This window comes from Larimichthys crocea, chromosome XIII (assembly GCF_000972845.2).
Source record: "Larimichthys crocea isolate SSNF chromosome XIII, L_crocea_2.0, whole genome shotgun sequence".
In the NCBI taxonomy this organism is placed as follows: Eukaryota; Metazoa; Chordata; class Actinopteri; family Sciaenidae; genus Larimichthys; species Larimichthys crocea.
In genome coordinates this window covers 32245721-32306668 of record NC_040023.1, presented here as the reverse complement: position 1 = coordinate 32306668, position 60948 = coordinate 32245721, and the positions used below count along the sequence as shown (strand labels likewise).

The window sequence follows — 60948 nt, the reverse complement described above, 5'->3', positions numbered from 1 at the left end:
ACTGGAAAGAGTGTGCACCCCATGTGCAAAGGCTGAGTCCTTGCTGCAGCAGCCTGTACTGCATGTCTCACTCTCAGTCTCCATATGTATCTTAAACGAGCTCAACAAGCTGTAAACATCGATAATAACACATAGGGCAGATATGATGACATCCAGCAGACATTAACATTTATTTGGAGTCATGTTCATAGTCGCTTTTCGCTCTCTTTTGGAAATATTTGCCACTCAAGCAGCTAGTTTCTAACTGTGTCTGTCTGCCATTTGGTGCTGGACATGTGGCGCCCCGTGGGTTCTCCTCTTTAGAGTTTTCTTTTTATGGTGAACCAAAACAGTAAAGTCGTGGCTCATTAAAACCAAAAAAATTCGCTGAAAGATGCTAAAACTCTTCACAGAGCTGTGGAGTCTGGTGATAATTCTCTTTGGTTACGTGACATTACACATTATTCACAGTCTTTTCATCCAAACGTTACATGAAAATGTTGATTGGTGCAATGTGTTTTAATATCCCAAACCCGACAATGTGTGTCCGAGTCCTTGTAAGCGCAAACATCCACTTCCTACTCCCTATGATTTAATAAATAGGTCTTACTTCCTGAATAGAAAAGAAACTGAAGTGAATCCAGGCAACAGTTAGATTAACTACAAAGGAAGAGAAAGAAGACAGAGACAGATATTAGCAGAAAGGGCCAAACACAATATCCTGACAAGAAGAATCTGTGCTGGTGAGAGACAGAAAAAAGAAAATAATCCCTCCACAACCCTCCTCTTTTCATTCACAATCAAACCCAAGCATTTTTCATTCCAAGACAAATGGGCTTTATCAAGTTTGCGCAATACCACAAGAGGTTAAGATGCCCCAGGCTCCTCAGTGTTGAACTTAACCTACAGAAGACAAAGTGTTACTACATCAATGGGTACCTCAGACGATTACCTCTGTGCCTCCAAATAGCCACCACATGGCTCACAAGGCCGTCATCAGCTAGAGAGATGCCAGCAAATGGTCCAAGATGGGCCGGGGCAGGAAGCTGGCCACGGTATGGCTTCCTCCCTTTGAAGTGTCATTAATCCTCAAGCTTGCGTGTTTGTTTGTGTGTGCGTCTATTTTTGTCAAGACCAATTTAAGTTTTAGATTATGAGAGTGAGGACATCTTGACTGGTTGCCATTTTACCCAAGGACTGGTGTCATATTCTGTTTTTCTTGCTGTCAAAGATGAAAAGACCAAAACCAACAATGTGTTAGTCCGTCTTTTAGGACTTCCTGCCGTAGATACTCCTACTGAAGACAAATCTTTATAACTGTCTCACAAATATAAAGTCAGCAAGCCTGAAAACCAGCCGGGCAAGTTTTTAGCAACAGTTACTAACACAGTTAGTGAATTTGTTAGGGACTATTTTCAGCGGTGGATGAATACACATTTGGTGATCTAGGAGTATTTACAGTAGCAGGACAGTGTATTTGGCATCAACTCAAAATAAACTACAGTGTCCATGTTCATAATGATGAAGAAAATGGCACAAAAGAATATGTTATATCAGGCTCTGGTGACACTGACAATACAGAACTTATTAGAAGGATCAATTCATTGTTGATTTGAGTCTTGAACTTATTAGAAGGATCAATTCATTGTTGATTTGAGTCTTCTCATTGGATTTGTTAACAAATATATAGAATATCACTGATTTATTCTTTTAAAGGTTGGTTTACCAAAATCTATAATAAATAAATAAAATCTTTTTCTCACATATCTCTGGTGGCATCTAGTCATGCAGATATTTTTCATTAAAGTGTGACTCTGGATAATCTATAGACCTCACCTGCTGCGTAGCATGTAAGCGGATCCAAAGTGAAAATACAGCCGGAGACTGAGTTTAGTTAGAGACTGAGCGTAGTAGAGTTTTGAAAAGGTTTATTTCACAAAGTCAGAGGGGTGAATAGTTCAGGAAAAGGTGGGCGTCAGGTGGTGAGGAGATCCAAATGGTGCAGGGCTGATTTCCAGAGACAGGAGTGATAATGAGACAGGGCTGGACGTGGCAGGGAGGGATCCTGAGGCACAGGGAGATCAGGGTTAGCAGAAAAAAACAAATCACAGAAACTGGGGAAGATGCAAAGAGCACTCGATTTTGCTGCAGGGTTGTTACCACAAGGGAGACTGAGCAATCTGGCAGAGTCTGGGATAGGTTGGTTTATATATTGCACTGGTGATGAACCGCAGGTGGTGAAGGTGATCATGCAAGAGAGAGTGAATCAGAAGCAATGCCCAGCAACGCACACACACAGAGAGACCAGACAAGACAGACAGAAACACAAGGGAAGGGGAAACACTGGAAACAGGGAGGCAGACAGTCCTTTTATGAAGTGTGGACGAGTTTCCAAAAAACATCTCACCCTGGAGAAAAACTCAAATTGGTCCTCAAAAAGATTGTAAAGAGCATATATAACTGTGATCCTGTACATTTTTGTGAGGCTTTTAGGTATAATGGAAAGACAGAAAATACATAAAGCCTCTAACAACCCTACTTCTAATATTTCCCAGATCTTTTGTGGGTATCCAGTTTCCTCGTGTTAAATAACTTGTGTAAACAGGAGAGAGCTGCACGGAGAGGCCTTCATCCCTGTCCCTGCGGAAACTGGTTCAAAGGAGGCTTACAGCGAAATGCTGAGGTATTTGAATAAGAAGATGTACAAAAGTATTTAAAACTGGCATCAATCCTTTAAAGGGTGCCAGAGAGAGATACTTGAGGAGTTCTGTTAATAAATACGATCCTGAAATATAAACTTAAGGTTGATACACGCTGCATCTTTATCTTTTTTAAATTTTTTAATCAAAATATTCAACCTGTTACCAACATAAATAAGCTTTTTTCCAAGATTTTACAGCTGTGTTTTTTTCTTATTCTGGCACCTTCCATTTCTAAAACCTACTGAAGTCCAATACGTAAAGATTGTTTGATGCACTAGGGCCCGAAATGTAAAGTATAACGATAGGAAAAGTAAATCTAAACACTCGGATCTGTGTGATATTTACTTATTAAGGTAGGCAAGAAATTGGACAATGTGGCTGCGTTTCCTGTCATTATGCATGAGAACATTCTTTAGAAAGTTGATTTGTAATGGAAACAGATTGAAAAGATCGAGCTGTAGATCACGCTGGAGTTCTCTCGACAACAGTCTGAACCCCCTCACAGTTGAAACATGCCAGATCCTTTTGGAACCTGGATATAACCCTGTTGTCTCCCTCGTCTCCCCCTGGTACGTGATCTTTCACAGCTTTTACAGGATTATCGCCCCAAGTTAACAGGGTCTTTAAACAGCTGACTGGCACCAGGAATCGTGCTAGGAATTAGCCACCTGCTACATGCTCCGTTCACATGCACACAACAACATGGGGGAGAGACTCTTTGCACAGGAAGCGTCCTCCTGGGGGCAAATATGGCGTCAAACAAGTTCGAGGTCGCTCGCCACCTCGCACACAGCGCTCAGCAGGACGTGTGGCTTCCTTGAGTCGTGACTGTGAGGGCAGAGGTCAGGGAACGGGATCATCAGATCGTGTTACTGCACCCAGATGTGGAAGAGGACTGCCGTGGCTCCAGTCTGGAGGCGCCCCAAATGTAGCGTGACCGGCTGCACGGTTCTGCAGAAACAGGAACTTCTATTTTGAGAAATGCCAGGAGTGTATTGATCTCTTTTTTTTACAACTTCTATTCTTTAAAGGCTTTGCTGAGCTGTGCTTGCTATTTTTAATATTCACATTTATGCACCTTCCTGACTCGAAACATCAGTTTAACACTTTTCCTGTGAGCTATAGAGCTGCTTCGTGTGAAATGTTGCTCAGGGGTACCACAGAAGAATAAAAAGAAAAGTGTGTGTGTGAGAGAGAGCGATGCATGCACTATATATGGATCATGTGAGCCACAGCTCTGTTTTAGAGCGTGTTTATACTCTCGGTAAAAATATTTCCAGTGGCTCTGAGTGTGCTGTGCTTCCTCACTTGCATGTCTGCCATGTCAAGAGTGATGAGCTCGGGAATGAGAAACAGGTGTGTGTGTGAAATGTGCGGATCACTCCTTTATCTCTCTCTCTCTCACTCTCTTCACCCCCGCCCTCCCTTCTCCCGACCTCTCTGGTGTGCTGAGCTGTGTTTTATGACACAGGGGATGAACGGAGGAGGGTGAGCAGAGAAAACACAGAAGGAGAGAGAGAGAGGATCATCCCAGAGAACGAGCAACACAGAGCTGCAAAAAATCATGTTTTCAGGGCAAAAGCATGGTGACATTACAGCGTTACTCAATCAACAATTGCTCACAGATAATCAGGCAGTAAGAAGCAAAAAAATTAAAATAAGTCATGTAATCGATCAGAAACAGGTTTATTGCCAAGTATGTTTTCACATACAAGTATTTGTCTTGATGTTACTTAACAAACAACATAAATAAATAAATAAATATGTAAGGAATGCAAAAGCAAAGTATTAGAAGATATAAATATATGTACAATATGTTTGGAAAATCAAAAAGAGTAACATGCAAATTATTCACCAGGTAGTGTGCAAGTACAGTTCAAAAGTTCTGCTGTTGTTAATCTGACTGCATCACATGTGACTTTAACAACATCAAAGCTGCTCAGATCATGTGTGATACGTGGTAATCGTGGAGCTATTAAAGCGAAAAGTCTGCTAAGATAACGTGTGAAGTGCACTGTTAAGATCCATCAGTCAGCAACAGGGGAACAATAGTGATTAAAGCATCAATCAATCAATCAATCAATGAAACAAATGCTGACATTAGTTAACAGGTAGTACAACCAAATAAAAGTACTTTGAAACTCCTCAGCACGTGTAGCAACTAATTCAGCTTGTAATTATTTCTAAAAGAAAAAAAAATTAACAACTTAAGTGAGGTAATCAAGCAATGAATGAGATTATTATTAGCCGACCAGTACTTTTGGTTTATGGCCAAATAACAGCTGTAATCTGTCTGAACCCAGTAAGTTTCCATGCAAACACACTTAACTGAATATCCAGTGAACACAACATGATACCTTCCAAAGAAAGGTATACTTTATAGGTTTTATGAGTTATTAATAAACACATTTTGCATCCCTTAGACGAGATGTTGTAGGCTAACCCACCATTGGAGATGTCTTCCTGATGAATTAAATGTATTTTCACACCCTGGAAAGTAATTCATATCATATTCATATATATAGCATTGATTACATATTTATGAGCTGTTAATACAGTATTAGTACAGAAAGTATTAGAAATATGAACTTTAATCACACATATCAACAGGCTGTTTTGACACTTGATTTGATTAAACTTGTACCACTAATAAAAAACATTGCTGTAATCATGTTTATGGCGCTATTATGATGTTATATTAGACACTGTAGTCCACCACCCCCCTTTCCTAATCCACAGCCCCGCTCCACTCAGCTCCCTGCAGGCTCCACAGGAGTCAGTTTACACAGCCCTCATACCTGCCCACCCCCACTCCCACCTCCCCCCTCCTCTCTTTCTCCCTCCCTCTCTCTCTCCGCTGTAGGGAGGTCGGGACTCCCTCTTTATCGCGCTGCTGCCATGCAGCGGTCCGTCAGTGTGCCAGCAGTCCGCGCAGAGCGCAGAGCGCAGCGCCACGCTTAACCGAAACAGACCGTCTGTCACACGCACACACATACAGAGAGAGGGAGAGAGGAGCTCCACACCTTTACAGGATTTGAAAAACAACAAGAGTGGATAAACTGAGCGAACAAGGTAAGCAGAGAACGCACTGTCATTTTAATGGCACCGTTATCAGGTGATATGTGAGTCCAAATTTGTTGTTTTGTGTGTGTGTGGAAGTTTTCCGGTACCGATCAGGGTGGATTCGGTTATGAGTTGATTCATCCGATCTGTGATCAGCACTGTTTTTCAATATGTGGCAGCAGTATTTTAAATATGGCACACACTGATCGCGCATATGTGAGTTGTACAGCTGCTTCAACAGCCTGGCACCCAAACTGTTACTGAGATATTGAGTCTATGTAACACTAACTGGTCATTTTTACCATTTAATGGGAGTCTGCTTGGCATAAAACATCTTATATTACTGGGATCAAATAGGAATTAAATCCTAAATTGGATAAATATCAACCCTACAGAATAGTACACGTGTGTGCCAGGTTAAAGTTTACTACAGGATTACTTCAATTTATCTTAAGAGTCATGCCTGAGATCTTTATGGTGTGTTTATGGCTGATGCCCTATAAGGCAACTTCTGCTCCGGAGCACGGCTCTGATGAATGTCAGGCTTTTTTGTGTTTTTAAACAACAGAGCAGGTTTATGAATCAAACCCCAAACTGTTATTATTTTTTGTGAGACGTGGACAAGTGCAGCAATTCATCACGCCATGTAAACATAGACGTGGACTCCCTGGTTTATCTCAGCCTCTACGACGGCACAAGAGAGGGTGAGATGCCTGCCTGACCACTGTGCTCTGATTAAAGCAGATACAGTTGACCCGGGGCGCAGCAGGTTTATCCCATCTTAACTCTGCCGCTCCACACTAAATATTTACATCTGGATGAAATCATCATGGGAACGGCTCAAATGAGGCTCTGGCTTCTAAACATCTAATCAGGGAAGAGAAGTTTTGTGATCCCAAACTAAATTAAGCATTTTTCCTACCAATCAGTTCATTCATGACGAATAGATGTCTCGTTTTGTAGTCGGGCCGTTGTTAAAAAAAAAGTGAACATATACTCGTTATAAAAGTGTTATCTGAGAACTCACAAAGGAACAAAGGTAAGTTGGGGGACCTGAGGGGTCATTATGCAACACGCCCACTCTAAAACTGAAAAGGCTGTCTCCTCCGAGGAGACAATCACGTGCCCTCGGGGTCAACCCCACCTTGACCCACCTCCACCCCTCCCCGTTAACTCTCCACTGATATGTTTAAGGTTCATGCGCCCTGAGCCGGTTTGATCAGCGTGGGGTCAAGAGCATAAACAACTTGTGAGCCAGACTAAACAGACCACACATGCCCTCTAAACACATTCACTCCTAGATTCATAGGTGAGCATGTGTCGGTTTGGCCCGTGTGCAGCAGCAGCAGCAGGAGGTTTAATTCATGCTTTTTGATGCAGATTATAAACTGGCAGTTATGAAGCTTTACTATAACTTTCTAAAGGGAGAGGTGATCTTTCAGTTTCCTGGATTAGACACTAAAAATACATCTAACAATCTCATTACAGTGTGTTTATTAGCTCAAACCTCCATTTTTCTGAGCACTTTTAAGGTGTTTTCTTGAGCCAACACATAGATAAACTATTTCTTTTGTGCATAATCACCCTCAAGACACTTAAAATGAATGCAGGTTAGGCGTTTAATGAATTGTTAGGACGTAGATTCAGGCTTCTCCACACCTTTCCCCGATTCAGCTTTTGTTCTTCGTGAAAGTTTAAGCCCACAAATCGGAGCTGGCTTGCATCCCTGTCTGAAAGCTACGAATGAGTCAACGCTTGTAAACACCTCCAGCCAACATCAGTCCCTCGCATTGCGCACGTTTAAACGCAGGATACAAACATCTCTCGGACTGAATACCTACCTGCAAAATTACAGTGTGGAGGAGTCGTAAACAGTCACCCCCCCCTCCACGAATCATGTGGCAGTGTGCTAATTTTCCAGCTGTAATACCGCTGCAACTGTGTTTGATGCTGATCCCAGCGGAGCAGCCGAGAATACTTCCTCCCGTTACAGAGCAGGGAGCCCAGGGGCACCGGGAGCTGAGCCGTTCGCTGCAGTCTGCGTCTGGGGTGTTGACAGGAGGCCTGACATCATTAACGTGACTAAATGAAAAGTAATTTAGGTCTCTGCCTTCCCGCTTGGCTCATGGCACCAGCAGTGATCTTGATGATGATGGTGTTAGTGGTGCAACACTTCAGAAAGCCTGCAGAATCATGTTGACTTTTTGACTTTCGAGAAACTTACTTGTGAATATTCATGCGCAGAAGAGTTGAATCTGGGACAAATGGTAGATCTGCAAAGATGTTTCACCTCTCATCCAAGAGGCTTCTTTAGTCCAGCTAAGTTGCCCAAGACGTTTTACCTGATGAAATGTCTTCACAGATCCACAACTAATTCCAGTTGCCCCATATTCAAGTCTTCTCAAAGAAAGATGACCTGGACGACTGAGAACCTTCACAGACATCGTACGTGTCACATTCTTTTAGAAAAGTTGAATTGGACTTGGTTGTAGACCTGCAAAGATGTTTCACCTCTCATCCAAGAGGGTTCTTTAGTCCAGCTAAGTTGCCCAAGACCTTCACAGATCTTCACAGATCTACAACAATCTCTAGTTGCCCCAGATGTTTCACCTCTCACCTCTCAGTTCAGAAATTGACAAATCCACTTGGATAGGAGGTGAAACGTCTTCACGGATCTAGTCCATCTGCTGTAGATTCAACCGTTCTCAGAAGAAAGATGACCTGGACAACTGAGAATCTTCTGTTCATCTAAACAGAAGCTCAGTACATTGACCTATGTTTGATCTAGCACGGGTCAAGCAGTTGGATATGGAGTATAATTTATGGGATTTTTCTTCTCCCTCTTTTTTTTACTCGACACTATTTTTTGAGGCCCTACAAGTGGATAATCTGATTGGTCTGAACCACATCAGTGTTGACTGCGGAGAATGAGCGGAAGCCACAGGATATTTCATGGTTTTAGTTCACAATGGGCCACTCATGTGTTTCTTATCACTTAATGTTCAGCCGTACCACAGCAACATTCAAGGCGGCATGGTTTTGCTTTCCTGCAGAGCGCAGGGCTTGAAAACATCACATTTTAAGAAGGATGTCAAACATTTATTTTGTTTAATCCCCGCTTTGTTGCACGGTTGCATGTAAAGACCCCCAAGTTATGGCGGGAAGCTCGAGTTTCTAATTAGAGGGGAAAAATGTACCCTGCTAATGACATCATCTTTCCCCCCCTGGCACTGCGTTAAAGCAGTGTGTTGTTGAACAGCAGCTGGTTTCGAGACATTTGACGCTCACAACAGTGTGAGACTTCAAACACTCACACACAAACCGTCTTTCAGCTTATAATTTAGCTTTACTGCTCCTCGTCACCTTGTTTGGGCCATTGTGCGGACGGTCCCTGGGAACTTCCTCATCGACGGTTTTCAGGAAGAACTGTTTGAAAAAGAGGAAGAACTTGTCCAAAAAGTTCTTACTTACATCCAACACCAAAACATATTGAAAACAGACACCCTGTGATAAAGTAATACCATAAATACAAGGGATTATTGGGTGAAACCTACCATCTATGTACTAAACTAGTACTTCTTCTGTTTTGTAAACACCAGAGCGTGGAATCATATTTACTGAAGTTATAATTCGATGAGCAAAGACACTTTTTTTTTTTATTGCTTGAGCTCACGTACGTTTCTTTTTTGGAGCGAAAACTTTATCTTTTAGATTTACGATGCTGAACTCTCAAGAAATGTCTTTGAATACGTTTCAGCTGGCTAGCACAAATCAAAATTTGCACCAAATGTTCGGAGCTAACTTTGGAAGCGCAGCTGATTCGATCGTTACCATAATCAGGATTGCCATTCTCTGAAGGCCTGAAAGTCAGATTTGGGTGCTTACATCACTTTAATCTGAACAGGCTCATAACTCAATCCATAATTTATTGTGAGCAACGAAATCATGAAACATGATCTGACAGATCTCCATCCCCTGAAAGTCCCCTGTGTGTGGATGACAGCTGTGAGAGCAGCACTTCTCTCCATTGCTCTCACATCCCTGTAATTGTTCACAGTCCGACCGGGCGCTTCTGTAGCTCTGCCACATCCCATCACACTCAACCGTGCCGCGCCGCGCCCGCTCAACCGTGAGGAAGATGACACAGGCCTGGACATTTCCCCCCCTCCGACACATCGACCGTCGATGCAACTCCACCGAACTCTCCGAGGCTCCTCCAGATGTTTTCTGATTCTGACAGGAGAGGAAGGGAGGACGAACGCAGGGGTCTCTTTTACCGTGACACTCGGGGGGCTGTTTGCGGGGAAGCAAGTCGGTCGGTCGGTAATGAGAGAGGACAGCTGGCAGGTTCAGTGGAGGTTAACAGCTAAGCTTAGATGGCAGCGAGGAAAAACAGAAGAGCTCAGTCTGTGTGACAGATTTGAAGTGATTCCTTTCTTTTAATCATAAGGTTTTGGGAGAAGTTTGTTTTGAGGAAGCTGCAAAAGATTAATGTTGGATTTAAGACCCTGTAAACATAGTTTCTGAATCAGCGTTTCACTATGAGAGATGGGATGACTCTCTGTTATCATCCTTGCTGTTTTTGGCTGGTTTGAAGTAGAAAGAGCTCACATGAATCCTTCATTTGCTCATCCAATAAGCAATAATGCACAATGTGACCCTGGTCAAACAGTGTTCAGCTGTGCAGATAGCAAATCAATGCTGGCACCTTTAAAGGGGTAGAGAGTACGTAGTAACGCAGTGGGGGGATGGGTCACAGATGACCCAGTGTTTGGGGACACAGCACAGCTGTAGCGGCTTTAAGCCCCCCCTCCCTAAACAGCCCTGTCGCAACTCCTCGCAGGTCGGTGTTAACTTTTTTTTTTACTGCTCACATCAGCAACATGTGTTTGGAATAATTCTGCAAATGTTGTGTGAATGTCCTTTTGGCAACCTGGTGTGTCTCTGTGAAAAGAAGGAGGGGTCACACAGATGTTACTGAGCCTCACAAACAACCTCTCAGGTGCTTTTCATTTCATTTAACATCCTCGAATCAACCCACTCCGTCTCCTCTCCGTCGCTGCTTTTTATTGCGACGTTTTTTGTTTTTTTTAGAAAGTTTCAGTCATCTCGTATGCAGGTACACAGGTGTATGATTAAACACCGCTAACCTTGTTTTGACACTTTAGTTGCTCTTTTGCAAGGCTAACAGCCACCATCCACTGAAGCGTTTTTTATCACTTTGTTGAAGCAGACATATGCCTGGCAGAGTGAAAAATGTGCCGACTTGGTGAAATAAAACATCTGGCAGCTTGCCAGGCGGTGCTGTCTTTCAGAGCATTCTCACCAGCTGAGAGCTTAATGAGGGTTCACAGTGTGGGAACGGGCCTTCATAATTTAAGACTCTGGGAGATTGAGGGATGTGCCCAGATTTCTGCATATGCACTGTATTGTATAAACAGCCCGAGGACAGGCTTTTTTCGGGGGAGATCTGTGTTACCCTGAGCTGCAAAGTGCATTCCCAGTCCAGGGCAGTGCTGCACACACACACACACACACAGTAGGTCACCGCGGTTTGTACTGCTGGTCACATAAGCCAGCCAGGCTGGCATGTGGACGGACTCATAATTTACAGAGCTCAGACGTCTACCCAGATCCGGGCACATGGCATACTCTCTCCTGCACACACCCTCTGCTACTCTCTGACTGTCTTCACCGATCAATTCATTTATTTTTAATAGATTTAACTGAAAAATTAACTAATTCTTTTACTATTGTTGTCCTCCATTAAGCAAAAACAACAGCACTATTGCTTGATTTTGGCCTGGTGGTAACTCTTGGAACTGTAGGTCATGGGATTCAAAAAGGATTTTGGCATCAGTCTGAAAAGAAACAGCTGTAAAAGGACTTTAAATATTGCTCTTTTAAATTATCGGAATATGAAACATCAGGGCTGTACCACATAGGGCTACAATGATTAATCAGATGATTACTTTCTTTTCATTTAATCCATAAAATGTCAGAAACCAGAGAATAATTAGCTCAAGTTGAGGTCAAGTGTCCAGCCAACAGTAACCAACAGAGAATTGTGGATTGTTTGGCACTTAACCTTATAAAATTTCTTTAACGATTCTTAAAAATTTATGTTGGTTGAATCTATTTGTGGGTAGTCAGGCAGAAAAGAGTCACTAATGTGCATTTAGTATGGGCACCTGAGGGGTAGAAAACTTTTTGGCATATTTGCTGAGTAAGCAGCTTTCTGAGCTACCCATTATAGATCTCCTGAAGTTTAGACCTTATAAAGGCATGTTGCTCAATATTAATTTGATAGTATGTTTAATGACCAAACTAATAATGATAAAATATAATCCATCAGCAAAATAACCTGACTTGACAACCACACAAATATATACATACATCATCCTTCAGTGTCTTTCTGGATCCTCGGCTGCATTTTTTTGGGGTATCTGACTTCAGATATCCAGGATCCAGATTTACATCATCTCCTTGTTAATGCATTAAATTCACTCGTCAATAGTTCACTCATCGACAGCGTGGTACCGTAGCCGGGCTTAACATTCCTGGACTGGGATGCAGGTTCAGGTGTCTCTGTGCTACTGGTTTGATGGAACAATGCGTATGAGGGACTATGAGCTTTTCTCATAATAATGATAGAGTCTTATTATAGTCACGATCTAAATCTGAATTTAAGAAACATTTTCAAGTCAAACGATGGGCAGAGAGGTTTGAGTCCAGACTGCAAAGCTTGAGTACAGTCGAAGCTGGAAAAGTAAACAGTGACTCATAAAACTTTAGAGCAGAGCTGTTTAATTATCAACCGTACCTGCACTTTTCCTGTCCGGTCCTTCTGCTGGGAAGAAGGAACCTGCCCAGACTGTTGATAAAAAAGCAAGAATAAATGTGAACGTGTTATCTCAGCAGACGTTATCTGTGTTAGCAGTGCATGGGTGTTACAGAGCTGATAAAGGCCTGACTTACAGCATAATGTGCCGTTGGCACGTTGACTATAGCACGTGCTGGAGTATTTACCGGAAATCTGACGGCGATTGTTTTAATTATTACGCCAACTTAGTGGAATATAGCCAACTAACAATTAGTTTTAATTAAGATGGTGGTTTTTGATTAGGTGATGCTGCTGGGACCTTTTTATTTAGTTTCAATAAAAAACATAATTATTTTAATGGTATGAGGCTGAATTTTAATGCATTTTACAAATGAGCTCAAATTGAAATGAGGTAAAAAGCTAATTAGCTTATTAACTAATTTACTTTTTAAATGTGTGTTATTTCTTTTGATTATTGATTTTTTTATTATTATTGTGAGTAGGAAGTGTTTTTTTTTGTTTTCACTTTTTTTTTTAAACTAAGCTTCAGCAGCTTGGCTAAGAGTTTCATCAGCTTATCAGCTAATTAGCCGATTAGCTGATTACTAACCAGCTTAGCCAACTGCCCTGTGTTACTTTGTTTACTGGCTTATACAGGCTGTTGTATGTTTTGGTTGTTGTATGTTGAATATGCTTGCTGTCTTTTGCAGATTTCTGTATTTTTATGTGTTCCTTCTTATCACCGGCACTGGTTTTATTTTCTGCCCGGGCCTGGCGTCTTTGGTTTGTGGCTCCGTGGCTCAGCTGTGTCTGCGATGATTTGCTTTGAATGACAAAAGAGCTGCAGCGGTGAGTTAAGGGCCCATCTTGTCCATTTTTTACGGTTTGGGAGGAGGTCTATTCCCAGGTGGCCTTCTGCTGCTCCGCATGAATGTGGAGAAAGCTCCTAGGTAGCCTCTAACCGTAGATCAAGCAGCTAATGGCGCTCAAGGCCTCACAATGGTGATAGGATTTACAATTGGCTACCAGGCTTTGTCTTTGAGGGGACAGTAGCCTATTTGTCCCGTGGCTCCATCTCTTATATTTTATTGTCCCCATGTTGTTATTTGTCCCTTTCCCTCCCTGACTAATGAGGCAGAGCAACCAGGTCAAGATCTGCAGACCTGGAGGAGGACTATTGTTGTGGTCCATTAATAATGCAAAGAAAGGCCGGTATGTCTCTTTGTTTGGCTAATGGAAGACGACACCTCCTTTTCTTCGCCCTGACGCATAAGAGACTTCTTGAGGTCCGTGTCTGTAGCGCTGGTTAATGACCAAACTGGACAAAGTCATGAATCGTGGCTCATTAGTGGCCACGCAGACGCTTTATATTCACACTGTAGAGGATTGATGCGCGCAGATGCTGCGTCACGACATAAAGGCATGTTTGAATGAGCTTTAGTTAACGTTTGAACATTTCAGTCCATTAGTGGTGATTGTTCCGTCCGTGCAGCGGCAGGTGTTGCTATAAAGAAAGTGAGCGGACAGAGGCAGAGAGGAGAGACGTTAGAGATGGCCAGTTGGTTCCTTGTCAGCAGCAGATGTCTCTCATCTGTCCTGAGATAACGCTGGCAGGTAAGCGTGCTGGATTCATGTCTCAGGAAATTCAAAGGTGGTCCCTGTGAATTTATTAACCTCTTATCTTGTGTTTACTTCACCGAATGCATAATTCAAAGTGGAACTTCCTTTAACCTTCTGATCCCAGGCCAACTGCTTTTTCTCTGGAGACGCCCAGATGAAGTTATTCTTCTGTGGGCTCTCGTGAAGCAAACAAACACTTCCTAGGATTTTCTGATGTTTAGCTTTCTCCTGGGCCGGCGCTTTCACATCACCAAAAATAAGCAGAAGTGCTTTTTTTTTTTTTTCGCTTTCAAAGACGTGTATGTGACAGCACAATCAATAACGAAGCTTTAACGTGACCTGCTTTGTGTCCTCGATGGGTCAAAGTAGCCTAAACAACACTGTTGATTAAAAAGGAAAAATCAAAGTACACGTTCCCTTCCCGTGACAGGTCTCTGTCCGAGCGTCTTCATGTAGCATGACACAAAACATCTGGTTCCTCTTTAGCTGCATGGGGGCGCCCGGTTAAGCCTCTCCTGCAGGCCGGGCCATCCGCTTCACAGAGAGGACACGGGGGAGGGAGGAAAGGAAGGGAGAGGGCAGACAGACAGACAGACAGACAGAGGAGTTTTATTAAAGAACAGAGAGATGGAAGGCGTAAGAGAGAGGTCACAGCCTTAACATGCTGGATGTTTTTGCAATGCATGTCCCAGAAATCACTTTAGAATAAGACGTTTGACATGTCTGCGAGTGACTATATATCTATACCAACCATACGTTATTTAATAGAGCTGTGTAATACATATATAAGTCAAAAATGAACCAATATGCTTGGAATAAAGAGCATGTTGAATCGTTGACGCTGTCTGAAACCTTTCCACTTCACACTGAGATGAGGAAGTATCTGTTTGACATTTCTATCAAGCTCTTTTTTTTCCTTTTTTTTTTGTCTAGAGCCCAACCAGTACTGGACTTTTGGAGCCGATGCCAATACCAATATAACAAAATAATAAATTCTGATATTGATATCTCGGCTGACGTTCTTTAAATATGTAAATAAACACATTTTTGCAATGTTCCCTCAAACGTGGTTAATGAAACTGTGGATGCAGGATATTTTACAAGAGATCTAACTTACCCCAAGCAACTGTCTCTACAAAATTTTCATATCGCACTACATATACGCTGATACCATTATACTACCGGCTACTGATATATTGGACAGGCTTCATCCCTGTGTACAAAATGAATGTCGTTGAGGACAGATAGTAAAGCACCATTATCCTGTTGACCTATGACACTGTTGCATGTGTGTATGTGCTGAATTCAAAGCTACAGATGGAAAACAGAAGACAACATAGTGCACAGATCATGATTGAGGTGTGACTAGCTCATTTCTGACTACTGGTTTCCAAACTTTTTGGTTTGTGACCCTTTATAGTCAAGCAATGCCTCATCCGAACCCCTTGTCACGAGTTGCTTAAGTCTCTGAACTGTGACCAGATTAACCAAACCTCAGATTGATTCCAAAGTCCAGAAGTAGTAAAACTGTCAAGAAGTAAGCAAAGATTTCAGAAAAGTCCTATTTTGTTACTTGTATTGTTTTTGAGGGGATCCTGACCAACTGTTTCATATGTAAATTCAAGTTCCAACCTAAAAACAGTGTCGATATATGAGCTGAGTCGGCACTCAGATACAGGGAGCATAAAGTAAGTAGAGCAGGAGAAAGACAGAGATTCAGAGAGACAGAGCGAGGGTAGATACACTGGGTGTATACAGGAAGAGAGAGTAGGGAGGGAAATGAGAGGGTAGCGAGGCCCTGTGGCATATACAGGAGATGTAGAGAGATGGAGAGTGGGATGGAGGGCAGGAGAGTGCACGGGAATGAAAGGCATAAGGTTAGGTAGCATTAAGAAGCAGAGGGTGGTGGTGGTGGGGGGGTTACTGTTGAGATGAGAAAGAAGGGAAGGGTTTAGAGGTTAATGACAACCTACAGTGAGAGACCAAGCAGGTCGTGTAACAGAAGAGAGATTCGTCCCACGAACACGTGAACCTTAAGATCACAGGAGGAGGTGAAGGGTACTAATTTGGCTCATTATGGTCAGTGGACCTAATGGTGGCTATTGTTCTCCAGCAAATCCCAGTTGAGTCACTGGTTTACTGTGTGTGTGTGTGTTCTCAAACCTTTTCATTATGCAAATGCATTCTCCCTCTATTTAATTTATGTTTGAAAGAACTCTTGACACACTTTCATCAGTCGTTGTCTATATTTAAGACCATTTCCCGAACAATGTCGGTTAGCATCGTGACTCAGATTTAGTCATGTGATGTCCGAGATAGCACTTGGAGCAGGAGATAACCTCTCAAAGTGGCTGGTTTCCTTCAAGGTCGGGATGTCAGATTCAATGAATGGAGGCTCGAAGCAAGGCGAACATAAGAAATACGGACGGATATTGCACATATTGTTGTGGGTCTGGGGTCGGTTGGGATTAACGGTCTATAAGTACAATATAATTTTGCATACTTTACCCCCACACCCCTCATTGGAAAGCCAACATCAGGATTAATGACTTTGTTTAGTTTCCTGTGGCGATAATCCCCTTTAATGCCTCAGTAGCATTACCATTTTGAACTCAGATGGAGAACAGATTGTTCCGGAAGAAAGGTGTCTAATAAAAACCTCAGCCACACACACACCGTAACCCTTGTTCCCACTTCCTCCTTATTTTCTACCCATTTCTTCTTGTTTCATGCTGAGTCCAGATCCTTTCTTCCCCTTCCACACCTGTTGTAAGGCATTTTTTCCCGGATCTCTAACTAAACAATGGCTGACTTTCCCGAAGTCTGACAGGCCCGACATCTGGAAAAAACAACTAGCTGGCTGTTGACCCCCGTCCTCAGTGAATTTATAGTGACATGCAATTAGACAGGCTGGAGGAGTGTGGAGAATGAATGAGGGAGAGAGTTACGTGAACGTTATACGTCAGCTAGTAGATTAGAGAGTCATACTAATAGTCATTTTAAGCCCAGCAGAACAAAATGGTAATAAAATAAATGCTGTTAAAAAAAAAACTTTTAACCCTAATTTTGATAAACAAATTTCATGAATTAAGATCTATAAACCTGCTGCTAGTAATTTGCTAATCTACAAAAATGTTTGAGTTTGGTTACTTAAGTTTTTTAAGCTTAGTGGCACACAGCAGTGCAAAAAACTTGTTGATTTGTTGAGTCCTAAACTTATTTTCTTAAAATAAGGAAAAGAAATCTGTCTTATTTGTACACATATCTGTAGAAAACTCCATAAAGATGAGAAACTGCACTGTGGTTAACTGAAATGATGGCATAATATTCAAAGTTTTAAGTAAAATAAGTCTTAAATGTGACTCAGTGATTTGTTTTTTTGCTTATTTGACTAGACGTGTCCGTGTCAGTGGGGTAACGTGCGCACAGTCATGTTGTTGTAGGTCTGAATGTGGCTCATGACCTTTGCTGCGTGTCACTCTGTCATTTACTATCTTACAAAAGAAAAATGTTTTGAAAATATACGACGGAAAACCTTGGGTTAAGTGTTTGCCTGTGCCACTATCAGTTGGTGTCGAATGGTTTGTCTTGAGACCCGGATCCTTTTTCCTGCAAATGGAGGTTGTTCATTGTTTTACCTTGTGTGAAGGAAAAGTTAAAATAACACTTGAGACACACGTGTGGGAACGATAAACACAACAATAACACGAGCTCCTGCTGTCTAGCACAGCGCAGGGAGCGTTTATGTCTCCAGATGGACTCTTCATACATTTTGAAGGGAGGTAAATGAAAAACAGGCTCCACCTGTGCTTCAAGATGTGTTCCTTTTGTCTTACCACTTTGCACATGTGAACTCACTGCTTTCTTTTTTCTGGACATGAAAAAGGTGCAGAATAAGCCCAACTATGCCCACGGTCAGGGAAACCTCTTATTGCTTTGTGCTGACACACGCACATGCACATAAGCTCAGGCGCTCAAAACTAGAGCAGATACACAAATATACCTATTACCGCCTGCACATACGCATATACATGGACACAAACATAGACACATGATAACAGTGCTGGCATGTTTTCATGCTATAAATAGCCCTTGGGTAGAGCCTATCCCATTATAGACACGTGCAGCCTCCCCCCGACACGTCCCCTTCCCAAATCCTCGTATAGAATAGCAACACTTAAAGTATATGAAACATGTCCCATTTTAAAGAGTTGTGAGTTTATGTTTTAAAGTGTCATTTAACTTTTTAGTGGCCTGTTAATTTGAAGAACAAGCTGTTCAACTGTGACTATAAAGAGTTAAGTAGTATTGGCTTAAATAAGCAGCACTTTAGGGTGTTTAAACTGCAATGAGTTTTCAGTAGAAGGGTTTGAAACTTTAAAGCAATCAGCCACACTTGTCTGTCAGTTCTCTTTATTTTTCTGCCCTGATACGTCAATGCAATGGCTGTGACAAACAGAAGAACTGGTGCCACGGCGAGTTTTCCAAAAGCAGTGAGACGGAAAAGAAGAAAAACAAGTTGAATGTACAGCTTTAATTTTTCTGTGCAGAAAAACAGACACGCCATCACGCACCTGGTCGACAGACATTGCTGCATCCGTTCACATTTCATCCAACACATAGAGGATACGCCAAGTGTCTGGACAACAGACATCTATTATTTAAAAATGACCATAAATAACTCACAAAGGATAAAGAAATAAATAAGAAACATTACACATGTGATTGTTTATTCATATATGTGATATCTGTGTTCACATTTATGAAACTGTTTGCTCAGTGACTGAGGACAAACACATTTTGTCGAAGTGGTTTGTCCTCCTTCCTACTGGTTCAGCAGCAGCGTGTTAGTATAGCCTCTAGTTGAACCCTTACTGTTGGCTTGGATTTAGACAGGTACTTGTCTAAAAGTAGTATGCTTATTGTATTTTAAATTCAAAATGGGTGTCAGCTCTGCACCGCTGCCTGCTCCAGACGTCTAACTCCCTGCAGTTTTAAATAAGCACAATCTGAGCTGAGCCTTATGGACCGCAGTCTTTCCTGCCATCTGGTCTCTGTTGCTTGCCCTGGAGAATAACACTTCAATCTCTTTATGTGTCTCACAGGGGTCCACGCAGGTGAGGTGAGGACAAGGACACGATCTGCATCTGCATCTACATCTGCCCCCATCTGTCCGTCAACGAACCAAGTGCCTTGGTGCCGGCCACCCTCAGGTCATCTGAACCGCGACGGGCGCCAAACAATAAAAGTCTTGACCCAGCGTCCCTCAAACGGCCTGCACAAAGCAAATATTTGAGGCCCAATCATATCTATTTTCTCCAGGCAGCCGTCACTGAAAAGATCAACAGCGAAGGGTGTTGTTGGGAGACATAAAGAGAGAGAAGAAAAAGCGGGGGAGGAAAAAGTAACCCTTTCAAAGTGCACCCTGCCTGCTATTTCTGCTGCACTGTGGGCAGGGAGCGTCTCATTTGGGAGTGCTTTTGGCTGACAAAAAAAGGACTTCCCTGTGCCCTGCCTGACTATCCAAATGCCTGTATAAATACTGGATAGAGATATCAATTTGTATGGCTTTAACATTGCCCAACAAAGACACTGTAAGCTATCTATAGACAACGTTACAACAAACTTGGACTCTGTGGTCTCCTGAATTGCTACCTATCTATTGCCCCTCAACGAAGATTCAAGAGCTGTGAGAACAGGAATGAGAGCTGGCACAGTTTTCTACACTTAGAAACTTTTACGCACACTCTCTAAAAGTTTGAAACATTCACAGGGCCAACAACTGCTCTCTGGGGGACGCCAGAATCTGTCAGTCATTGGAGGACTGCAGTTTTGATGTCTTTCCCAGCTCTGTGAATCAACATGAAGCCCCTAACACCAGCTGGATCCCCCTCTCCTCTGAGGCTCCTCAATAAGGGTCCAGACTACCTGCGCAGGCAGATTGATGGTGGAGGTCATGGCCGCTCAATCAGCGCAGTGGAGAGGCTTGAGGCAGACAAAGCCAAGTATGTTAAGAGCCAGCAGGTGATCAACACCAAACAAGAGCCTGTACTGGTGCCATGTGCTACCCCACCACCACAGCCCCGGCGAGCTATTTCCATCCCCGGTAACCTCACGCCTTATCTTCCCCCACGACGTTCATCCAACACTCCTTTCTCTACACTCTCTGGCTCCTTCACCTCAAGAGACGAAAATGAAAATGATGACTCCAGGAAGGAGAACAGACGGACTTCTGTTGACGTTGAGGCGCATAACAGGAGCAATGTGAACAATGTGATGCCTCCCAACCCCAGGACGCCTGGAAATAACACCTTGGTAGCTCCACACAGTGCCCCTGTGCTCAGAAGAAGTACAGGCAAACGCATGATGAGGCCGGACTCCCTCGTCATTTACAGGCAGAAGAAAGAGTGCAAGAGCCCCAGTGGTGCAGCAGTGGGAGAGAACAATAACATGGAGGTGAAGGGCTACAGTTTTGTCCGTCGCCTCTTCCAGGGCTCCATGAGGGAGAAGAGTAGCGGAGGGGACAGCAGAATACAGAAGATGGTGATCGGTGAAGAGAAAGCACCATCACGGGATGGAGACTCTCGCATGTCTTGGACCAATGATAAAGACACGACGGATGGTGGACCAGGGAGCAGGAGGTCCAGTAAAACCGACCAAGAACGCAGCCCAGGGTCTCTACCTAGCCCTGGGATTACTTCTACGCTTGAACGGACTAAGAATGGATTTACAAATGGTACCAGTGATGGAGTTATCACCAATGGCAACCACTCAAGTAACCATGATGATGAGAATGACCCATGGAAGCGGGCGTCACCCCAACCTGCACCCAGAAAGCGCTTTGGGGAGTTGTGGCGCTCCAAGTCAGACCTGCGCCTACGCTGCTCAGTAGCGTTATCAGAGCAGGAGCATTTCTTTGACTTCTGCGGGCTGGACATAGACATGATAGAGCGTCTTGGTCGAGAGAATTTCCTCTCTGGTGCCAGCTCCATAGACACACTGTCATTGGCCCTGCGCAGTGTAGGTGGAGACGGTTGCGACGGCTCTGAGCCCAGTGAGTTCTCCCGGCACTCTGGAGATGGGCTGTTTCAGGAGGAGCTGTCTGAGCAGCTTCCCACCGGCGTGTCAATCATTGAGAGAAATGCTCGTGTCATCAAGTGGCTTTACGGGTGTAAGAACGCTGCTCGAGAGGGACCCAAAGAGTCTACTGTTTAATACAGGGACGAGAAACTGTGTGCCGTGGAGTGCGGAGAGTTTGAAGGTGTCTTCTCTGCTAAATCGAAGGGATCGGTACATCTTTGCCCAGAGAGAAGGAACTAAAGAGCGAACTCACCTGGTGTAGCATTTACCTTTACCCCTTGTGCAGAAATGTGCTGCTGAAATGCACCAAGCATTGAATCATATGGGCTGTAATTAATTAGCAGCATTGCTGCAATGCATCAGAGAAGGAAAATTAGGACTTGGTTCTATTTTTGAGATGCAAGCAGCAACAGGTTTCTAACCAGGGTTTGTTTCAGCTGCAAATGTCTGCACATAGGGTTATCTTTCCATGGCACATGAATACCTTTAGTCCCTCGCTCTCCCCAACTCCAAAGAGACTGTTTCTTCAAATGAGAGGACAACAACTGCTACTAGTTATCTCTTGTCAAATTGATATATTGTATTTATAGATCCTATGGAAGTATTGTGTGGGTGTACGCAGATCTCACTGGCAAACTGAACTATTTCTCCCAGCAAAATGTTTTGTGTGTGTGTGTGAGTGTGTGTGGCTGTGTTTAGAGCGGACATTGCTTGTCCTCTCCATTTGTAGCTTCTTCTCAGTTACTGAGCAAACCGGATTCAGAACTGAACTGAAATCAGCTCCTGTGACCCATCACGAGGCACATAAGTGTATGTTAGTCATGTCACGGTGGACGCGGTTTAGTGTCCTAGACACCAACACTCTCCTTTAATGACTAAATTAAAATGGAAAACCACTAAGCTATATATTTTTTTTTCTTAACTGGAAAACTGTTGTGTGAGTGTGAAGTGAACCATGAGTACCTCATTCGGATCTGTCCCAGTTTAGTTTGTGTGTTGCTTTTTTCTTCTTCTTCTTCTTTTTTTTTTTTTTTTTTTTTTTTTTTTTTTTTTTTTTTTTTTTTTTTTTTTTTTTTTTTTACTCTTTAAACGCAGGCGTTGGAACAAACATGCGAGGCACCCCTGTGGGGTTGTTAATGCACTGAACTGGACAGAGAGAGAGGAAACGAAAGAGACAGATATAGCTTTTTACTCTTTACAGAGATTCATCTCATATTATGTTAAAACACTGAGATAGATTCAAAGGAGCACCTGCACCGTGCGTGGAAGACAAGGAGCCATGCTTGGCCAGTAATTTCCATCATTTATATCTCATTTTCCAAACCCTGAAGAGGGTCGATTCTCACGCAGTATACACTGACCGATAATCACGTGTGACACAGTTATTGATTACCACTGCTAATGCTCACAGCTGTGTAAGCTGCAGAACTGATAAACAGGGGCAAATATATAACACAAATGAAGAAAACTTCATTAAAAATAACATATTCACCTCCAAATGAAAGGAGCTCCAGTTGTCAAACAAAAAACTGTTTTGGATGTCACTTTTACCATCTGGCAGTTTAACAGATGTTTAACCTTCCCAGCTGGTTCAGTCAGCCTGTTTTCCATCAAAATAAGCAGGGGGAGGCTGAAGCTGCCCTCCTTCTTCTGATAACCAGAGATCCTACCTCACTTCATCCATCCTTCAGTGATTCTCACTTTATCTCCATGAAAGGTCATATCCATCGCTTGGCCTGGAGGATGCCACTGAAATATGAACTGGGGGTCTGCTGAGGTATGTAGAGGTTAGACTGAGAGGCGTTCTGGACTGATTATTATTGAACCCATGATATATTTGTACATGTGATGAAGTAACACAATTACTTGCAGCTTTGACATATATTTTTTTTTCCTGTATTTATTATCAGCATGGCACACTCCTGAAACTCCTTCAACTGGACTTTTTTTGGTTTGGTTTTGTTTATATATCTCCCTGTTAAAAATCCATTTGGTTGCATGTTTACAAAGTGGCTCCAATAAAATTCTGAATCTCTTTTATTTGATATATAGGAGAGATTTTATTCCAAAGACGTTTGTGTATGATGTACACAGCAAATAAACACAAAAGAAAGAAAGAAATACTTGTGTGGAAGTCATTTATTTGTTGTCTTTGTCGTATTTTTGGGTTGTTTGCAGCACACACAGGCAGTTTTTATGCATAAATGAATTTTCTGACATTCAATGAAAATCAATACATATTTAATTAATACTACACTAGTCAGTATAAATAAACACAAGCTGTGATTTAGTCATCCTCTAATCTTCTTAGAAGGTAACGGTCCACTGACTCAGTGTTGTGATGCTGTCTCGTCCTTGACTCTTTGTTGCCTCCCTCCACCACATCACGTCTCATTTTTCACATTATCTCAAGTGGCTATGCGCTAATCCTTTTAGCATTCCCTGCATACTATGCTCTTGAGTGAGTTGCAGCAGGTTGTGTTTATAGACAAGGAGGCCTCTGTGTGGCCTGATGCTATGTCTACATCCGAGACCAGACCCTCCACCCTGTCTGCAGACTCCTCCTGACACTCTTTGTCCTTTCTCTGTTTTTTTAGACCTGAGTCAGCTTTCGTTTCCACATGCACCAACTCACACAAAGGGTTTAAATCTTGAGGGGAAAAAACGTCAAACGGTTTTTCTAATTTAAGTCTCTGGCAAGCTGGAGGTCAGAGCTTGAATCTTGGAGTTAAAATATCAAGTGACAACTTTTTTGGAAATGCCAGTAAATTGGTGATTTTTTTATAAAATGTTTACATATTTAAAGGTTTGATGACAAAATCAATACCACTGTCATGTGACCAGCTAGAAATGAGCTTAGCTTAGCATAAAGACTTGAAGCAGGGGAAACAGCTAGTCTACCAGCCCAGCCACTGTTTGCCAAGAAATAGTTGTTGCATGTAACTCCACGTAAAAACCAAGGAGCAACCTCCGTGGGTGTGAAATGATGCCAACACACAAACTACCACTTGAGGCTGGCTACAAAACAAACTCAGACATAGTGAGGCATAATAAAAGAAGAGTGGTCGCTTTTATTGACAGGTGGGTGCCATTACAGGTGGTTTGATTGAACAACAAGGCTTCATTCGACCAGTTTCAGCTTTACCTACGCTCCACGTCTTTGCCCATTTTTTGGTTATCCAACAGATGGTGGTTCCCCAGATGTGGGCGACCAGAGCCACCACACTTTAAGCGTCACAACAAGGTGAAACATGCAAGATATTATTTGTTAATAGGTCCTTTAGAGGTGATTTTTGTACCAGTAGCTACCAAGGGTAGCTGTTTCCATGCTTTCTAGCTGAGAGTCAGAATATAAGAGCTCAACCAATTTTGTGCCTGAGCACGAAGCTGATAAATCAACTTGTTGGATCTGGTTTAATTTGTATAAAAACGTGCACGTGTTGCCAGGAAACCAGTGGAAACTAGAAGATATTAATGGTTCTGGCCAAGAAAGATCTCTTCATAAAACAGCTAATTGTCATTTTTAGTAAAACTTACCATGGAGTGTTGGTAGTTGGGTTTTGTCGCCCTCTTTCCTGTCTTTAAACTAAAATTAATTGCTAAACCTGTGCAGACATGAATGTGGTATCGGTTCTCATCTGTCAGAAAGAGAGTTTATTTCTAACATGTCAAACTTTGTCTTTAAGATATGCAAATGAGCTTTATTTATCCCTCGCAGGGCTTGCAGATGTGAAGCACAAAATGTCTTCACATCCCAAATGAAATCACGTCTGCTGTCCGACTACAAGTTGCCCCATTATTTACTGTCTGTGGAGTAGCTTCAGGGTTTGTCTGAAGATGACTTAATCTGCTGTTCTGCTTGAGTAGCAAAGAAAGAAATATGTGATTTCTATTTTAATAATAATGATGAAGGACGTTCTCTTTAAGGAAGCCCAAAATGTTTTAAGGACATTTAAGGCTACAAATGTCTGACACATTTCCTGTGCCGTTACGCAGACAATGAACTCAATTTTGCGAGCGAGGTTGTTTCTTCAGATAGCTCTGTCTCTCACGGAGACACATATATTGTAACTGCACACGTCCAATCTCTCTGTCCTTTACCACACTTCCCTTTCCCTCACTCTGTCTTTCCCGAAGCTGAACAAAACAATAGCCCTCCTGTCTATGTCAGTTACTCTGAGCGGATGACCTGCTGTGACATCCTGTTTTGGGTTCATAGGACAAGGTTTAAACATATGGTCATGTTTTGGGTTCGGCCTTTCTTCCTCAGTCTGCCTGCAAATAAGCGGACAACAGCTGGCACGATTCAGATTATTAAAGGAATGACGGGGGTTTAAGATGGTGTTCAGCTTATTTTGCGGGGAAGTGGAGGTGAAATACCTGTTTAAGACTTTAGTGCGCTTGCAAAAAAGAAACGTCTGCTTGAAAAGTGGATGATAAACCAGCAGGGATCCATCTCTCCAAGCTTTGATGCTGCTGTTGTGGTTTTTCACTCACATTAAAAAACACCACAGGGGGCCAGAAGACCTCCTGCTTTACACTTTTGCCCACCAGCAAATCCTGTCCAGCAAAGTTCTGACCCAATTATGACTTGACAAACTGGTTTGGAGTACAAACTGAACAAAGCATCTCTTGAAACTTCACAAGCAAGTTGAGAAAGCCACAGATCTATGAAATCAGACAGTTCATAATTCACACAAGCAGCTATTGGTTTACGCGGTTCATCTTGGGGGCCTCAAAGCCCAACAGACTTATTTCTGTGGCAGCAAATAACAATGTGATTTCCTCCTTGCCTGGAGTTTTAATTCACTGTGGTCTCGGACACTTCCGGCAAAAGCCACAACAAAATTTCACATCACACAGACAAGTTTCTTTTTGGGATAAAATCCTCCACTCCAGCTGTTGACAGCAACTTGGGTCAAACATTAACATTTTATATACAAGTAGCCTCAAACGGTGATGCTTTTGCAGCTGGGTTTGTCTCTCTCTGTCTCTCTCTCTCTGCTCTGAGAAACAATAATGTGTGTCAGGGTTAGCATGGGTTGTGAAGTGTGTCAAATCTGGCCTAGTTCTTCTGCGCCAGCAGCTTCAGCAGACTGTGGATGTCTCCGCTTGAGAGAAGCTCAGTCCATGACTCAGGGACACAGAGAGAGGCTGAACACACACACAGAACTAGCACAAAGGTCTGTACGATCTGCCAGGACAGGAATAATACACGATAGCCAATTAGCAGCTGTTACCAAGGCACAGTTTCATCAGTGATGTGCTAGATATATCAAAAAGTTACAAGCATGGGGGACTTTGTGGAAGCAAGGGTGGCAGACACTGGTGAAGAGAAGTGTCCCAGTTCCATACTTCTGTACACACTGACTAGATTTTTGCGATGAAGGATCAAAACACTGGAAAAGCAGCAAAATGAAGTAGACTCAAAGATGTCAGTATGCATACTGTATACTGTTGATGGACGCTATTGCTCCACATTGCAATCCAACACAGAAACTTCAGCTCCAGGGACATAGAAAATAAATAAAAGTGTAACTAACCCCCCACATTCAGTCAGCTTCCTCTCAGCAAATAAAAAAAAAGGGGGGGAATACAGCTGGAGAGGGAAGAGTTTGTTGGTGACCAAAGCTGCCATCATACATCACCTGCCTCCAAAATCAGCCAGTAGCAAGATTCAAAAGCAATCGCCAAGTTTCAACCAGTAGAGAGAGGTTGCTATGTAAATTTATAACACGATATGTGTAATTCAAATACTCCTATGTAAATGTACGTGCTCAGAATATGAAGGCCTCGGCCGCTGCCATCGTGGTTATCCTGCCTCTGCCTCCTCCCGGCAGACCTGAGGCGGGCTGAAAGACTCTGGAATGGATGAGTTCAGAAAATTCAACGGGGAAATTAGCTATAGAGACCAAAAATGTTTTTTGTACCAGGTTGTAAAGATATTTCTGCTGTGAAGTTGGACATTTTAACATGGAGGCTTATGGAGACTGACAAGTTCTGTAGCCAGCCTCAAGTGGCCATTTGAGGAACTGCAGGTTTGGGCACAGAGGCTGTGGGTTGCTAAAGAGTTTGAGGGTTTAGTTACACTTTAAGTATGCAATAATATGTAGTGGGCTTTGGTTGCATGGAGGAAAGTAGTCCACATGGAAAGTGAAGGAGGCGGAACGAATTGGCTAAGAATAAAATCCAACGGCTATCGTCTAATAACAGTTTAGCTTTTGATTCACTATTTAACTGTTTCTGCCTTCATGTGCAAATATTTGTTCATAGAGAAGCTGAAATGTGCCTTTCTTCTCTTGTTCTTATACAGAAGTTGGCTGAAATGTGTGATCTGTTTTCAGGGTATCCACTAGTCCTGAAGCCCCACAACATTGGTCGTTCCGTCCAGAGGCTGAATCACCGACAGACGCTAACTCATGGGTTTTGAGATTGTGTGAGAAGTAATGTCTGGAGGCATTTTGGATTCGACACCATAAATGAAATACATGTTGATAAAGATAAAGCCAAAATTCAAACTTGATTTCCTTTTAAATGACACCCCTCAGCTAAGGCTTTGAACCAGACCGTGACCCCACAGTTTGATTGGATACAGTCACAGATTGACTCACGATTGAGAGACTAAAAATAAGAAAATAAAATCCTCATAACTGCTTCCAAGGAATGACTGGAATGATCCAAAACAACGGCGGTGGAATCAGTTATGTAATGTTGTTCCAAAATCCAACAGCTGGCTTACATCTGGGAATGCAAACTACCGGAGAATCAGTCAAAAAGAAACCTCCTTGCTCATTGTCCTAACACTACAATGAAATTTAAATTTCAAAATGCTGTTTGACCATTTTAGCTACTGCACCTTTGACTCTGCCAAGCTTCTCCTCCTAAATGGCTGAAACTTTAAACCAACGTTGGCAGGAGGCACTGGGGGATCTGCATTGGTGTACCGCCACCTCTGTAACAAGAACCATTCCTGATCTGGAGGTATCCTATAGCTACGTCGGGTCATAAATCAGAGCAGTAGCCCTTTTCATTCCCCCTCTCTCATGCGTGACCTCTGCTTCCCAGGGGGTCAGAGAGTTGGGCTGAGTCTCGGGACTATGGGAAACCTGACCAGGAGCCACTGAGCCTCTTCAAATAACTATCTGACGTCAGGAGAGACTACGGCAGAACAACGGTAGCACTGCCAGAGGGAATCTGGTTCAACCCCAATTGAAACTTACAGGAAGAGGAGACAAGAGTTTTATGTGTTTTCTTTTTAGCGTTCAGTGAGGTCAGTTGACCTTCATTGTTGAACAAGGGCAAGGATTACTGCAGCTGGGTTGAACCGAAACTGAATATTTAAGACTCTGTTTTCACTCAGGGAGTGTTCGAGCAATTGACACTTTCCTGGTTGGAGCGATATATCAGTTGAACAGTTTACTTTAGCCGTTGCTGCCTTGTGGAAGAGTCCACGCTGGTAAGCATACACCACTAAAGAGATAATGCTTTATCCCCGTAGTTTACTACACAGTGAAAGTTTATCCAAGGGGAAAGCTGCCAACTAACTCCTCTCTTGGTGAATCAGCACTGGTAATATATTTCCAGTTGCTCATAGCCAAGCAATCTTTGTAATCTTCTTGACAGTCTGACAGACTGCATCACATGAGAAGAAGAAGATATTAATAATAATCAGCTCTTTCTGAGGCAGCTGAACATCATGAAATCACGTGATCACATTGAGACTCTAGGCGCTTGTGTCCAAACCACACCAGAAGAACCACAGTGGTTCAGACCAATCAGTGACTATTTGCTTGAAAACAACACTGGCTTCTGCTTTTAGCGTCAGTTATTTTTTCTTCACTAAAAGAACTTTTCTCGATGTAAGAATGTGTGTTTTTGCTTTTCTTCTGACAGTAGTCAGTAGAGTTTGACAACGCTCTTTAGTTTGTTGATCTGAGTGAGTTGAATTTCGCTCGTGATGGACAGGTGGTTCGTCCAAATGACGACTTCATGGTTCACGTAACAAACCATCTGGGACAGTCGGGTTAACTTTTATTTTCTCACCTCCTCAGGTAGCAGCATCCCTAAACTGTTCTAAACATCTTAAGTTATCATCAAATCTAGATTCCCTGAGTGTATTTCCACCCTTTGCAACTAGATTCTGGCTAATTCCCCATGACTGTTGTGTTGTTTCCATGATCACTGACAGAGCAGAAGAAATGCAAATAGGGTTTAGTGTTGGTACAGATCAGCCACTAGCACGCTAACACGATTACCCAAAGACTTTTATTTATTGTGACAGTAGAGAGAGGGAGAGAGAAATTAATATTCCTTGTTGTGACAAGTCCGGTGTTTTGGATAGCTTGGATTGAGGCTGTGTGGTCGAGAGTTCAGCAGAGCTGAGCCAAATATGAGCTGCAAATAATCCTCAGTGTTTGTTTTCACCTGCTAGGACGGCAGATTAGCCGGATTTACTGCAAGAGGAAAATCCTCACTGTAAAGCATATTAAATCAAACAGCTTGTACGCTCCCCGCTCGGTGAACAACAATGATAAGACTTAAATAAATTAGCCAATATCCTGTGGTGAATGATTTAGTTTCGAGTAATGTTTTTTTTTTTTTTCAACCATTCAGCTTTCCATTTTCTGCAGCCTTTGTACAAAAGACTGGAGGAATAAATGTACATTAGAAAACAAAAGCTGAAGCCTGAAGATGAGTTATTTTGGCGGTATAGCACAGATTTATAGCAGATTTGTAGTTGTGGATTTATAGACGGTATAAAACATAAACGTGGTATCCGTGATGTCACCCACAGGCTAATCTAAAAATAGGCAAAGACCACCTTGGGTGAAACTGAGGTGGGTTGAATGACGCCTGGATGCTCAAACAAGCCACCTGTAACGGCACCCACCTGTCAATCAAAGTCGCCATGGCGTTAATTATGCATAACTTTAAGCCTTAATACAATGTGAACAGGTGAGTTCTATATAAATTCACCCTCAGTACAGTTGTCATGAACGGGGAAATTAACTATAGAGACCAAAACAGTTTATTTTAACATGGGGACTTATGGAGATTGACATAACCCTAGCCAGCCTCAAGTGGCCGTTTGAGGAACTGCAGCTAAACTTGCTGCCGTGTTGCTGACATGCACACCAGCTCCAGACAACAATACTCACAACTCTCCTGCTACTATATCTAACATCACAACAACATATCTTTACAAACTAGAAAGTAAGCTGGACGTCTGTGGGCAAGTGATTTAACATTACCTGACACACAAATTATGTCTGGAATAACAAGTTAGCATTGTGTGGCTCAACCACCAGACTTTTTTTGTTTTTTTGCAGCACCATAATTTGCTAAATTTGAAAAAAAAAAAATTAAATTAGAATTGGATTAGCAAGAGTCACTTTCATACATTTAAAAGTCATCCAGGCCTGTTGGGGAAGTTTGTAAGTGACTTTGAAACAGACACTCTTGAGAGAAGATGTTCCTAATAGAAGTAAACAGGTTTATAATAAAACTCTGGAGGTAAATCAGAAATCCACAGACGGCCACATGACATGTTGATGAACGGACCCGGCAAGCAGTGATCAAAGTCAACTTTCTTTTTGGTTGCAAACCAGTATTTTAGCTGAAATACGCCAAATTTAATTGGATCTGGGGACCTCTCCAGTCATTACTGTGATTAATTGTAAGAATTTGTCTGTCTGAACGTTTCGAAAATCTTGATCTTGATTCCACATCAAACAAACAAAATGTTACTTTTGTCCACTGTCATTATATATTCCGTGCAAAGAATTAATTGACTTAAATACATACGGTGCATTTAGCTGCGAACACTGTTGATGGGCAAATAACTATACTAGGATTCAAGCTTGAGAACTTGCTGTTTCAGAGCAGACAGACTATGATTACCACCCCGACATGCCATCCTACAAGTCCAAAAACATGGGTGTGTGCATATTTTTCAAAAAATTAGTGTTTTCTTCTCTTGTCAAAGTTGTTGTCATTTCTACACGTCTCATATCCAAATCTAGTTACGGTAACATTCTGCAGAGCATTCTTCGCTGCGAGAGCGTTTAGGTCACTGGGTAGTGAGAAAGCAACCTAATCACATAGTCAGATCTATTCACAGTCATGTGGGAACAAGAAAACATCAGGTCGACAGCTGGCTCTCGCTCCCTGTATCTGTATCCATGAAGACGTTCATGCACACTTCTCCAGCTCTGATATCTGACTCCAACGAGGGCACAGAGTTCATAACCTAAACTATACGATACAGTCTCTCTTTATTGGTCGCTTTATTGCACCCCTATGGTTTTCTCTTTCACTTTCAGTTCTTGATGTTTTCACCAAACAGGGTTAAAAAAGCGTCTCCTGGGACCATATGTTCACAATATGGGGCCCCCCCGAGTACAACCAATGACAGGCCCTTTCCTTTTTAGATGGCTGGCTTTGATGTGTTCCACAGCCAGTTAAATTTGTTTGGGAAAATGTAGGTTTAAAAAATCATCCACAACTTCAAATAGTCTCCCACAGCACCTCCTCCTCCTCCAGCACCACCACCACCTCCTCACTCAAACCTCCAGTGACGGGATGCAGTTATCTTCAGGTCATAGAGGTTTGCAGAGAGGAAGCAGCAATACTTAGATCACAAGCCCAAAACTACAAATGCTTTAATCTTTGGGAATGGTTTTAGGACAATGCAGGGATCGAGTTTCAGCAGAAACGGGTCCTGCTCCTGTCTGTGGTCTGCAGAATTCAGACGATTTTGCCACCAAATATTAAATATGATCTCTTTACTTTTAAATTTCTTTAAAATTGACCGACTATATATTAAAAAAAATGAATTTTAAGCTGGAGATCTGCACTTTAACATCATGCTTGTATTTAATGTCCAGTTTGATGGTGTATAAAGCTCATGCTGACAACTTATTATGCGGAAGCAAGTGGAAGCATTTTTGTAATGGGTAAATAAACACAATGTACTTTCAAAGGCGACAACAGCATCTGTGAGAGACATGTCCCGGAGGTGTAACAGAAATATTTTACAGATGGATGTTGACTGCAGATGTTGCTGTGTGTTAAACAAATGAACTTCCTTTTGTGTTCTTTTATTTTTAGACGAAACATTTCTGCCTCAAGGTGAAAACTTTTTTGCAGCAGCAGCAGCAGCAGCAGCACATATTAAATGTTCAGCGACGGTGTAGACAGACTGAGTCCAGGCTTAGACTGTAACCTTTAGGCTGTAGAGAGAGAGAAGAGGAAGCAATGCAGCCTCAGCAGTGGCAAAGACCAAAAAGAGGCAGGACTGGAGAGTAAATCACTGTCTGCTCCACGTCTCTGTCAAAGTTAAACCCCAACTCGCGTTAGTTACAGTTATCCCGCCTGTCAAACTTTCCATTCTCGCACAGCACACACATGCAGTTTGCAACTAGAACGGCAGCAAGTGTAGCACTCCGAAGGACATCTCATCAGCTGTAACTAAGCTAATTAATGTGTAATGTAACGTGATGAGTTGGCTGGAAACTGCGCCTTCAGCTGATTTTTCGCACCTGAATTTTCAACAAATTTGCACTTTATGGCTACATGCATGGTTACAATGCTAAAGAATTGAGAATAAAGCTGCACGTACCAGTCAATAATGTGCTCTAACTAATGTAGAAGACATGTTAAATAAGTTATTTTATAGGAGTGACAGCCTCACATGATAATGTAGTTAACTATTTGGTGCTTGGCTTTGGAGGTAATGCTATGTTACTACTGTAGGTTAGAGTTTTGGTTTTAAAAATGTAGCATTGTCCCTGAGCTGGGGTCAAACAGCTAAAAATAATTTTAAAAAACGTTTTGCACATGATGCATGAGATATTTACGTGCCCCTCTCAGGTATACATGCACACAAATGAGCTTGATCTCCACATGCACGCACACAACAAAAGCAGCATCAGCAATTAGCGGCACTTGATCCGTCCTCTCGGGGGGCTGAAGATGAAGAAGCGTCTGTCTGCTGCTCTCTCTCCGTACTCCACCATCATCAAAGCAGACCAGAGCGTTTGACCTCGCCCTCGTCTCCACCACAGTTCTGGGGTTAGCCTTTCCTAATTTAATCCCACTTTGGTTGCCAGGGCGAGGGAAGGCCCATCACCATGGCGCCACGCTGGGCAGGGCCTCCCCTTGAGGATTCGGCCAATGACAACCCTCAAAAACCACAGAGGATCCCCCACCTGACATATCATCCTATGTGGGATCTAATTGTATCGTACAGGAGGACACCTGTATTTGGATTTATCACATTAATTTTTTATTCTTTTCGCAGGTTTTCTCCAACCCTAACACAAATATTTCAGCCTCTGTCCCATTTGTTGCATCGGTTATCCGCACTAGAATATCCCAAAACTTTATTTTACACTAGCAATAACTGTATTTCTTGGAAATAGTATGAAATCTGTAAAGACCAAAAGTAAGGGTGGCATCTTGTGTATCCTCTTGTAGCCTTAATAGAAAAGCAAAGCGATAGATTGCAATACATTTTTAAAGCTGCTGAAGTAATTACCTCTGAAGCTAACAATCCACAGTACTGATCACAGCCGACAGACAAGGAACTAAAATGATCTGTCAACAAATTACATGTGAACTAGCCACTGACCCAGTGAAGTCTAATAGGATCTAATACAGTCTGTTTCCTCTAATTACATTCTTCAGTCCATCAGCATGAGCGCTCATGACTTATCGCCAAGAATTACCGTGCATACTCCGGCTGAGGAATGTGGCCCTGTGACGTACATGCCGCAGAATATTTGAGTTATTTCAGGTGTTAGTTAGTGTTAGCTTTTGTGATTTATTGTTCACTACAGGAAGAAGTGAAAACAACCTCTGCAGCCATGTACAGTAGAGATATTTCTGGATAAGCTCCCACAATGATTCATCAATAGTAGAGTGAATCATGGAAATAATTGAAGAAAGCGTTTCGCCTCAGGCTGAGTGGAACGACACACGGAGCTCTGTAACCTCATCAAACCGCACGAGTGACGGCGACAGCTGATTCTGAATTGAATTGTCTAAAACATGATATGCTGTTTGTGTCTGACACCCGGTTTTGGGATCGGGATATGCCCTGCAGCAGCGGTGTCTCCTCGGGGGGAGGTGGCGCGAGTGATTCAGGTGTCTAATTGTCCAATTAGCGTGTCAGTCACACTGATGTAAAAGTCCACGAAAGGAACAATTAGTCACTCTTCTGATTTCCTGAGGAGCTGAATGAAAGGATTAGGCCTGCTGTGATCCTATAAAAGGTTTCTCCACCTGTGCAGACACCAGACGGGATGCTAGACAAAGAGGTCAGATCTGAGATGAGTTACGTGTAGATTTTCTAAAAATGGGAGGTAAACACTCGTCTTCTTTTAGTATGAAGTCATACAGAAAATGTTGTGAAGCAAAGAGACAGTACGTTCAGTCCATGGGGACCTGGCTTAGGAGGATCCAGAGGGTGGCTAGTTCAAGTCTGGGACTTTTAGCTGGAGAGGTGTCAGTTCAAGGCACTGAATCACTCCACATTTACATGACTATATAAGCTCTGTGTGTGGTTGTATTTCATTCTTATAGGTGTAAAAATTAAGTTCTAGTCACACCAATGTCATTTATAGACATCATCATATTTATGTTTCTAAATAAATCTTTAGATTTCATTTTCCTGAATATAGAATGAAATAATAATCTGAATAATAGAAATAACAGTCGAGTATTATCATTGGAATAATTTGCTAAACCAGTCTAACCAATAACCGCAATCATATAGAAACTGAAGACATTAATATGTGTCGAGATTAGACGTGAAACTTTTTCCACATTAGACATTTTCTGTGTTTCATATTTATTCATAGATAATTACTAATTCATTCATTCCATCCATAATTCTCGATCTGAATCCAAGATCCTGGCACTTTGTTGTTTAATTGATTACGGGACGGGGCTATGCATAAATAAATCCAAGTTATGAGTTTTAAATATCAAGAAATACTTTATGATTTCATTTTATTGGTTCACGTGTAGTTATTTATTTCTTCATGTCTTATTAGTGTTGCTTTTTTATTTATCCAGTTATCCATTTAAATTCTTCCGTCTTAAAATTTCTCCCAAGAAAATACTTTTACTGTAAAATAAGTACAAACGCTGAAATGTGTATGGACGGTGCACGTGTGTGTTTTTGTTTCCACCTGCTGTCACACTCTGTTTTTGTTTTGTTGAGTTGATTTTGTTTTTCCCCAAAAATCTCTTGTGCCTTGTGTTCAGTGACTATTTAGAAAAGAGTTCAGTCAAATAAAGAAATATTCACATTTAATACATTAAGCGTTCACGTTCACATGCTCTTTTATGGTCAGTTTTATTGTTTTTTTTAATGACGTATTTGATTTTTATGTTCGCACAAACAAGTCCTCATAAATGCCGACTCCCCACAACAGCCTTGTCCCACAATAGCTCTACCTCCTGACAGCCTCCGTCAGCTCCTCATCGAGTGACACCGTCTACTCCGCCACATCTCCACACCCGCCACCTCTACAGCTAGACAGACTGTGACACCCCAGATTCCCATGTCAGAAATAGAGATGGACAGAAGGAGGACGACTCCAAAGAGAAGCAGCATGCGAAGGAACGCAGGAATTTCTATTGAGGGGGGGAAAAAAAGCGAAGGAATGACCAGCCGAGGTAGAGACGGAGGGGCTTTAATGACATCCTGATGACAGGCTGGATGGGAGTATGCACAGCTCCTGCGGGAGCGGAGGAAGAGAAGGATGTAAGACGAGCCATATGGGCTTGTGTAGCTGTGAATAGATGTGTGCTCTGTTACGCTCCGACTCTGCATGTCTCCATACCTGCACTGATCATACATGATGAGAAACAGGAGCACTGAAGTCTCCAGCTGTGCGTCAATGTGCAGTTTCCGACTTGGCTAGTTACGTTACGGGCCACTGGTTCCTCCAGGCTCCATTTGCTGGGCATGGATGCGTGATCAGTCTGTGGTATATGAAGCCTGTTACTGAGGTGGAAAATCCCTGCAAATATCATTTTTTTCTTTATATATCTCGAATTCAAACAGACTGTGAAAGGGTTCACTGTGCTTGAAATTAACTACGGCATGTTGTCACTCATGTTTCAAAAGCCCGCTGTCGTAGTCGTCTCCTGGCTGCATCCTTTGACCTCCTTGACCTGAGCTTCTCACGTCTTAAATTAGTTGTATCAATCGGAATAAAGACGTATTCTTTCAGACAGGTGTCTCGTTGAGCTTAGCTTAGTCTGTCTGAAGGTAACAAAACCTGCCTACCAGCGCCTCTAAAGCTCACTGAATACAACTTAAAGAACGGCTCATCCTTCATTAGGGTCACGGGTTCTTGGAGCCGATCCCAACTGGAATTGGGCGAGACGGTATGCACCCTGGAAAAGTCGTCAGTTCATCACAGGGCTGACAAACCAATCACCAATTAACCTACATGTCGTTGGACTGTGGGAGGAAGCCAATCGAACCAGAAACCTTCTGCACCACCGGTGCCGCCCTACACATTATATCTCGTTTTTTAAAATTCTGCACAAAAGAACAACCTGTGGTTTGAACGGGGGTTATGTACCAGACTATGATGGCCGGGAGCAGTGTCTCCCTGGAGTGTCTGGGCTTCTAGAAAACCTGAGAGTGAAATCGATCTCATCATTTAACTCTGTGCAAGAAAATAAATAGGCTGCATGTATTTCCCACGCTATTCCCGTTAACACCTCCACACGTCTAATCAATCGCCGTGTAAATTGGCTTCATCATTGGAACATTTGATTCTGAAAACTTTAGACGACGTACGAAGGCGTACAAAGGTTTTAGGTTGAAAGAAAAATCATGTTCAAGAACAAACTCAGTTACCTTTGACCTATCACAGAGAATCTTCATCTTCGAAAATTACAGTATATGAAAGTGTTTGACTCAATAATCCTCCAAAACATTTCACATACATTTTTTAAATGCCTTCTCAGTGTCTTGCCGGAGTCGGCCGATTCTCACGGTGAGCTGTGTGTGTGTTTCTATGTGTGTGTGTGTGTGTGTGTGTGTGTGTGTGTGTGTGTGTGTTTAGGCTTAAAGGTTGTAGCTGCAGGTCGGGCCGCAAAAGCAAAGAACAACAACCCTAAACAGCTGTGGCAACAGTAACTCGAGCCTGACAGGGACTCCGTGTGGAAGGCTAAGAAATCGATTAGCATTCCAGCAACCACAATACCCAAATATACAAGCTAAAGATATCACACACGCACACAAGCACTTTTATTGTCTGAGCGACCACAACGACCGGGCGTCCAGAACAACAATCCGACAATGCGGGCTTTGAAACGTGGGATGATTGATGAAGAACTGTAACCCTCTGGCATATCGCTCCCTTAAAAATAACTCTACAAACTATAATTTTGGAGTCAGAAACATCTCAGCTGCTCAGTTATATTTTCTATGTCATGTATGGAAATGCCAAAGCTCATGTTCTACAAGCTCAGCGGTCCTCTCGGTAGGTGGCCCTCTGTTGTGTGTGTGTGTGTGGGGATGATCAATGAATCCAACAAATACAAACAGGAATCGATAAAAAAAAACACACATGTTGGATGAAAAGTTATTGACTTGCAGTCATGGGTCCTTTTAAAGCCTGAGCTCTTGTTAGAGAGTGTGAATAGCTGCAGAAGAATTGATCTATTTACAGCAGGCGGACCTACATTTGGAGATGGGTGGATCATATTTCAACAGAGATGGAGATGGGTGGGTGGCAGAGTGTGTGTATTTGTGTTTTTGGTGGCCAGGGGGGTTGTTTAACAGGGAGATTACCCCTCTGCTGGGAAAAAGAGTGGGTTTTTATTTTCTAAAGGGGGGTCCCAAATCTGTTCCTAAAGAGCCGTGAGATTACACAACTGAGATTGAGCCTGTAGATTAGAAGGATGAAAAGTCCCGTGAGAACCTCTAATGTGAGGTGAGGGACTGCAGGATGTGGGAGAATAATTCACCTCCAAAACACTACCTATCAGAGAGGCTCTAAAGTGACATGCTGAACATGAATCACCATTATTTGATTTGAAAAAGACCAATTTTATACATATTTGTTGTGTTTTTTTGTGTTTTTCTGAGATGTTTTGAGAGTAAATCCAAATTATTTTCACTTTCAAAATGAGACATCCACCATAAAACACCTCATATGTTATGTCTTATCATTTAAAGCTCCATAACCCAAGAATAGTATCACTTTTTAAGAATTAATCTTCCCGTTTCTTACTACTTAAGTGTGCTTTTAAAAAAAATCAAACTCTCGCAGGGATCCACACATTATCACCTGAGGATTAACAAGGCTACAAGCTGCAGAGGTCACAATAACCCGTTTAGAGAGTTTGACTTCAAAAAAATCAAGTTGCCTCCTTCTTATCTCTGCAGACTTACTGCAAACACTGGAGATTAACTCAGCCGACTTGCTTTGGCTACGTGTTTGTTTGGGGGGGCTATCCTGCTTTCAGCTGATAAAACTATCAGAGTGTGGTCTGGTGCAAAGTTACGGCTAATCTCTGCCGGTCTTCTGCTTGGAAAGTGACCTCCATGTCATAACTGTAGTTCTGAAACAAGTCAGTTAAATACGACCGCATTACTTTTCGGGACATTAGTGTAATTACTGTAAACAAGGAGAACCATTACAGAAGAGATTAGCAGCCTCTAGAGATGTTTCATATTGAGCACCCATCGGTCGAATTTCATGGTCGATCTACTAAAAAATAATGCGTTACAGCACAAATGGACATTTATCAGTAACACTGTTATTTAATGACGTTTAGTTAACGTCATTTAGTTAATGACGTTAGTCTTTGAATGAAAATCAAACAAGAGATAAGAGAGACTATCATGAGATTAAAGGAGCCCTGTGCGAATGCTTATGTTCGCTGTTACAGTAGTTACCATATTGTGTGTTTCCTTTTCTTTATATGCTTCTGTTTGTTTTAGTTTTTGTGTGAACACAGAGGAGTTGAGGTCTGGTGTATTACATAATAAATTAAGATAAGCAAAGAAAGGAGGTTGCGGGTTGTGGACCACAAGAGGTCTAGTGTTTTTTTTAATTATAAGCATCAGTAACTATCTGAGTTATTCTTAAAGCCTTAACAGAATCAGGGCTCTTTATTTTCTTTTAAAAGTAGCATCTCTGTAGATAATAGTAAAACTCTTCTGTCCTCAAAATCATTCAGGTTCCCATGTGTTGTTATTTAGCAGAAAGCAGTGATACCTCGCTTGGTCCATTGTCTGTGGAATTTCAAATCTAAATTGTCTTTTTCAATATGGTCTGTGTTTGTGGATTGCTGCATTTCTTTACTAACAAAACAGGATCCCAACTCTTAGAAACATTTCTCCATAGCTCTACTAGAGGTCAAAAACATTGAATCTGAAATGCTGACTCTCAACTTTCAGATGAAATTTGAGCTTTTGTTCAACATAAACTACCAATTTTAGAGGAAAATGTATCTGTATGAATGTAATATCATGAATATCATATCAGCATGGCAATATCATTAAATGTTTGGTGTCAAACTTCAGTGTCAGTGCTCGGTTAACCTTGTACTGCTGTCATCTCAACAGGTACAGCTGCCTCTAAAATCATTAAGAGGTCTTTCCGCCTTAAATCAAATGGAGGGGTGCATGCACATGTTTTCCTCAGACTCTAGTTGCCACATTCTTGCCTCAAGCAGGTGTGGCAGTGGTAGGCAAGCATCTGAAAAGGCTCAGACAGTGTGTTTTTGTGTACATCTTTGCACCCGCAGGTTGGTTTCCAGATGGAACCGCGCGCTGGAGCATGTGAGTCACCGTGTCTGTTGAGACGCTCGCCACAGCGTCGTCATACCTGAGTGCTACCAGACATGTCTGTCTGGCTTTCATGTAAGAAATATGTGTGTGTGAGGTTTGAAGTCGTCAAATATCACCTTTCCTGTTTGCTTTTACAGCCCCTGTTCCATAATTTCACCTGTAAATCGTCTAAATCTCAGATTTTTTACAGACAAAACAAGCCGGCGCTCTGAGGACGACGAGACGACACCTCAGGGCTGAATTTTATGCAGGTTTCTCACTGACTGATGTTATTTTGTAAGCTTAACAACTTCGTGACCCTGAGCTGTAATCTTGAAGACAAACCTTTCTCCAAAGCTGGCACAGTCCAGGCACTTTGGCTGCATAATTTATGTCCCGTGTTGGCCAAGAAGGGACGGACGCTGGATATGCAACATCAACTTACAACATAATCACACGGTAGTGTGACCCAAAATTCATTAAAGCTGTATTATGTTTCTAAAATGGACCCACTGACCTCATGTGATGTTTTTTCTTCTTCTGTTCTCAGCATACCAATCGACAAAGAAAGTTTTGCGGGTAACCAAATTTCCCTCAGAGGATTAAGAAAGCATCGATGTATAATAGAAATCTAATTTTAATTTTCTTGCATTTTTCAGCTTGTCCAAACTTATCTTCAAACTCGCACTTAACATCCCTGCAGAATTAACCCGTTGTCGTAATTACCATTCATTATTGTCACACATCGTCATAATTACAGCGATAATCCCACCACAAGAAGACGATCACGGATATAAAGAGATTTAACATGTTATCTTCTCTAACCATCTCCTGTCCAGATGAGCCCAGCGAGGAGAAAGAAAAGCATTGTGGTGCTTTGTGCGACAATTAAAGCGAGCTCACACACACACACACACACATTTTGTGGGCTGCTTTTGTTTGAAGTAATTACAGTGTGTGCAACAGAGCCAAGGGCAAGGTGCGAAGCAGTTTAGTCATCGTCGTTCATCAGCAGAAAAAAGAAAGTTGAGAAAGTTTTTTTTTTTTTTTCCGTGTAGGAGGCAGGTGGGGAAATGTTTGGGAGCCAAAAGTGAGACAAATGGGGCGAGGTGAGGTACACACCTGTTTGAGAAAGACTACAAATGATAAAGGAGTTAGAAGCTTTAGGGGGGTGGTGTGTGAAAGAAAGAAGAAAGGTGCTAGTGTTGGTGGTTCACCCTCCGACTCCTCCTGACACATCAAAACACCCTCGAGACTGAATCCTAAAACGTCTCCCGATGTGTGTGTGTGTGTGTGTGTGTGTGTGTCGGGGGGGAAAGTGTAAGTCACTTTTGTGTCTCCTTAATGAATTTTTTAGGAGACACCAAACCAAGTGGCGACTATGCCTACACAGAAGTGCCATAAACTGCAGTTCCTTGAATGTCCACTTGAGGCTGGCTACAGAATGAGTCAATCTCCATAAGTCCCCATGTTCAAATGTCACAACTTCACAGCAGAAATAAACATGTTTACAGCCTGGTACAAAAAACAGTTTTGGTCTCTGTAGCTAATTTCCCCGTTCATGACAACTGCACTGAGTCTGAATATTTATATAACTCACCTGTTCACATTATATTAAGGCTTAAAGTTATGCATTATTTACAGCATAACCGCTTTGACTGACAGGTGGGTGCTGCTACAGATCTTGTCTTGTTTGAGCACCAAGGCATCCACTCGGGTCCGACCAAAGTGACAGATACAACATCCACGTTTTATGCAGCCTATGAGTAAAACACGATTGCATCTGGTTGTGAGTTGACGAGTCTGAGTTCAGTCTAATTAAACAAGAAAATATTGTTTGTTTATGTTCTTGTTAGCTGCATGGTGTTTGCTGCTGCAGAGACGAAATGTTGTTAAGTAGTGAATATAAAAGGAGGTTAATGACTGTAAAATGTTTCATGAAACACTGTAGAATTTGACTCCAAAGCCACATTTTCCTTTCCCACACAACACATGGACACTTGGCTTGGGTCTCTGGTTTATAAGGTAGATAATAATCAAGCAGAGCTCACACTGAGCTCCTGAGACCACGTCTTGATCAGGCAGAGTAAGTGAAAACACCTGTGGGGCTGCACTGAAGTCATTTAGGCCTTTTTTTTAGTCAATTAAGCATCCCGACAATAACCATAAAATCTCCCACCCAGCGAGCGATTTCATTTATCGATTATCTTTGTAATCATGCTACAGCAGCATGCCGCTCTTTAAAGCTGCACTGACGGATAATTTTGAAAACGAAACGTGTTGCTCATAGTGATGAGAGGTTCCCCTCAGCTCTATGGAGCGTTTCAGCATATTTTAAAGGAGGACTCAGACTCCTGAAACATTGCTGGATATAAGAATATAATCGATGCAGCAGAATCACAACTCCACAGGTGTGTTTTGCTCGTGGTAGCCTCGAGCTGCTAGCCTTAAATCAGAGATAAGAGGCGGGCCACAATGCTCTGGTAAGCTCACTTCTTTGTAACTCCACACTCTCAGATTTGTTTCATTTCCAAACTTCTAGTCTTCAATAGGGATGGGAATCTTGTTCTTGTTGACAACCGGTTCTCGATGTGTTTCAATTCCATGGAATCGTTTGGCAGTTTATCTAACGATTCTCTTATCAATTCCAGAAACGTCACATAACTTCCCCAAGAAGTTACACACGCTCGATTCAAGCAAGCACGACTAATTACGCCACGAAACGTACGCAAGTTTCGTAAGTGTAGTGCAATCAGTAGTAAACAATGTCACCCAAGTTTGGCTGCATTTCACCAAAAAAGATGGCAACTTGCAATCTTTGCTAAGTGGAGATAACAGCGCACACAACATGCAATATTTTTAATGATTGTCGTGTTTTGGACACGCTTTGGACTGGAGATGAATCTCAACCTCGCAGCGGCGGCAGCAGCCAGGCTATGAGCACCTCTGCTGTTACTACGGAAGGTAACTCTGGTAAGTAACACACTGCCTACCATGTCAGTGCGATGTGTTTGTAAAACATGCTTGACCTTGCTGTTGATTTTGTAAGGTCGTGATACTTCTAACTAAACAAAGTTGATGCTGATCGAACTGTTTGTTCTCCTTTTTTTCCAAAATGAGAATTGATAAGAGAATCGATAAAGAATCAAATCGTTAAGCAGAATCGATAATGGAATCGGAATCGGAAATATCATATCAATTCCCATCCCTAGTCTTCAACCAGGGGAGTAAACATTAAGGATGCAGGCAGAGTGGCTGTGCTGGGGCATGTGTGGGCAGAGAAAACGTCCAGCGCGTTGTGTGGACAAGAAAAGGAAGATTAACATGACTGATATCTCAGTTATGAATGGGGAAATTCTTTTTTCACTCAAGCTTTACATATATAGACTCAAAATACAACCATTTACACAAAGGGCTTATGAACATGCACATGTGTAGAGATGGGCAGCTCCCTTGGAGCATTTAAGGGTTTGGTACCTCGCTACCAAGGGGACCTCTTTTACTTTGGCCCCTCTCCAGCTACCAGTCCACACCCTGTATTGTTGTCCGTACTGGACTTGAGCTGGCCACCCTCCGGTTTGCCAAGCCAAGTCTCTTCAGACCAAACTACTGCTGCCCTGACAATCGGTCAGATTGTCGCCTCTGATATGTGTCTGTGTTCAAAGAGCTCAGTGTTCACACATGCAGTAACCTGTAAACGTGTGGTCGGTTCACACTCTCTGCTCTCATTAACCTGATTTCCAGCATCAGGAAGCTACAACACTACCTGCTCAGCACCGAGCAGAGGACAGACAAATTTATCGATTTAGCAGCTGAAGAGCCACATTTATACTCCTCATATCCTCAGGAGGATTTCAGAACAGAAACAAAGACAAGATGGAGTTGAGCGTGGCAGGTGGAAGCCGGGGCGGATATCCGAGAACACAGGGAGAGAAGTGAAGTGTATGTTACCGTGATGGTTATTGAACGACTTGGCAGCGTCTGGGAGGTAGAGCCGGTCTTTTGTACTGCAGAGGTTGATAAGACGATGAGGAACAGGTGGTGAGGTGATCAGGCAGGCGAGAGGGAAACCGGAGAACACGCCCAGCAACACAGACACACACACAAACAAACAAGACAGACGGATGCACAAGGAAGGGGAAAACACAGAGAACATCATAACATATAGAGACCAAAAAACAGACAATGTATGATTATGTTGCTTTGTCTGTTGTGTGTATAAAGAAGCAACTTGGTGGTAACACACATGTCTGGTTTGTTTACAGTTCATTCCCCATTATTACCCCCAAGTGGCTAATAAATCTATTAGTCTAATGCTGCTTTAATGTTTTCTGTAAAGTAGTCGGGAACAAAACTTAAGATCTGCTTAAAGCTACAATTAATGACTTTACCAAAGCTCATTATTTCAGAGGCCCCAAAGTCCCTATCATCTAGTTTCGCCTCTGTGTTTCCGCGGCAGTCTGCCTCTGCACAAACTGCCCAAACATTAGCCACTCGGTTTCTGATGTTTTCATGCTCTGCAAACCCAGTGTCGCTCGCTCGGTGTCACAAAACTGCAGCATGGACCTCAGCAAAAGCACACAAGCATCAAATAGTCATCAGCTTTCACTCAAACAAGCCACATGCTCCCACGACCTTTCAAGAAATCAGCTTTAGTGGAATAAATTTAACTCCTGAGCTTATTTTTTTTATGAGCCCCGACACAGAAACTGGGTGAGTTACATAAATGTGTCGAAAAATATGAACATCTTGTTGACATCTTGCTTGCTCGCGAGTAGAAGAAAGATCTGTTCTGATTCAAAGTGAGACTGACAACTGTAGAGACTCGCTGACTTTCACAGGACTCACGTTGACAGCCTGAAGTCTGACTGACACTGGAAACACACGGAAATAATGAAGGCTGGTCAGCTAAAAAAAAAAGAAGCATGAACTTGAGCTTTGGGTGCGCTTGCTCACGTAATCATCGCCTTTTATTCGGGTGGATTGTCGAATTCAAATGGAAATGTCAACAATGGCTCTGGAACTGAAAAGGAAACAGTATTGTATATGTGGAAACATGGCACAGTATGAGAGGAAATGGGTGTAGATCAGGGCAAAAAAACAAGAGATAAAAAGGGGAGAAGGAAAAGAGAGATGAGTGAGGAAAACTGACAGCAAATAAGACTTTTCTATAATAAATGATGCTGTAGTGTGTGTGTGTGTGTGTGGCAGAGGGAAGGTCAGTATAACAAAACAGAAGAAGAGAGTTAGAAGGTGACGTGAGCCCCCTGCTGGTTAGAAGAAGCACAGGTCAGAATCAGAAACATGTTTATTGCCAAGTAGGTTTTCACATATAAAGGAATTGTCTTGTGTTTTGGTGCATAGAAATATAAGAAAATCAAGTTAGGAATGTGCAGGAATGTGCAAAGTATTCACCGGCTTGTGTGCAAAAGGTCACAGGATTAGATATTTTAAGATGTAGTACAAAAAGATGTTAAATAATAAAATAAATATTTAAATAAATAAATAAATAAATAAATTAGAAGGTGAGACAATATTACATTTCACAAAAAAAAGTTAAATGTAAGTCCAACTTCCCATGAAACAAACCCTAAACACAAAGCTACCAATAACTTTTAAAATAAAGTAGGTTCAAAATAACTTAAACAACTTGCTTGGTTTCACGTTCCTCTCCACATCTTGTCCTTTATACCCTGGAGAGAATTCGGGTGCACCTTTTTGTCAGACTTTCAGAGATGTACAAAAAAAACGGAAGAAAACTGAAAATAAGAATGAGTGTAGTGTAGAGTAACACATGCAGTGTATGTGTGAGATGTTATTTGGAAAACATAATAAATGACACTCTCAGGATGACGCTGTTACGCTTTGAGACTATTTTTAGCCCTGAAATGTCCACACGTTAGCAGTCGTGACAGATCTTTTTCCTTGAAACACACTCATTAAGTGAACTTGGTTTTCGCCACACCCTGATGTTTGAGTTCTTGTGATGTCCAACCCGTCTGCTTCCTGTGCTGCTCTGGGTGATTCATCAGAACAACTGTCTGCACCTGAGAGGTACAAAAGAAGCAGCCTCAACATCTTTGTAGTTTTACTCGGGTTTACAACACAGACTTTTATTCATCCATATATTCTCTAGAAAATATATCCACATCCCATCCCCAATTCACCTGTGTTGTTCGGATAACATAACATTTGTCCCTCACACTCTTTCTTTCAATATTTTGTGTGCTCCAAGCTTTCGTTGTTGTTTTTCCCTTTTGGGGAAGTGAACTTTTTATTCAAAGGTGGCATGTCTGACAACTGAACCGTGCCTTTTTCTTTGGAGTTGTACCTTCAGAGGACTCTGCAACCCTGACACAAGCACAGTTTAAACAGCATAGTCCACTCAGCCCTTTTGGCAAGACGTCTCATTCTTTGGCAGGTGGATTCGTGAGGTCTTCTCAAAATAGAAAAAGATCAGACACAGACTGCTGAGATCCGTCGTGAAATCTGATGTGGTGTGGCAGTCTTTTATTTCTTATGTGGAACTCACCTTGCTGTGTCTGAACATTTTGTGAAAAACAAGTTATTTTGTAAGTTTTATTGATAATTTGGGGTCCTTTTTATACTTTATTTGATAATGACTTTTGCATTGATACATGGAGGTGAACGCTCTACCAGGTGAGCTACCAAGGTACCAAGATACTCCTACGAATTGCAGTTTCGGTGTATGAATGTGTGTGAATGGGTGAATGAGATAAGGTCGGAAGACTAGAAAGGCGCTCTATAAGTACAGTCTATTTACCACTTACTTTTCATCCATTCCCGACTGAATAAAGAAAATTACATTTGCACATTTTTGCTTTGGAACTGGTGACTTGTCCAGGGCGTACCACGCCTCTTAATTCAACCAGGATAGGCTCCAGCCCCCCGCAACCCTGAAGAGGATAAGCAGTTATAGAAAATGGATGGATGGACATTCATGCTTTGTCAGAACTTTAAGTGCAGCAGTCTTTATTATATCATACCAGAGAACAAAACAACAGAATAAAACGTTCAACAAAATCAAAACCCAAAAAATCGGAGATAAAATAATATTTCTCATTTCTTTCATGTCACAAAATTAGGAATGTTTAAAAACTTTGCACGTTGTCAGTCTCCGTCACAATCAATAGATTCAAGTCAGTTAAGTCGTCATGTTAGTGCACTTGACGTTATCTCACCACACACACACACACACACATTCATATTTTACATATTTCATGTAGCTGTGCAGCACATTTCCCCCTCCCTGATGTCTGAGGGGAAGAAAGGAAGGTTTCTGAATGCTTACTTTAGTTAAATCTCCTAACTTAAATCCCCTGCCGTCTGAACAGGTTAAGTGACATAATCCTCGACTGATCCAGCTATCACTGCCTTCAGTCTCTTAATCCAGTTTTTGCTAAACTACAGATTAGATCAGGTTTGCTGACAGGTTGTGAAGGCCTCTTTTCATGGTGGTTTAAAAAGCATTTTGGGAAAGAAGATATCACACAACCCCTGGAAAGTGGACTGTATTGTGTAGCCTATAATACATTCACCATTGGATAAATCCTCTAACGTACTGATCACTTGTAACACTGTTGGCTACATGCTGCATCTCAAGCTGGTAAAGAGAGATATGTATCGTAAAGCCACATAATCTCCAAGGAACAATAAAGAATTTCTTGCAATACAAGCGATTTTAGAAGTCCCTTTATGAAGTAAACTCTTCTAGACGATGGAGTAATTCCAGAGTATGTCAACGTTTGGTCCAGGACCTAACATTGTTTGTGTCCTGAGAATATTTAGGCCTAAAATAGGAATCGTGGGAACGTTAATGTTCGTTGTTATGTGGTTTATGTTTATCGGAAACGATGCTAAATTCAAGAGTTCAGATGACGTCGTGATAATGTGATAAAAAAGGGACTTCTACAATAGCTGTATAGTTTAGTTACAGGACATCCTGTGTAAAATACCTCCTCCTAAACCTCCTCCACACTCCTACATCATATTGTTTATAGGTTCCTTCGTCATGAACAACTAGTTGGTCTTGGTCTTCAGCTCTGCCAGCTTGCTGGTGACAAAGTTCCACTTGAAGGATGCGTCCTGGTTCCCTCCTCCAAGCGAGACGTATTTGGAGAAGCTGTTGTTGCTCCGTCCTCCTCCTCCATCACCTCCTTCGGTGACCTGCCCATCCTGGGTCACCTCCCCTACTGCCTCTGTCACCCCCTCCTCACCCTGCCCGGCTTCTGCTGCCTGGTGTGCCGCGGCAGCAGCGGCTGCAGCTTCCGCCTGCTTCTTGGCAGCAAAGTTGGTTGCAAAGGTATCCCAGAATCCCGAGCGCTTAGGGGGTCGAGGAGGAGGCTCCTCTGGCTTTACTGCAAGTGGACTGAGAATTGAGAGAAAGTAGTGGGGTTCATTTTTTAGGAATCAGTCAAATACAAGTGGGTGCTGTGGTTTGGAAGTCACCACTTCTTCATTCAGTCGTCGCTACTTTCTTAGATCTCTGTACGGATTATCAAGCAAGATGTAATTAGAGGTCAGGTTTTGTTACCTCTGGACAGCAGAGCAAGGCTAACTCAAAACAAAGCCTAAGTCTTGCAGTTTATACTGATATTTTCCTTATATTTTGATCCTGGTTCAATTTGTCAGTAAACTCAGTTCTGCTGCTGAAGTTGAACTTAATCTACAGCAGTATTTGTGCTTCCTTTGAAGAGCTGTATAATTAAAACTCCAATCTGATCTCAGAATTTCATAGAATTGATGATTTGAATATAAATCACACATAGAAATACCCAATAGGTCCATGAACCAGCCTTATTTTGCAGACACAAACCCCACAGATGGTAAAATAATCCAACCAGAGAAAGGTTTCCACTCACTGGTCGGCGACTGGCGGACTTTCAGTCTCCTCTAGAAGCTGGTGTTCGTCGTCTTTGTTGAAGAGAGCTGATAGCTTGTTCCAGCTTTTAGTCCCGGCCCCCTGCATCTGGACACACACAGGGTCAAAGGTCAAAGGTCAAAGAAGGTATACATTTAAGTGGTTTCAGAGGATCAGTTCAACAATGGTCCACTCATGACTGAAGGACTGAAGTTGTGGGGAACATTAAGAGACTCATATTTATCTTCTAGGGTTACCTTTTAATACTGGAATATAAATTGTCCAGAATATTAAGGAAGAGCTGAACAATGTTCACATACTTTCCTGGCCAACTGGGATACAGCGTTTGGTCCCGCATCCTCCTGCACTGGACTCATCATATCACTCTCCACCTCTGTGACCTGCAAAGACAACGAAAAAATACATGCCCCTTACCTGTCCGCACAGCAATACCCTAAATTTCTCTAATCATTCATACAGATGCACTGGACTTTAGTCGCCATCTAGTGGATATTGTGGATACTACAACTTGCAGAAAACCCATGACAGCATACATGAAAAAATGTGCATAAAAGAAGATACACTTTGGAAAAACTATTACTTATCTTTTTAGTATTCAGATTGTGTTTTTTCATACTTTATTTTGGCTGAAGCTATGCGTTGAGTAGTATTTCCACATCAGTGTGTGATAGGGTCATAGTAAAATACTTTAGTTGTCTCCTATTTCACGTACGTGTGGAGCAAGGTCAACTTAAATAGCATCGATGACAACTCTGCACATCTATGTAAATGGAAACTATCTCTCTCACACACACACAGTATACCCTGTCGTCCTTCTAGGTGCCCTGGCACTGCGCAAGACTACAGTTTGGTCTGAGTACACCCCGAGGCCATGACTATCTGTCCCGTCCCCCATGTCAGTCAGTCAGTGGAATGCCAACTAATCCGTTTGTTCAGCTCCCGTGCAGGATCGAGTTTCTCGGCCTTCTAGAGATCTGGGTCAACACAGAGTCTGTGTCTGTTTCGTTGGTACCAAACCCTGGATGGGCTACAGGTGTCTCAGATACTAAATTACATTGAGTAAAAGTGTTCAAAATTTCTTCAAAACAAAATTACTGATGCAACAATGTGTAAGCAACATTTTACCGTTGCAGCTGGTGGAGCTACTTGTAATGAATTTGGGTTGCAAGAAATCTCAAGGGTTGTGAGATAATGAATGGTGCAGCAAAGATGTTGTCCAAATTTATATTAATTTGTTGGATGTTTCATTTTTTTTTTCTCTTTTTAGGTGAAATATTGGATACTTTTACCCTTAGTGGCCCTTGAAATGTTCTTCAAATGAACCCGTTTGGGAAGGTTACAAGGTGAAATATCTGTAAAGGATTACCAAAAAGTTTGTGAACCTCATTCCCAACCTATTTCCCTCTGAAATGTAGTGGAACAGAGTTATACAGTAGATTTAATCAAAATATTTAGTTATAATTCTTCAGTAATGTAGTGCTAAATTGGTCTCAAAACACTGAACATGCCTTGTGATGCTACCTTGATGTACAAGCTGCTTTATTGGTGCTGACACTAGAAACAGATAAGTTCACAGAATATCTTCATGCTCACATAAAGTTAATAATTCAGCTGAAAGACTAAAAAATGCCACAAAAAAACCCACATAAGAGGAAGTATTTTTATGGCCTCACTTCTGTCTTAAAGTTCCACTTTCCACTGAAAACAAAACAGCTTAGCAAGCTCATCTGACCCTGTGATGAATAAAAAATGATCAGGTGACTTTCTGACTTCAATACCAACAACCACATCAGCTTTCTGACACTTTGATATTTACACATGAATCAACAAGTGGAACAAGGATGGATAAAGTTGTACATTCTGTACCTCTTCAGCTGTGTCCTCCTCATACTCAGGATTAAGGGTCTTCAGCACTTTGTTCGTGTATACCTTCCACATTGGATTCATACTTGCAAAAATAGATACTCAACACTGCAGGGCAAGACCTTTGAAGACCTCTTTATGCCTCTGTTGGTCCACCCTCCGCCAAGTCTCCTCTTCTTCTCAGTTGGACCAACTTTGACCTTTTTCCATGCATAAAGTTCTCAGAAGCTCAGTAGCGCTGCTGGGAACCCGTTCAGCACCGAGGCCTGCACTGTTTCATAGTGTTTCTCCTGGTCAGATTGACGTCTGTCTTGTCAAACCAGCTGCTTTCGTCCCCACAGTGTCTCTGAACAGGTAAAAACTAGGAAGCTGTGCTGTTCGTTGCATGCGCCTACGCAGGTGTACATACACAGACACACACACACACACACACCAAACTCAGCGTCACGGTTCAGAATCCCTGCCTTGGTTACCTGGAAACAGGTGTAGATTTCCTCATGCATATTTCAGAGGGTCTCTGTACCAGAGCCAGAGGTCCATTGTCAGCCAGTGTTGGTAGACTGGCTCCTGTAAACTGATGCACACGAACAGTATTGGCATGTTTATGTTCAGATGGATTTATTGGATGATTTTTTTTATGCTACAACCATTGAAAAAGTCCATGCTTTATCATAAGTGAAGATATAATCCTTTCAAATGAGCTTCCTCCATCATAGTTGGGTCCGAACTCTTCTTTAGCCGACAGATAATTAAAAAGCAGGAAGCCCTTTTTTTTGGAAACACACATTAATTACTTGTAATTTGATCTTCAATTCCCTATTAATTAACCCCACATTCATGCGTGCAGTTTATTTATACCATCTCATAAAACAACCCACTTATCTTCCACTGTTACCTGTCTACTTCCTCACGAGTTGTTCCCCTCTGTTTTCATTGGCTGCTCCTGCGTATCAGTCAAACACCAATCAGATTTAGGTACACTGCAAGTTTTTTTTTTTGGGTTGTTTTTTTTTTCACACTGGTCGCTTGGCAACCTGAGAAGGAAGGCGAGTGTCGTGTAGATAAAGAGAGATGTATAAAGCTTTGATGACTGATTGGGTTTCACTGGCCATCCGCAACAATACAGCCGGCTGCAGAGATACACATTGTTATTCGCTCGGCACGCATGATAATATCTAAGAAAAGACTAAATTTAATGTTTACTCGACATGCCTCAAATGCAGCAATAATTACAGCCTTGCAAAGACTCTCTAGTGGCTATAACAACAGAAATACGGCACATGCTATACATTAATGTAAAGCTATCCAATGTTTCCTTGATGATAATCTTGATTATACACCAGAGAAACCTGATCTAACTTGTCCTATAGCTCCCCTGTTGCTGGTTTTGATTACCATACAGACTTGAACAGTAATGAAACTGTAATGTCGGACAGATCCATAAGATCAACATGAATTATAGATGCACTTCTATGGACACACACGTCCATGCACACAGACTGATGGATGTTGGTTATTTGAAGAGGAGCCAGTTTAGGTTGTGGCCGAAGCAGCTCATGTTTCAGACTGGAAAAGGACACACCCAAGTATTTAACACACCACACCAGAGGCAGGCATGATTGTTATGGAGGCAGCAGGATGTCTTTCATGATGAGCCGAGTTTTATTGTAAAAACAAAAGGGATTGCATAACTGTCAAATAACAGGGAAGAACATGCACAAATGTGAAGTTTTGGAGGATCTTTGACTCAAAAAGATCTGGAAATAATTCACAGAGTTCACAAATTCAATTGGATTCAACTCTATTGCACAGAGTACAAATACTGAGGACAATGAAATGCAGTTTAGCATCAAGCCACAAGTGCAAAAAACAGTGAAGCAAAGTGTTAAAATATAAATAAACATTAAGGAGTCGCCATGAACACACTTAGATATACACAGCATGAACATGTGCATCTGTTAAAGTAGGCAAAAAAATTTAGGTAAGGTATAAGTACAAGCACGTTATATCGAGAATCCACAGCCGGAGGTGTGATATGAATGTGACACACTAACTCTGCATTTAAAGTGTGTTGAGGCGTTTGCATACTCTGATCTCATCTCTCACTAGAGGTCACGGTCTAGCCTGAAGTCAAATTTTATTCCTTTGTAAAAGTACAGACATATTAGTGATTAAAAACTGCTGCATCAATATTATTTGGGCACTCTTAATGATGTATTCACGTGCATAGATCAAGCTAATGTTACTAACTTTAATTCATCTAATTGTGTGTTGTTTTTTATGTATATTTTAAGTTACGTCTGAGACAACTGGACTTGGCTGTAGATCCATGAAGACGTTTCACCTTTCATCCAAGAGGCTTCTTCAGTCCTTCAGCCTCCTATCTGAAGAACATCTTGTGCCCTTCATCATCAGATTAAGATTTCTACATACTCAGCATGTTTTTGTTTTAGTCAAACTGCTGTTTTCAAGTTAAATAATGAATCCTGCGCACAATATAAAAATATTTTAAAATCTATGGCTATCTATTTCTATAAAATCTTGTGATCACACACAGTCTAACCTCGAGGCTGCCACCACCTCTTTGTTTATATCATTATACAATGTGTGCTCATGTGGAAGTAATAGAGACGACAGCATGCCGCATTGTGTCCTCACTAATGCTTAAATAAAGACCTCCATTTATGCACCTACTTCTCTAGATCCACTTTCACTGGTATTTGCTTATTAATTACTGACTGGATGGTCTCCAGGTAAAGAGCTTAAGGGAATCATAACATCCTTTATATATTGTTACAGGTGGGTGTAGCATTAGATCACCACAAGGTGGCTCAAGAGTCCTACAATCTGCTTACCTTGACATAAAGTACTTGTGATTAGTGATTGCATCATTAAAAACAATGAAGACACAACAGACACAATGTTTGCTACAACTGTAGCAAACAAATCTCAGTTAAAGGAAATTTAAAAGAAAAAGAGAGCGTCAATGATTGTGTCAGTTTCAAACTTTTATATCTAGTCAAGTAATCTGAATTTGAATTAGTTTGATCTGATTACATTTCTTGACAGAACTTATTATCCTTTTTATCATTGCACAATATTCTGTTGGACAGTCAACTTTTTTTTCTCCAGGTATCCAGGAAAGTTGAGTCATTGTCTGGATTCTTGCAGTCCAAAGGTCTCTGTGAATGTGGGTCAATACCATTTGTCTCACAGCAGTCTGTCTAATCTACGCTTGAGAAAACTGTTTGTGCATGAACGATCCTCGAGTACTTGCATATTTACCTTTTTTGCTGCCAATGTTGGGGAATATAAACTGTACACATTAAATCAAATCAAATCAAATTTGATTTTATTTGTATAGCCCAACGTCACAAGGTATATTTGCCTGGGAGGGCTTTACAATCTGTACTGGGAGTGACACCCTCTGTCCTTAGACCCTCAGTTCAAGTGAGGAAAAACTTGCCCACAAAAAACCCTTTTAACAGGGAAAAAACCCTCACATGGATTTGACTGCAAATGATTGATTCTCCGTGCTTCCTTTGGATGACTGTTGAAGACATCTGGGAAGACAAGAAAAAGAAATCCAGGGTAGATCTCATGACAATCCAGAAGGAAGTCTTCTTTGGTGCTTATTTATGTGGAGCTAAACAAATACTTCTCTCCTTTCCACCATTATTATGAACCAAATAAAGTCCATGCTTATGTCTGTGGGTACCTGAGTCCATATATGTGTATGCATGACATGCATCCTTCTTTGGTGTTGTATTAGCACCCATTTTATACCACTAGGGGGGGACAGTGACACAACCCTTCGCTCCAGTGTCCTGCCTGAGAGATATGGAACAGAATGTACAGAACACGGTGTACACATACATTACTCCATCGTGTTTATCACATACATGACCTCATGCCACAGTGTCAACATGCAGACCTGTTCAAGATGAGAGAACTGCTAATCTGTGAGACACCTATAGAAAATCATTTAAATGTAAAATCACATGCATGCTTTTGAGCAGATTCTGTTTGGTTTTTTTTTTTTTTTGCATTTTAAGATCAAACCCAACAGAAATAATGAAGAATTTGGTCTAGTGGGAACTGATCCCTCACAAGAAGGGCGAAGCAAAGCGCTTCAGCCTCTTTTGTGCAAGCTTGACATCCCACCAACAAAGCAGTGAAAGCTCTGTCGGGGGTAATAAACGGCGGTGAGAGGATGGTAGTCTTCTTGACCTCTCGCATGTCAGCCACTTAATCTAGACCAGCAGCCACGAATACAACTATTAGATAAACCCTGACATTATCACTTGAGTGGTAAACAGACAAAAGGTGTCATTCATTGAACTGAGCTTTGTACTGGTGCCCACCAACGGGCTGGTGTCAGCAGTAATTAATAATGATCGGGCCATTGATAGCCTAGAGGGTTAATCCACATCAAATGTTTGACCTTTTTTACCTTTTGTTAGTGGTATTTAGATCCTCTGCATGTAAAAGTAGCAATACAACAGTGTAATAAAAAAGTCCTGCGTTCATAATTTTACTTAAGTAAAGGTATGTGAGAAAGATTTACGTGGATCTATTTACAGAATATGACAGAAGCAAGGTCAACAACACAAGATATAGCAGCCAGCTAATATTACTTTCTAGTCCAACAGCAAGAAGCCCAGCCAGAGGCTTTTTGCTTGGTCACTCTCTTCTTTTCTCGTCCTAACTTCCTCCGTCAACTCCACCTTTTGTCTTTTCACCTCTGTCATTATGTCCATAGAGGCTGCTGAGCACGGTTCCATTGCCCAACTCCGGTTCAGCCATGAAACCGGCTCCGCTCCTCATCAGCGTTCACCAGTGAAAACCTCCTCTTCTTCCTGGTGGTGGTCCAAAACGCCTGTGGTGTGAACACTAACCCTCCCCCGGTTGCTCTGAAGCTCACAGTCTGGGCAGCCTGGCTTACAAACTGAGCTAACATCAGCTAACAGCGGCTACAGTTTGCAGTTTACTTTACTGTCCATCCATAAACATAAACCACTTTACTGTTTCTCCATTAGACATGATCCAGTTTCACCATCAGTGATGATACCCAGTATGTATCAATGTAGTTGGTCAAGGTAACGTAATTAAAGCTGTTGTTTTAGCTAATTATGTATATGAAAGTATTAATGTTGGTGAATCTGTGTGACATGCTTGTGCACTACAGGAAGTCTGTGCAGGCGAACCGGGCCATCTTCTCCGTAACACATAACAACACTCATTGCTAATTTGGAGTCGAGGACCTTTGCAGCAATTCACATCTGTGCTCGTCCTTCTTCTCAGCTCCTCATCTACTGTATCTTGTCACCCCCCTTTCACCTACTTATGTCCACGGGTGGTACACATAACTCGAAACCATGTTGTCTAACCTACCGCGGTGACTTGGACCGGACACTGAATTTCCATCAGCGTGAGTGTGTGTATATGTGTGCCTGGACTTTATAAAGCTGATGCATGTACAAACCATCTCTGGACAGAATGTTTCCACCAAAGATAGAACTGAATGTAAAGACAAGAGCCATGGGAAGGTGAAAACAGGCGGGAGTTCAGTTGCATGTTCAGTTTGTCCTTATATAATTCAGTCGATCAAATAAATACTTTGACGCATGCAAACACATACTTTTTGTTTGCATGGTAAAACTGCTGTAGTTTTGCCTAGTCAAAGCATACATGTACACCCCGTAAAGAAAACTTAAACAAACATGATATAGCATGTTAATCATTGAGCTTTAGAGGTCCTATAGGTGGATTTTGTTTTCAGGCAACTCATTACAGTACCAAATTCAAATGTCTGAACCCTGGCAAGGATTTTGTCACCATGGGACAGAGCCAGATGAGCTCTTAATGCTTAACTAAACTTATCTGATGCCAGTTGTAGCCTCATATATAACAAAGAGCAGCATGTTTTTTCTTCTTTTATGTCATATTAATCATGTTTTGATCAGACTTGTTTTCTTTCCCCAGGTTAGAAACTACTATTGTATACTTAATCAAGCATTTATTCGATCCAGGCGATGGTCATGTTGAGGCAGGGCAGAAATATTTTCCTGTGGGATAATAATTCGGGTTGTTTGTTTAAATGACGCCTTAAAATGAGTCGTGTGAAAGTTGTGTAGTTCGTTTATGCAAATAAAGCCAAGGCCTGAATGTAAATGTCAAATGTCACATGGTTTGTTGGCTCATTCAAAAAAAGTATTAAATCAACACGGACTTGCTAAAACTTTTATGGAGTCACAAATAACACATTGGTTATTTCACCATAAAGCAAACTAAATATGTGTGTAGGTCGTGATGGATGCAGCTTCATAGAGTCATCTGACACATGACATCTGAAAAATGTCAGATTAGCACGACCTTATCTGACCGATACATCTCTATTAGTGTGCATGTGTTCACATATTCATATTTAAAACCAATCTGTTAGGTAACGAAATGCCTAGCGCGCTGCATAAACATCTCTCCTTGCACACATCTATCTATGTTTTACGAGTTTTGGCACCGGCCCCTTCATGACATGCCAGCTGTTGTGTAACGTACTGGTAGGCTTCCCTTAACACCTACAACGTTTTATTACACAATGATTTCAGCGAGAGTCATAGAATAAGACAGTAGCTTCAGTCATAACTGCTGCTTGTTTTTTATTTTAGTACATGACGATCCAGAATACACACTGACGAACCAAGCTGCCATTTCATCGACTGTTACGTGAACTCATTGCTCCAGTTACCGTGAAGCTGATCGACGCAGCTCACCCACCAGCATCACTTAAGTCTTTGTTATGAGCTGCAGGTCTACAGAGTTCTTTACGTCCTGACCTCTGAGTTGTCTTTGAACACAAACACACACACACACACACACACACACACATGCACACACAAACAAAACCTCTTTGCACACACAGGTCATCCTTCCAAAAACAGACCATGACCAGAGGTTGATCTCTCAGCAAATAGTGAAAAATTCCAGTAGCCGACCGGGGCTCTAAAACAGATGATCGAATCACCTTTTCACCAGCAGAGAAAACAGAAATTTCTCCAATCAGCTCAAGCAAACTTATAGATTACATGGTTAAACACTCAAGTGTATCATTCTTGCCTTTCATGCGAGTGTTGACAGTAGGACTTATGAAGAAAATCTTAGTCAAGCCAAAAAGAACCACCTGAGAATGTGTTAGTGACGGCCTCGGGGCATGTCAGGTGAACCTATAGTTCAAAAGGCCTTGTGGGGATTCAAATGTATACAGACCTACGGTTGCTTGAAGTCTTGAACTCACTGACATGACATACAGTAAGAAAGATGATACGGGTTGACTCTGTTACTATAAGCAAACAGTCTGCGGGGGTCTCTTCAACTCAAAGACTTTGCATTCATTTGCACAGTCATGCCACACAGACTGTAATATGACTGAATATTAAATGTAGAGCGTGTCAGTGTGGGCCAATGGTGGCTTCTGCTAGCATAGACCCATAGTCTCGTAATATGAAATCTCTGTTATGACTGTAAAAAAGAAAATACTCTGTTGCTTTCTAAGACTATTGACGTAGCTCTATCAGAGAACAGTATGGTGTTGGCGTCTATGTGCTAGGATAGTATTTGTATCCGGGTGGGAACATGCAACATGACACAGGTCGGTTATTTTGGTGTAGAGAATCGGGGGGTCGCACAAGTTTACAGGTAAGTATGATCCTTATGAAAGCTTCTTGAAAGAGAACAGTGTTTGTGCTCATGTGTGGTTGCGTATGCACTAGTTTCCCACAAGGAGCTCTTTTCAAAATCCCAACCCCACGTCCTTAAACTCTATATGCAGTCGTGTGCTCGTGTCTACATTTTTATTTTTTTTCCAGGATGAGCCTGTTCAAACCGGCTGTGGAAGCGGTTACAACCAGGTTTTTTTCCTGCACCGCTGGAGGCAGTTCCCCAACAGCAGGCCTGCAGTTTGACTCAACAGGAATTCAAAGAAGAAAACACACACACACAAACATGCAGGCCCACAGAAAAGAGTCTAAAAACTATGATTATGTGCAGATGTGATGCAAACACATACATGGCTTCATATACACAGATTGCAAAAGAGTGCATGGTGTATGGTCAATACACCCAGATCCAAAATACCAAGGCGGGGTTTTGGTTTTCATCACAGTGCCACTGATAGGCCGCCTTAGAGAACATAAAGAATAATTATCTTAACTAAAAAAAAACAACACAGACATTGTGACTCTCTCACAGTTGACTTTTAAAAGCCCCAGAGTAATGCACCATAAGAAAACCACACTGAACTGTCACGTATGTTAACACATACATGTGCATAATCTGTGTCATGTGTGTGTGTACGTCCGTGCATGAACATTTGTGTCGTTTGCGAGCGCGTTAGGCGTCGATGACAAAGCCGTGAATCATGTTATGCAACAGAGCCAAATGGCCGATGCGACGTCCAATCACAACCTTCCTTCCTGCTTTACAGCATCAACTGTTGCTGCCCCGACGGAGCATGTGCGACTGCTGCCTACCATCCTCGCCAGTCCTCGAGCTTTGACCCTGATATGTCAATTCAGGGACGGCTCTTTTGACCAACAAATTTCGGGGGGTGCTGAGAGTCGTGGTGGTTCCTGCTGGACGCAGTAGCAAGATTTACGAGCAGAATCCATACGAAGCACCACGTGCATCAGCAGGGCTAGTCTCTCAGATATCCATCCACACCTGTCTTCAGATGTTCCCTCCAAAATTAACCGTCTCTGACCTGATTTGTGTCGGCGAAGAAGAGGAGTGGCTGGTGCCAAGGGAAGATTAGATGGAAAGGATTCGGGGGGGTGGGTGGAGGGATGAGATGAGAGGATTAGATAGTAATTGTTCAACATTCAACTCTGCATTCTCCTTATGGCAGTCTTGGGTGTCGAGCTTTGGAACAGCTTCTGGTGTAAGTGCAACTTTATCAGGTGCTGGATGAGTTACAGATACAGCCGTGACAGAAAGGGAAAGGGTGTGGAGTAGTAAACAGAGCAGTGGGTGTTTCATTTGGACACACTAAACATGCACAGCGGCATGCAAGACATTTGTTTAATGTCAGCCAAGTTACAACTTGATTTTGAATGCACACTAAATGCACACTCTGGCATGCAAACCCAACATAAAAGCCCCTGAATACGCAGGTATAAGCAAGACAACGTGCTGACACAGAGAGAACATGCATTAGTAGTAGTGTCGTGTATCCAATGTTTACTATTCGTCAGCAGTTAGAAGTCCTGCAATGTATGACTCAGGAAAATCAGTGAAAATCTAGGGAGGGAGTCACCAAAGGAGGTAATCAGACATTTTCATTGCTAATTGTTTGTTTGTCTGGGAGCGGACCCCCAGAGAAACTACTCACCCAATTTTCGGGAAACTTGGTGGAAGGGTGTAGCATGTGTTGACAGAGAACCCATTAAATTTCGGAGCAGATCGTAATGACGGGACAGATACCAAGAGGCAACATCCGTGGCTATGAAGTGAAGCCTGTGCGGAGGTGCCAAAAACCATGGTTTGCAGATAGAAGGCTGGCCGATTGGCCTTAGTGAAGGGTCTTTGCTCTCTGAGTGCCGAGTGTACCCTCCTAGTCTGTACATGTTATGTTGCTGGTTCAAATTCCTCAACCTAGTGGGAAAACTCTTGGCAGAAACCGAAAACTGGTGAGTAACACCTTCTCCAAATGCCACTGAGCAAGATAATAATAATTGCTCCCATAGGGCAACTGCATAGCTACTAGCAGCTGCGCTGAGCAACAAATGTTTGCATGGATTACAGCTTGTGATGTGTGGATGCACACTCTACATAACCAGGTAATTACTCTCAATGTCAGTGATTGGGAGGACAAGTTGCAGAAGCCCCTAAATATCTTAGTTCATCTTGGTTACCTCAAGTTATGTGTGCTAGTGAAGATTACAGAGATTTCAGTTAGTTTTAGTTGATCTGGGAAATATTAATATGACGCTTAACTTCAGACTGAAGGCACAGCTTTGTCTATTTGTTATTTTTCATTTCATAAAGCTAATTTTGAGGGCAAACAGTACACCTGTGTAAGTGAGCGCAAGTGTGTCATGTCACGACTTATGTG

The 60948-nt window shown here is 42.0% G+C and overlaps 2 protein-coding genes across 2 annotated transcripts; one reads left to right on the top strand and one right to left on the bottom strand.

Moving 5' to 3' along the window:
- The first annotated feature begins 5550 nt into the window (after nt 1-5550).
- Nucleotides 5551-22189, top strand: fam110d (family with sequence similarity 110 member D). The gene is made up of 2 exons (XM_010738153.3): nt 5551-5753; nt 19293-22189. Exon 2 carries the CDS (start codon nt 20050-20052, stop codon nt 21400-21402), a length of 1353 nt encoding a protein of 450 aa, XP_010736455.1. The 5' UTR covers nt 5551-5753; nt 19293-20049; the 3' UTR covers nt 21403-22189.
- Nucleotides 22190-48115: 25926 nt separating this feature from the next.
- On the bottom strand, nt 48116-51166 carry LOC104924722 (uncharacterized protein C1orf232). The gene is made up of 4 exons (XM_010738169.3): nt 50844-51166; nt 49277-49357; nt 48958-49064; nt 48116-48464 (listed from the first exon to the last, which is right to left on the bottom strand). Exons 1-4 carry the CDS (start codon nt 50922-50924, stop codon nt 48116-48118), a joined length of 618 nt encoding a protein of 205 aa, XP_010736471.3. The 5' UTR covers nt 50925-51166.
- Between the last annotated feature and the right edge of the window lie 9782 nt (nt 51167-60948).

Excerpts from the sequence above, each read along its gene's own strand:
- fam110d (XM_010738153.3), top strand. The coding sequence starts at position 20,050 with ATGAAGCCCCTAACACCAGCTGGATCCCCCTCTCCTCTGAGGCTCCTC.
- LOC104924722 (XM_010738169.3), bottom strand. The coding sequence starts at position 50,924 with ATGAATCCAATGTGGAAGGTATACACGAACAAAGTGCTGAAGACCCTT. Across the intron at positions 49,065-49,276 it reads TATCCCAGTTGGCCAGGAAA|ATGCAGGGGGCCGGGACTAA; the intron begins GTATGTGAACAT and ends GTGTGTGTCCAG. Across the intron at positions 48,465-48,957 it reads AGTCCGCCAGTCGCCGACCA|TCCACTTGCAGTAAAGCCAG; the intron begins GTGAGTGGAAAC and ends CTCAATTCTCAG.